The sequence below is a fragment of the Saccostrea echinata genome, unplaced genomic scaffold, assembly GCF_033153115.1.
Source record: "Saccostrea echinata isolate AGI-Se365-2 ecotype Australia unplaced genomic scaffold, CSIRO_AGI_Sech_v1 ptg000061l, whole genome shotgun sequence".
In the NCBI taxonomy this organism is placed as follows: domain Eukaryota; kingdom Metazoa; phylum Mollusca; class Bivalvia; order Ostreida; family Ostreidae; genus Saccostrea; species Saccostrea echinata.
In genome coordinates this window covers 670358-742446 of record NW_026889810.1, presented here as the reverse complement: position 1 = coordinate 742446, position 72089 = coordinate 670358, and the positions used below count along the sequence as shown (strand labels likewise).

Genomic DNA, 72089 nt, shown 5'->3' with positions numbered 1-72089 from the left:
AAAACTGTAGCAGGAGTAGCGTTTTGAAAAATTGTTTACAGACGGACAGACAGACAGACGGACGGACACCTTACTATCGCATAAGCTCAACTGGACTCTGACCAATAGAGCTAAAAACTCCCTGGCACGTTATAAAATAGAAAGTAAATGAGCCATCCTGATGGAGACCAAATATGTTGTTAAAAAATCCATGTCAACAACGGTTTTCAATCTCGCAATCACTTAGAGCGTTTTCTTCTGGAACCCGAGTTTGGTATCGAGTCGCGAGATTTCGAGATAAACAGCGAGAGTTTAAACCCGGGTTTACATCGAGTCCGACTCTTGATCTTAGTAGGGTCAGACCTCTGAAACATGGCGGGAGAAGTGGATTCTGCAGACCTGTAGGTTTTCATTTTATGCATTAATTTGAAGAATTTTCATGTTACATGAACAATATGCATCACGTGCGATATGGCTAAGTTGATACACAAGCGACTTTTCTTAAATAGACATTTCCTGACGATTTCATTCGTATTTTGGTGATAAATAGCGATGACAACAGTAGAACAGGTGTTACAAGTGAAATTGATGCAAAGCATCAAATCGGTCGCAGACATGTTTACTAGCATTTTAAAATATTTCGATATGAAAGAGTTTAAGAACATAAATTCAAAGTACAAAAAATGGTGTAGAAAATCGCTATAGCCAGCTGACATGAAATGTATATTTCATGTTTGTTCTCCTTACTGAGACATCACAACCCAGTTCTTATATTGCAAACTGTGTATTATGATGATTGGAAATTCTTTTTTTTTTTTTTTTGCTGTTTATCAAATATTAATTTTATTCTGATATTGTTATTGTTGTTTGATAGTGTGTCAATACAGGTAGAAGAGAATGGGTCAGTTTTTTCGGCTTTTGTATCAAAAGAACTAGCAGATATTTACGCTTCCCCAAATGGTGGTAAGTTATGAAAGAAAATAACGAGTATTCAAATATCTTTTAAATAACAAAGAACATACACATTTTCAAAACGTATTATTTAATAATTTTTAAATTCAATAGAAATGACTGAATAAATGTGCATGTTTTAGAAAGAAAAAAAATGTCTTCTGCATAGTGATGTGAGATATTGGATTAGTTTTCAATTGTCAATATGTCTGTTCTTATGTCTTATAAGAAAAGAAATAAGTCTTGTTTGAGTTTAAAGGATAATTAGTTCAAGGAACTTATTTATACTTGTCAGTTGAATGATACAGTTTAAATTCCTGTCATTTACAAACTAAGAAAAAAATTTACTAACTTTCATATTAGATCCAGAAACCAAAAAAGCCATTAAAGACGCAATAATATCAACGTTCGACAATCATGACACCCAACAAGAATCTTCAACACATGACAACACACCCTCATCCTCTTCAAACACAGCCTCTTCAAGCTGCTCAGGAGATTCTCAGGTAGATTGGAACTTTCAGGAAAATAATTCTCCTAAATCTTTGCCAGATAAAAATTTAGATTTTCTGTTAATGTCGACTTGTGAAAGTACAAAATGTTTCTCATCATTCTGGACAAATTCAGTCATTGAAGATGCAGATTCTGCTACACAAAAAAACAAAATAAGAATATCTAATGACATAATTGTAAATGATGAAGAATTTCACTCTCTGCTATTAGAAAAACTTAATTTAATTATAGACAATGCATTTGTGGAAAGAGAGCGAGGAAAGGCTCTTGATCGATCTTAGACTTCAGAGGGAAGACAGATTCTTAGGAGTAAAGTCACATGACAGTTTGTGGGGAGAGATTGCTAATGAGATGAAGGAAATGGGAATTGTTGTTTCCAAATCACAGCTTATTAACAAATGGAAATCCCTGAAAAAAAATATAAAGAAGTGAATGATGAGAACAGTAAAACAGGTAATAGTGCACAAACATGGAAATATTTTGAAAGATTTGGTGAAGTGTATGGCAGTAAAGCTTCAACTAAAGTTGCTGTTTCATTTGACACTGGACGAAAAACAAAACTTGCTGTTTCTCCTGATGGGAGCTCGAGTCCACCACAAACTCAGACGCCAACTTCTAGTCCATCATCTCCTTCCAAGAAAGCTGTAAAGGTTAAGTCCAAGAAACGGAAAATGAATGAAACAACAAAATTGATTGAAAATATACAGGATCAGAATCGAGATTTAATGGAGTCAATTGAACGTCACCATGATGATAAGATGAAACGGATTGATCGGATGTTAGATATTATGGAAAAATCAATGGACTAAAAGTAAAGGCAAACATTAACATTAACATTGATTAACATTTATTATTAAATCAAGTTCTAGTTGTTCCTCTTTCTTTTTTTAAAGTTTCATTTTTTTATGTTGTTAGCTGATAGTTGGAGCAGACATCCAGAGATGTGGTTTTTTTATGCATGTTTTTTTTTCAGGTCACCTGAGTCACATTTTCAGGTCACCTGAGTCACCTGGCATCATCCGTACACCCAGGCCATCCAGTATATGCGTCACGTATAAGCATGTCACTGTCAGCAACAACCTGTTAAAATAATAGGCACATTGCAGAATGTTTTAAAGAGAAAAATATATGTCATATCCTCCTTGCCAGAATACCAAAATTTTATTGAATTCTGTCATTTTTCAAAAAAATTAATTGAATTCTGTCATTTTTCAAATAAATGTAAATATCATAAAAATTTGCATTATTTTACCTGTAATTGAACTGATGGAAAATTTTTCCGATTATAATAATCGTTGTCGCCGCCAGGAGCTGCAGACAAGCGAATATGAGATCGATCAAGACAGCCAATGATACCTTGTATGCCAGAATTAAGTTGAAACTCGCGAGACAGAACGTTTTGCGTTTGAGCATCAGGCCAATTTATAACCTACATAATAATGAAGGTGGTAAGATTTGTGTTTTCTATTAATTTTATGTAAAAAAAAAAAATAAATAAAAAAAATGAATGGCTGAAAAGGTGCCTGTACTAATTATATGAGATACTTGCGTCAATTAGGTTTTCATTAACAGCCATTGAAACTCGGGCAACTATCTCGTGGACTGTGGTAACACCAACTGCAAATGTATTTCCCACCTCTCGTAATGATTCCTGGTTTGCTATATACCAAAGGAATATTAGGAGCTGTTTTTCTGGTAAGATCGGTTCGGAACCACCTGGCCATGGATTATTGTCAAGTGAATGTATGATACTATTCAATATTATATTAAAAATTTCAGGACTGACACGGAAATGTCTGAGAAACTGTTTGTTGTTAAGTTGAGGGACGATATCCTCAGAAAATCCGCCTAACCTTGGAATATCACAACGTTCCTGGTTAAGGACAAGGGTGAGGAGATGGAAAGACCAAGTCTGTTTAATCAAGAGAGTTTCATATTCATTTTCATCTGAAATTATTAATTCTTGAATAATTTGTTTATCAACATGCTCCATTTTGGAGAGTTTCTAGAGGAAATTGACGTGTTTATCTTAATACATGCGTGCGCATCAAAGGGTTTGGTATTTAGAGTTGAACTCGAGTTCCAGAGGAAAACGCTCTTAGATATGACGTCTCAACTGCTCAAAGATTATGTCACAGCCTATGACACTGTGTTACGAAAAGACAGAGCTAAAGGGAAAATCAAGGAAAATGTAATAAACGGAAAATTCAATGTTTTGAAGACGATAACTCACCTGAAGGCGCGGATAATTAGGAAATTCAAGGCCCGAATTTCCCTGCCGGCAACAGTCCTGGAGATGTGCAGGCTGTCTCCGATCTGCAAACGGGCGTATGAAAAGGACTTTTGAATCTTTATTCTCAGTACTTAAGCCTTCATATTCTTAATGAAACTAGCTAAATATGATGAAGTAGCTAAGTACTTCGGTACTATCTTGAAAATACTGATATATATTTAATTGATGTGGTAAAATCCAGGAATTTATTTCAAAATTAAGGATTATCGCCCTCATGCATAGCTCTGATCCTTCGACGTATTTGGCTCCAGTATTTGACACCCTCTTTCTTAAGCTCTTCATTTTTAAAAGAAATTTAAGTATTTCATATTCCCAACGATTAGACATGAGCATCACTGAAGAGACATAATTTGTCGAAATGCGCATCTGGTGCAGCAAAATTGGTACCGTATATGATTTACACTAACGGGTATTATGTAACATTTATTGTACTGCGAACGTTGAGTAGAGATGTATCAAATTAGAGAAACATATGAAATCATTAATGTGTCAGTGACTGTACCTACATTATATAAATGAAATTTCAGTTTTGTTTTAAAAATATGTAACATTGGAATGCACTGAGTATAGAAAGAGTTATCGCACTTGCATTATCCTTGGAAATTTTTGGCGTTGTCAAATTAGGAGAGACAAATACGAGTGATTCTCCAAAATGAAAACATTCTGTAAATGCCCTATTGAAATCTTGCGCGGGAAAAATCTTGTCTCGATTGTTCAGATAGCGTCGCTTTTCAGAATTTTTCAGAACGCCGTAAAAAATACATGTGTATTGGATAGCTTCAAATTATTTTAAGCTGCCTCCACCCCTGCACCTTTGCCTTTTTCGAAGTAGTTTAATTTTATCTGTATTTTCTTTTGTTTTGAATTTATTTCGGTAATTTTTCAGTCTCAGACCACAAGAAGAATGTTTTTATATATTATGTAATCATTTACGCCACATATATTGTAATCAGTGTTTACTTATCAATCATATTCATAATTCGGCTTCATTTTGTTGTAATTTTTTGCGGCAGATAATGGTAGCAAAATGATAATTTTTATGGATTTTATTACCAATTATTATATAATTACAATTATTTTCAATAATTAAAGGCACATTAGTGGCAAAGTGCAACATACCTCTTTGTTTTATTGTTTATTAAAATGGAGAGTAAATGTGTTTTCTTGAAGTGCTGTGATATTTCAATAACAACGATTTGGGTTCGTAACTGTAAACAAAATGTTAGGGAATGTGAAGTTCAATAAATTATTTTATTAAACACAGAATGAATCTACACCATTCAGTCAACTGAATGGTCTGGAAACGTCACTGAATGGCAGAGCTCTGCCATTCAGTGACCTTTCAGGAGACTTTCAGTCATCTTTCAGTTAACTGAATTGAGTTCAATCCTGTGAATTGATTGGTTGTGTGTTGTTTTACGTTCCATTCGAGAATTTTTCAGTCATATATAGATGTCACCATAAACTGGTGAAGGGCTTCAAATTTAGACCTTTACTCGGCACTCAGGGCCATCGAGTAGTGAGGGCGATCTTTATCGTGCCAATGCCTGACGGGACACGGGCCTCGGTTTTTGATCAGGAATTTGCATTGGCAATTGTTCATACATGTAAATACTTTGAATATATACCTGGTAATCTGAGATTCCGTGTCGCTCCTTCATGTTATTTTAAATTCTGAATTGATGTTACACAATGAAGGTGAATATTATCTAATCTCACAAAGAACAACTTTTAATCCCTCCTCAGAAGGTTTAAATGGAAACAATGTAATATGATAAAGAAAGCTAAAAAGAAAATTATTACCATCGAGATAAAGCGAAAGAAATAAATCCATCCTTTTGACAGTGCATTATCAAAACCGAAGTAAATGTATGTTATTCTAACAATATTGCTCCCTAATACAAATATATCTTATTCATTGTGAAATTAGTTTCTCGTTAAAAAAAAGTTTCACGATAATTTTTGTTTTAATAATATTTGTATTTACTTCTGTTGTGACTGAACTAGACAAAATATTTTTTCAAGAAATAAATTTATTGTAATCAAATCTTCTTATTCATTAAAAAAAGTTATGATTACATTATATTCTTAAAGCTAAATGAATATCTATGGTTATTTTGACATTATTATAAATATAGAGTGATATTTTCGTTTAAGCGATATTGATGAGAACTCGAAGCATTGTGCTATTGAAAAGTTGTGAGTTTGACTTTTGGAAATATCGAAAAACGAGTTCAGTATTTCAACTTTTCATAATGGTACCGGTTCTGATGTCTTCCTTGCATGTCAATTATCAAAAGTGTGGGGAAAAAACGCCTGGAAAACTTCAGATATTTCTATACCTGAACATAATAAGGTACCCAAGATGCCGGCTGTAAAAACAAACAAGTAAACATGCATTTTCTTTCTCGATTCCTCGGTCATTTAAAAGTAACAAATTTTGAGTCATAAATACCCATACTTATCGTCAAATCGGGGAACAAAAAATAAAAATTTCATGGTCAAAGCCCCCCCCCCCCCCCTGGGGACCGGTCTCCACGTCCCGCAGTGGGAGTCGAACCCATGACGTTTCGATCAACTGCTTACTCCGCGACTCGAGTGCTAACACTATAACCGCTGCGCCACACGGGCGATTTCATTCCTCGTAAAGTAAAATGATGTATCTAAGATTAGGCATCCAAGACTTTCTTCTCGATTTTGCTCTTTGTGTAACTTGTGAGAGAAGTAACTCGTTAAACTCTAATTAATTAAATTAATAAAAAAAATAACAAAATTATTGCGTACACGCCACCTTAAGATAGTAACATTGTATAATATTTTTTTTTAATGCCTCAGTGCTTGGCAGTGTGATAATTATAATATTGTCTGAAATTTAGGAATGAAATATATGGAGATAACGAACAGTATTCAAGCTCAAAAGTCCACTAAACAATACAAAATAGGAGCAGAGCAAACACGGACCTCCAAAACATCAGAGGTGGGATCAGGTGCCATGGAGGAGTGAGCACCCCCTGTTGACCGGTCATACCCGCCGTGTGCTCGGTGTCATGATCGGGAAATATCGGATTAATCCGTCGACAATTTAGTGTGTAAATAACGGAAGTAACCCTTATAAGAAGGAAGCACGTATCCACTATTAAATAATAATGATGACTTTATTGATTTTCATATTCATATATTTTTTATACAGGATAAATAAGCCATTGTTAGGTAATACAATGTCATACTCGTTTGCTTACCTCGATAGCTTCTCCGTTTCTGATTGTGTTTACGTTCAATTATGGAAAACAGCTAAAATATGTAACATCGATTCAAAAAACACAGAAAAATTTAAGACCGGTGTAAAGACGCTTGTTTTTAGAGATGAACAAAAATGTAATGTGAAAAAATTAAATTCCCATATCAGAGAGCTCAAAAACAATCGTTCCTAAAGGACATTTCGAAAACCTTTATTGCTCAATTTATACATTCCCCCGAGTCTTCAGTAGAGGTTGTATTAAATTACTGAAGCAGGTAACAATAGATAAATGCATGAATGAATCTTTATGCTAATTCATTTAAAATAAAACTCATCTTGAATTCGGTGTGGGGTCCTAAATGTTTAACAAATTGTGGATTAATGTTGCGTAATAAAATGTAGCAAAATCTGATATCATACTCAATATAACCTCACCCCTGTGGAATGTAAACTGTTGCAACGTAGTATGTTAAGGAAAAAAAATTAAAAATACAGATAACTGAGGAGCAAAAACAAACTTTTTACAGTATTAACGATAAGAGTTCAGATCAAAACTGATTTATATGATACATACCTCATTCTGTAAATATTTTTTGTCGAAGTTCGCTGCATTTATTAAGTGGTAGGGGTCCCGCACATATAGTAATCGTCAAATTGCACCTGACCATTGAAGTGAAAGAAAAGTGTGAAAGTCGAGAATTAGTTGTAAACCACATATTTGACTTCTTACTCTTCTCGGGGGGGGGGGGGGGGGTCGGAATAAAATTCCTTGATTTAAACGTTTTTCTTTCTTACTTTTCCCTGTTACTTTGAAGGAAAAACAATGCAGGGGTATAATTCTGTAAATTCATACTTTTCCTGTACTATTAATATTACCAGTGTGAGTCAAGTCCACAAAACACACATGTATTTTTTCAATGTAAAAAGTTTAAGAAATCATAACTTTAACTGACTAACAAATTTAAAACTGACATAATCTGATATTGTTAACTTTGGAGACAAGTAAACGTAATTTAAACAAGGAAGTTAGTTTGTTTTCGAAGAAAGAACTTCAAAGTATAGTGTTATTACGTATAAAATCCTAGGCAAACTTTTTACCGGTAGCAGTTATGATTCATTACTTCGGTAAGACATTTCTACATTTTATTACGCTATGAACTCTAGTTCAGTGGGCATTTTTAAATCTGTGTATCTTACTGAGTATTTTAACAGAGTCAATAATTAAATAAACTAGATTTCCTTTTCAATTCATTGAATGTGCCAATTTATGAGTGTATTGTTACAAATGATTCCATATGTATATATCTGTCATGTGATTGTACTCTTGTATCTTATTTTTTTTTATTTAGATGTTAATTTTATATGCCCATATATGATTGTAAATATGTGTTGATGCAGGACCACAATGAAAACTAGCTTTATGCTAATTGTGTAATCCTGGATAAATAAAGGTTATTATTATTATTATTATTATTATTATTCATTGTTATTAAGAATTAGAAAATATTATTGGCTTCCATTTCCGTTAAGGATTTTTTTTAATAATCTCTTTTTATCATTATATAATGTTAGATTTTATGAAGTTGAATGTAAAAAATCATTTACAATATCTAGTCTAGAGAGAGTGTCATCCTGATCTGCTTTTGGTTAATATACTCAAAGATCCGAAGATGTATCAACTGACAACTTCTAATGATTGTATGCCATTTATTAATTGAAATATTTAGATATTGTCCTAAAACTCAAAAGTAGGTCACCAACTGACAAAGTTTGATAATTCTAAGCCAACTAGTATTTGAAAATATACAACTATTGCCAAGAAACTCTAAGAGTACATGTACGTCAAGGTGGCCTCCTTATAAAATGACACACTCCGAGGACTCACGTTGCATCAAATGAGAAGGTTTGGTGATTATAAGCCAATTAGTATCTGAAATATTTAAATAAAGCCATAAAATTTCAAAAGTAGGTCACTTTGACCTATGCTTTGTATCAAATACTGCGAGTACTTAGAAGCATCAAATGACTAGGTTTGATGATCCTAGGCTTCAAAGTTTCCAGATATGCGTCTAAAACAATTTGCAAATGATATATACCTTCAAAATTCAAAAGAGTAGGTCACTGTGCCCTAATTTTTGATAAATATGTTTCAAGGCCTCAATACTCATCAACGTACAAGGTTTGATGATTCTAAACCTCTCAGTATCGGAAATAATGACCTTAAATATTTTGAAAGTGATTAGACATAAAATTCAGAAAGTAAGTCACGATGACCTACGTTTTGGTTGATACACTTCAAGGCTTCATGGTGCATTAATTGACAAGTTTCAAGGCTTCATGCTGCATCAATTGACAAGTTTTGTTAAACAAAGGCTTCAAAGCGTCCAAGATATGCATCGAAATCATCAATACCTGCAAAATTTTTTGAGAGAGCATAACATGGGGTCCTTCATGTATGATGCATAACTGACAAGATTTGATGATTCTAGTCCTTATCGTGGGCAAAATATCAAAGTTAAAAAAAACAAAACATAATTTTAGGTAAACTTTGAAGTGACATTGAAAAAAACAACTGCCTTGTATTGTTTTTGATTTCAATATCTCCTTTAATGTATCATATTCTGTCCATGTGTCAAGGCTTTATTTAGATTTTTTCTACATGTATAAAGGCAAGAGTAATAGGTTTAAAAAGTCTTTCATTTAACAGACTGTATTTATTCCAGAACTGTCGTAACACGATAAACTGTAGAGAGAGGAATATGTTTGAGACAAGGAAGTAAAGCACGAACAGCTGCTGCGTGAACAGTGTTTATTCTTTAACCTTTGTCCTGTGTAGTCAATAGGATTCATCATTTATTTTGGTAAGATATTTGTATTATTTCTATTTATTAATTAAGGATTAAAGATTGCACTAACATTTAGTTTTTATTATTTTTAATACAATTTTTTTCTTCATTTTTAGAGTCTGTATTATAACTTTATGATTGTTTTTTTTTTTTTTTTTTTTTTTTTTTTTTTTTTTTTTTTTGCACAAAAGTCTATACGGATGATTAAGTAAATAAAAATACGCAGTCTTAGAGAGGAATAATCATAACCCTATTGACATTGGTTTATTTTAGCGAATTTTTAAGAAATTGAACAGTTTTTTATATAGTCATATAGAACTGATGCTCTCATGGATAATCACAACAAAAACAATCCGTTGGAAGTACTTTCAATGTAAACTGGAAGTACCCAAAAAACGAAGCCTTTTTAGCGTCTATATCTTTCCAACTTAAGAAGGCGCGGAAGCTCGACAGGTCTAGAAAATAGGCTCACAAGCATCTCGCAAAATCTAACAAGTTTATTTTCACATCTTTACACCTTTAAATTTTTTGTTAGAACATATATCTGCATTGCAGAATGATAAGAGCTTTCATTCGATGTCAAGAAAAAGGGGCTGACTTTTCAAATAGGGGCTCAGAGGGACCAAAAGTCTTTCGTCTTTAACGATCGATGTTTTGTTATAAATTACTTAAGCAAAAATGTTCATCTTAACTATTTGCAACTATATATATTTTGAAATTTTGATCATATATTACGTAAAATGGGACTAAATGCTAAATCTCTGACGTTTTATATCTCAAATAGGGGGAAACAATATTGAACAAAAGATGTTGAGAAAAATGCAACACAATATGCAACATTTCAATTTGTCCAAAACGGTCCCATTAAGGACTTAAAAGGCTGGCCCCTGAATAATTCTATTCAGTATATCTCGAAAACGAAAAGAAATATCTGAATCTTTGTTGAACAAAAAGTCTTCAAATTACAAGACCTTTCATTTGATATCACGAAAAAGGGACTGGCCCCTCAAAAAAGGCCTCAGAGGGGCCAAAAGTCTTTCATCTTTCACTCTTTAACGATCAATATTTTGTTATAAAGTCAACTGAAGTCTACTTGTTTATCTTTACGATTTGCAACTATATATTTTAAAATTCTGGTTCGATTCTCTTTCGCCGCGCCGCGTCAAGCCTAAGACGTAAACATAAGTATTACTGTTCCTTAGCCAAGCACACGGCATTAGAAGTGAAAGTCACGGTCTTTCTGATGAGACCTTAACAACACATGCTCTTGAGTATCGAATCAACTAGGAGGCAAAAACCCATATGCAGGTGATAAGGATATATTGCTACATAAGTAAGGGAAAGTTGATTATTGAAGAATTGAAATCACCACGTTTATCATAAAGCTTTATTATTAGGTTACCATTATTAAAGTCTTTTTCTAGTAAAATATCCAGTAGATGTGTCAGAATCTGTGGTATCTTTTATTTCAATCCAAACAATTCTGATTACGAATCTGAATCTTTTGTTTTCCACTCTGCTGTTTGAGTCCAATGTCATAAGAGATAAAATTCTTCTGAAGGCATTGTAAACGACTTAAACAGAAATTTGATATCAAGCATAACTGTAACAATTTGTTTATATCAGACAAGAGAGAAGAGGTTCTTTTGGGGAAAAAATGTGACTTCCCTTGCAAACGCTGAAAGAGGAGAGTCTTATTGAGCAATAAAAGTTTAAAAATAATATCTACCCTCTCCAAACAGCAGTTAGATGAAATCGAGCATTCTTTAGAAGCAATTTTCCTCCCCTGAAGGAAATGATGTTTTTTTTTAAAATGTAAAAATTGTAAATGAGACACTTGGTATTTAAAGTTATAAAGAAAATCCATTGATTAATTTTTATCAAAATCTCTACTTTATTGTATATAAGGTTGTTTTCATCATGCTTCCATACAAAGAATAACCATTACCTCGATGTCTCTCAATATGTTGAACACTATGATGATTAAAGCGTAAAAAAGAAACCTGACTTGTTAAATATATAAAATCTTTTGAATTATTTTTATCCGTAATATTTTAGATTCATGTTCTTATTGAATAAAGAAGCCATTGTTACTTTAACATTATTTAAAATCACCATTTCAGTAATTTTTTTTTTAAATTAAAAACAGCTTTTAAGGTAGGAACACAATGACATACCAATGTAGACTATCATTGGTGGAAAAAAAATGTTAGGGTTTTAAATAGACAAGGAAGAGAACAGAGGTCATATGCATTAAGTCGAGATTATTAGAAGGTTCTGAACGATAAACATTACGATTGATTGTTACTGAAAATATTATGTTTCTAAACAATAAAGAACGGTCTCATTTTAGACTACCCCTCCCCTTTTTTCTTCCTGACTACAGTCATCTGATACAAAAGTCTTAAAAGGGAAAACAAATAAATGTTTTCGATGAAGCTGAAAATTTGATTGTACTTCTATTCTACAGTAATAAACTGCTGAAATATTGATAACCGCGCTCTTAAACAAATCAACAAAATGTAATAACCAGTTATTCAAATTTGTTCAGAAAATCACAGGTTTCAATTTGCTACGAATTGATATTTATTTCATTAAGGGACCAAATAATAATCTTGACAATGTGTATGAACTTAATGCTTGTTAGCATGTTTAAACAGTGATTAAAGAAACTGAATAAGGAAATCTGATTTGTCGTATACAACAAAACCTCTGAAGCAGCATTTATTATTAACACTTAAAAGATATTACTTTGTTTATTTTTCTTTTTTAAATAAGAAAAATGAGTACGAACGTAAATCACATTCTACCGTCAAGAATTTTAACGTTCCACATATTTTGGATAATCACTTCAAAATCATGTTATATCTTTCTGTCGTCTTTTTCAGCCTTATTGTAAAAGACCTTTTTTTTCTCTTCTTTTTTATTTTGCTAGTCATACAGGGTAACGCTACTGTGACGAATCTTACTGCAAAAATATGTCGACTTTTTAAATGAACCAGGAAGTGAAAATGTATTCAAATTTATTTATTGCGTTGGATTTATATTTTCTTAACAAATGTTTGTCATGTAGATAATGCACTATATATTTTTCCGAATGCACTATTACCAGATATGTTCCCTTATTGACTGTCTTCGTAATAGTCCTATTTTTTCAATTTAAAATCATTGACATGGTTGTCCTGCTTCATGTCTGTATTGTCCTTTAACCATTTACACCAGTGCAGGAATGTCAGTTTTATTTGCTTTAAGTGGAAACACGATATTTTTTATAGTGTTACGGTATTTAGTTTCAATTTTCAACATTGATGTAATCTTTAATATAGAAATAATTAATTACATTTAAATTGCCTGGCAGTTTCATAATAATTGGTGAGTTGATATAGTATGATACTGATATGAAGGGAAAGAGTACAGATCGAAAAATAGTAAATATTTATGGACTCTTTGGGTGGTTAATATGGTTTAATATTCAACAGGACATTATTTATATTTACCGAGGCGAAACCAGGTCAATAATTCTATATGAACTATATGAAAAGTACAAAATTGTTTTATTAAATATAGTCACAAATTAGACATTAAAGGCTTCCTTCGTCATGCAACGACAAAATTTTCATCAGCTAACTTCAGATTTCGGAAGTTTCAAATGACCAGATTACAAGCTATATAACTTTAAGCTGTGTTTTTCTTTTCTAGTATACAAGACAACTATCTTGTCAGTGTGTCTAGATAGTAATTCCCCGAAAAGTTTGTGAATTTTTTTTTTGCTCAATTTCACCATTCTCTCCAACAATTGCAGCCATTGCTTACAACTTTATTTGAGGTGTCGTTTGTGTTGTCAAGTTGCCACTGCACGCGCACTCAATCCGGTGAATACGTTAATCCTTTATGAATCAGATGTGTTTGGGACTATAAATAGACTATATGGTAATTCATTTTATATAAAGTTATTGTCACTTGAAACAAAATATATTTAGAAAGTTATAAGAAGAAGACTTTATTCTTCAATGTTGATACTACAAAGGGGGAGGGATTCCAGATTTTCTTCTTTCTTAGCAGATAAGTCATCTAATTCAGATAAGGTATCTGAATGCTTTGTCTCTTTTGTTGTTTAAACCTTCTGTGCTGATGAAAGATAAAGTTGCTTTTTCAGTTTAGTGCTACTTTTAATACATAAGATTTGAATGCTAGTAGCAAAGGTTGACTCCAGCTTGAAAATCATTACGCTAGCACCTTGTTTATATCAGATTATAATAAAAATGGACTTTTGGAATAAATTAAAGACTATTTAGATTAAAGTTTCTCCTATTCCGAAAAAGATAACGATGTTAATGTCACTTATGAAATGATGGTTAAGAAAATTTAAATAAAACACTAGATGAAATCCCGCGGGGAATTGAATTTATACCACTACCGACAGAAAATATATTGTAGTTTCTACTGACAGCCTACAGGGTTATAGCAGGAAGAAATACTTTGTTCAAAATCCCGCATGTGCGTTTCCACCCCCCACCCCCACCCCCACCCCTTTTGTAAAAACTTGAAAAAATAACAATTTCATTAATTGATCTTTATTGTGAAACCTGTTATACTATGTTATGGATATATTGTATGCTCTTATTTCATTTCCGTTAAGGATAAATTAAAAGCGGCGAATATGCACATTTTACTGATAAATTGATTTGGGGGGGGGGGGGGGGTTTAAAAATTCACAGGTACTCGTGTCTTGGTTTATAAATATGTATGTACCTTATTGATATGTAAAAAATGTACTTTACCTTTTATTTTTACGTATCAACAAGGTTCATACATATATATAAACCAAGACGCAAGTATCTGTGTAAAAATTAGCTTTTAACGCCCTATGAATAGGCCGAGTATATGATACAAAAGACTGTATTACAAAAAAAAAACAAAAAACAAACAAAAACAAAAACAAAAAAACCCTGAAATGTATTGATTAAAGCACAAAATTTTACACCTTTAGTTGTATTTGAACAATGTCTTATTCATTAATTTTCTCTTTTCATGTAAGCAGTGAGGAATATATACACATTTTAACGATAAAGTTATTAGGAAAACCTACTACATATATGTAATAGTTTTCGATATATAAATATATTCACAACTTATAGTGTTATCAATGATTTACCATTATTTCAATGACCATTCACACATTAGGTTTTCTTGTGTCCCAACAGCTATAATTGTCTCGTTTTCCTTTTTAACATCGGGCTCGATGCTATATGATGTTCTAGAAGCTTCCGTCAATATCAAGATCGGTGAATGACAAAAATAATTTGCACATTTCCCTTTTAATCGTTTATCACAACTTATTTCTTTTATGTCATTTAAATCAAGTTTTGATTGAATAATTCAGTGATGACGTTTTATGAAATAAATAAACGATTGATTGTTGTCAGTTTCATAAAAAATGCCAGAAACTTAGATCCGCCAACCGGAAACGCCACCGTACTCACGTTTTTGCTATTTCATGGCTGTTTATAGAAAATAAAAGTAGACTTTTAATTCAACGTACGATACTTACAATGCGAGTGAAATCTAAATATAGTTTACGGACATCATATTAGATCTAGTGTATTCTTAGAGGAGTAAGTAAAAACTCTGGTGCATCCGTTTCGGAGTTTATTTGCAAAATTTATTAATTTATAAGTATAGATTGTAAGGGGGACGTCGGAATTTTTTCCTTAAAAATTTTAAACCATATTAAATACAATCTGAACTTTTGTATTCTTTTCTGTTTTACAGTTGATTCATTTCTATCTCCTACTGGCAGATGAAACTTCTCTATAAAAAAAGTGCATATCAAATCAGAAAGACGTGGCTTTCTAAGTAAAATGTAATATATAATAGCAAGCACTGTGAGGAAAGTTAATAATTAAATATTCACTCCAACAAAAAGGCGGTGGTAAAAAAATCTATTTAAGAAGTACCAACTCCTCCCCCAACACACACACACAAACACACACATATACATTCACGTTGGTCATCTGATAAGAAACGTTACAACATAATGGAGAGCAAAATTAATGGATACATTCGTTGACGTTAAACATTTCGACTGTATTTCAATTTTACAGTGATGAACTTCTGAACTGCTAAATTGACTGATGAGCTCTTTAAAAATCCTAACAAATTAAAACAGTTCAAATTCTTTAAAAAATCATTAGTTTTATTTAACTAAAAACTATTATTTATTTCATGAAAGAACCAACAACTTATTTATTCAATTTTAGTAATTATGTGTATAACCTTCATACTTGCTAGTAAGTTTATACAGTGTTTAGTAAAAAAAAATTAAAAAGGAAATCTGATTTGTCAAATACAACAAAACATCTAAAGCGTCATTAATCATTTACATTGGAGAGAGAAAAAATACTTAGATATACATCAATTTAAGATAAATGAGCATTAATACGTTACACAAATTCCATCTTCAACTATATAACTTCCCCTGGTACATTTCTGAAATTCACTTCGTTATCATTAAATATCACATATTTCTATCGTTCTTTTGAGTTTTATTTCAAAAAGACTTTTTGCCTAGTCATACAGATCTAAGCTATTGTGAACTGTCAGCTTTTTGAAAAGACCAGGAAGCACAAAAGTATAATTCATGCCATTGGTTTAAATATTTTGGCAACTAAGGACAGATGTTGCATACAAAAAAGGATGCCTGGTTTGGTGTATATGTTTTTGGACCAATTTTGCTTGTTAATGATGGAAATAACAAATTTCAAAAATATCAGGAAATTGTAAACTTTTTATGATGTTAAAGGCTATTATTGTGAAATTTTGAATGAAAAATTAAACTTATTCATTTTACTTATATAAACATGACTACAGTTGTTATTTTCATGGTTTTTGAAAAAAAGTTTGTATCATCCATCCTTAAATGTTATGAAAATATTGTTTGAAATTTTCTGAATGTACTTTTATATGTAGATATATTTCTATGTAGTGTGCTTTCTTCATAATCCTATTGTTCCAATTGAACATGTAATTGACGCATGGCTTTATTGTTCTTTAGTCATTCAAGAAGTCCAGAAATGTCCGTGTATGTGTTCTTAAGTCGAGACCTGGACATTTGTTTTAGCTTATGATCATCAATTTCAATTATCAAAATTTATTATACCTCCGCTTGAAAATTTGGGGGTATATATAGTGATAGAGGGGTTTGTCCGTCTGTAAAACGCCCGTCTCTTGCATGTCAGGGTAGCTAATGGAACTGTATCTTATTTACATACTACTGGACGAAAAAAGTGCTGATAATCCTAAAATTTACTGATTAAGGCAGATAATAAATGATAAATTTCTTTTGTTGCTGATAAATACTCGTATTTACTGAAATATTTTTTTTTACTGTAGTAGCTGGTCTTTTTGTTGTTGCGAATAAATGCTGATAATTACTATTCCTTTTACTGTTTGTTCTGATTTGTACTGTGGAGAAAGCTGTTAATGTTGAGCATTTCTTAGATTTATTGCTATTGTTTTTAGGACAATAAGGGTGAAATAATGATCGAAGGAAAAGTTAATCTTTTGAAATGCAATGTTTTCAGATTTTTTTTTAAATTTCAATGACAAAAAAGTTACCAAACTGAACACAATTTTTATTTTAAGAAAATTCCATGACCTACATATTGTATCATTTATCATCGGTTGATTAGTGATTAATATATAAATGAAAACGTTTTGTCGATCTATCAAAATTTCAATCGTATTTAAACACATATCTCCCTTTTTTTATCTCTGAAATTCTTATTTTTAGTTCAGTCATAGGAAACTTACATATTTTACGTAAAATTTGAAAATAGAAGTACATATTTTTATTATTTGCATTAATTTTGCTACTTGGAACTTGTGCCTATCTGGAACAAAAATATTTTACATGTAGTTCTTAAATCTTAAGAACAATAGAGCTGTCCCTCCCCCAACCCACTTTTTCATACTTGAAATCAAATATTCGAATAATTTGAATTAACATGGTTTAAATATTCTTAAAAAAAAGCAACCAACAAAAACAGCAGAAAAAAAAGACTTGTATCAACTATGAAGCATTTTTTATAGTATACATAGGCAGGTATTTTTCCGTTTTTGACGTTGGCCTGAACATGCACATGAGGTTAAGTAAGACAAGAAGACATTTGTAACTTGAGCACGTGAAATATGGAGATAACGAACAGTATTCGAGCTCAAAAGTCCATTCAAACAAGACAGAATCAGGGAGAGAGCAAACACGGACCTCCAAAGCATCAGAGGTGCATGGAATCAGGTGCCATCGAGGAGTGAGCATCCCCTGCCGATCGGTCAAACCTGCCGTGTGCTCCTTGTAATGAATGGGAAAAATGAAAATATCCGTAGACAATTCATTTTGTAAAAAATGGCCTAATAATTAGTATGAAATGCGTCAGTCAGCATTTGACTTAAGGATAGATTATATTTGCTGACAAGGTCATTGTATCGACCATGGAACTTGCGAAATGATGACTTTAAACGAGATTGCTGATATTCTTGTTTCATCAACTTGTTTGTCAATATCATTTCTTATTTCAAAAATTGTTGAAATACTTCAATTTTGGTAGTTTTATAATGTTTAAATGAAAATATAGTTGTAGTTGACCAGATCTCATTCCCCTCCCCGCCCCAGTCAAAGAAAGTCGACTTTTGTCGAAGGGCACACCTGCCGTCTTGCATAACTGCCATCTCGCTCATTTGAAATGTGTGCAATATGAAGGTGAACATCGTTTATTTCCTTTACCACCTGTAGAAGCTGCTACTTTCGTTTTTGTGCACTGATGAGTCGGTGTACCTGTACTTCTTACAACATGCATTTCAGCAATGACTTCAGACAGATAGTATTTGCTCACAATATCTATAGTGCCATTATAAACATTATACCTATATTGGTCTATCACAAAACCTTTGTCTAAATGTTAAATGACAACAGTTTTTGAAATCTTGGTGTATTAATTGCGCATGTGGGTTCACCGATGAAAACTGTTATTATTATACCGATTTAAACTACTCAATATGTAAATAAATCAACATCTTTTTTTTGCAACATTTAATTGGAAGGGTTTAATGTAAGTGCATTATGTGTAAATATATTTTTATTCACTTATGTATATAAAACTTTTTTCTTCTATAACAGAAAAAGGTTAATTCTTAACGATCAGAAATATCGTCCATACCCCTATTATTGTTTTCGGACATTTATTTGATCAAAAAGACAGAAATAAGTATGCGTATTTTCTTTTCATATGTATTTACTGAATACAGATATAATGCTCCCTACTCTAAAAAAAAAATACACATTCTATTACATTTATGCAAAAGAGTTCTTGAAATACTTTTATAATTAAATATCAACATCTTTCACTTTTTTATAGCAATGAATCTGAGAATTCTTCAATTTACTCTAGTGCTGGTAAATGGAATCCTTACAAAAGGTACGTTTATGAAATTCTGTATGTGTATAAATGAAGAAAAAATGAATGTAGAACCTAATATAGTTAAAGATATCAAACGTTAAATTATTTCTTAATGGAACATTAAATATATTTTCTATTAATCAAATAAAAAAAACAGATTAGGTCTTTTACAGCCGCTTTGTCGATCCTGAATAAAAGTAAATAAAATGTCATTTCTAAAATACATCATCAGCGCTAGTAACTGGCGTTCAATTCTCAATGTGATAACGACTGAGAACTGCATAATCATGTTAATATACAATTAATTAATTATATTATGAGGTTAACATGCTGAAATAAGGACCCGAGACCTGGCCGACGAGGTGACCTGACCTGATCGAGGCCGCGTAGCGGCCGAGGTCAGGTCAGGTCAGCGAGTGGGCCAGGTCGAGGGTCCTTATTTCACCATGTTGAACTCATAAGGGGTAATAAATTGTTTTATTATACCAATATAAGTTAAGACAATTTTTGTAGGCTTAATTACTAAAATAATCAATTGTGTATTAGACCTACGAACTGTTATTATCAGTGTTTCATCGGGATCGGGATTCGGTAGTGAAGTTGTTTACTTTTCGCCTGGTCTTGTAAGTTTTTGCACCGCCGATTTATTAAAACACACTGTGATTGTCAGTAACATGTATTTCTATAAATTCACAAATACCATTTCCGAGTACAATGACAATCTGATGCAGATTTTTACTGTACAAAAGAGCCAAGTCTGCATTCGTTGAATTTGACATTGTAATGAAAGTTTCAATGAAAACGATAAATTTTATGACGCATCTAAAGGACAATCGTATTCCGTATCATAAAAAGACTATACATAGTTTTATAACGGCATTTTTTGTAATGAACAGTCATTACTGTATGCTTTAATTTTTAAATTTGAAAGGAATTTAGATTCACAGGTGATTTTTAGCGGTCATTTTTTATAATGACCGGGTCATTATACCCCACGTGCAATGATTCCTAGGTCATTATTGCTGTAAATGGTACTTTTTGGAGTCATTATTGAATTTAAAAGCTTTCTAACAAGCCAATCAAATTTGAGTATTCTTCATAGAGGTATAATAGTTTATATTAAACTTAGATATTTAGAAAACGTGCTATTTATTAGGTTTCTTTACGTATTGAATAGCTATTAAGACAACAAAATAAAAAAAAAAATAATGCTGTTTTTCATTTATTAAAAATCCAATTTTCTTTAATTAAGACGCACACGAAGTATTTTCTGAATACAAATGGCTGTTATATTACCAATTGATCCGAAGATACATATATTGTAATTAACGTATATTTTCTTCTTCTTTTATAATAGTTATTGCTCAAGACCCTTGCTCTGCATCAGTGTATACAGAACTGGGAGATTTAGCGAAAAGAAACCCAACTTACGTCCAGGATTCTGTCCCAGTATGTGACAGATACATTGATCGGAAGTGGTATAGGGCACGCTTCCACCAGATGCCAACATCCGCGCCTTCATTAGGGATGTGTGGGACAACGTATCCCTACTGGATGGATGGTAAATATACTAGTGAAAGATCTACACTTTCAACGTTTTTTTATTAATTGATCAAAAATTGTTATTTTAGATATCCACTCCCCTGAATGTGGATACTGTATAAATATAGATAGACGCGATTTTAGCAAGAGTTATTTCCCGTTGGTCGCCATTTGGAGGTCAGCAAGCCCAGTTTCCTTTCCCTTTTTTTCTTTTGTTACCAATTATGACTTTTCCTACTGGAACATGAGGTATAGATAACAGTTTTTCTTACGAATATTTGTTAACAAAAGCTAAGCTTCCTTTAATTCATAATTTTAGTATTTTAAAGATGTTTGCTAATGTATTTCTGTCATACATGTTGGTTGCTCAAAGAGGAAAATTCAATAGTCTGACCTCCAAGATGCCGGCCAAGGGAAATAACTCAAAGGCAAAATACGTCATACGAAAATTATCTATTTCATAAAGAATATCTCCTTGCAGTGCTAGATAATGTTTTAAGTAAAAAGATTACTCTTCTACTTGTCACACAACTCTCTGGTGAAATTTTATACGTTTTTAGACACCCAGACCCGCTAAGATGGCCAACTAACCATTACATTAAAAGTTTAATATCTTGACCTTAGCCTGTCTTTTAACACTTTTGTATAAGTTCAAATTAAATTTCAAAAATTTTAATGAAACACATTTTTTGACTTCTTTTCTGGAATGCCTGAAAAAATGCTAGTAATTTTGGTTCACAGCATCTATGGTCTTTGTGAAAAAAAATTTCAGCAAATCAAATATAATTGTTCAGAAGGAGCTTTGCTTAGGCTTCCCTATGTCTTTTGAACCATCACATTTTCCCCGGCCTTATTCTGAAAACGTGAATGATATGTTGTCGATGTAAATGGAAGCTCTCATATCGATTTTATCCTTTATTTCATTTTATTGTATGTTAAAAGTAGAAATATTTGAAATGACTTTTTATACCCCCGCTCCGAAGGAGAGGGGGTATACTGTTTTACCCTTGTGTGTATGTCTGTCTGTGTGTCCGTGTGTCTGTCCGTAACAAATTTTCGTAGCAGTTTTCTCAGCAACTACTCATCACAGATGATTGAAATTTTAGCACACTCTGATTAGTTATGCCATATGGTGGGGTTCACTTTTGTTCAAATCCGATGTCAGCTTCCTGTTTTTCCGTGCATCTGTCCGTACCAAATTTTCGTCACAGTTTTCCTAGCAACTACTCAGCGCAGAGGCTTGAAATTTCAGCACAATCTTTGCTTAGGCATGCCAAATGATTTATTTCTGTATGAATTTGATGTCAACATGAGAGTGTATATTCACATCAGAGCGGGGGTATTTACTTGTTATTATTCTTTTCAAATATATTCTTTTGAAAGACATTTTCTTCCTTTTGAACGATTTAAAATCTTTCAAATGCCGAAAAAGTTGAACCTTTATACTGGTGAGAAAAATAAAGTTATTGTGATTTGAAGACTTTAAAATAAATGTTGACATTCAACTAACGATGGAAAGTCCGAGTTCAAGCTTGGCAGTACTATATCATCTTTCCTTTTTAAATCCTCACTCTTTTTTCTTGCATTGTGGAGTTGCACATAGCATTTGTCGGGCTAACTCTTCGTATTTTTTGCTTCATCATACGCCTAGAATATATAAGCAAAATATATGAAATATGAAGATAAGGAATAGTAATCAGCATCAAAAGTCCATTGCAACAATACAAATTGGGAGCAGAGCAAGACCAAACCTCTAAAATCATCAGAGGTTAGATTAGGTGCCATAAAGAAGTAGTAAAAAAGGTAGTAAGCATCATTTCAACTGCATATAGCATGATATCACGGCTGTCAAAAAATATAATAAAATAATACTCCATCGTTCTACAAATTGTTAATAAGAATAACTGATATTTGAAAAGATCAGATCGGCACCCTTTAGAGAGAGATTACAGTTTTTCAGGTAGTGTAACCTGGGTAAAAATGAAATATACATCGATCTATGTTTTCTAATAATAACAAGTCTTTAGACATCTCTAGTACTTGGCAGCTACCAGACAAATATTTTATGATTGTGATAAGCGCTGAACGCTACAGCAATGCCTATCTCTAAGGTAGAGGTACAGTGGCACCCTTTACAGTAGAGATTAAGGGGAGGGACCCAGTTTAAAAAGCAGATTTTGTATTTTTTTACCACTTTATTTAACCCTCCTGGAATTGGGTTTTCTATGCCACAACGGACGAATTTGAAATTGCATTGAATTTCTTTTCACACGAACTTCTAATAGACAAACTGGATGATAATTTGGAGCCTTGAAAATTTCCTAAAAAGAAAGAAGCATTTGTGTAAATTGTATAATTTAATTTAAAGATATCCTTTATTTTATCTTTTAATCAGGTTTTTAGCTCACCTGAGCCGAAGGCTCAAGTGAGCTTTTCTGATCACTTTTTGTCCGGCGTCCGTCTGTCTGTCTGTCTGTCTGTCTGTAACATTTTCGACTTCTTCTCAAGAACCACTGGGCCAATTTCAACCAAACTTGCCACAAAGTATCCTTGGGTGAAGGGGATTCAAGTTTGTTAAAATGAGGGGCCACGCCCTTTCTCAAGGGGAGATAATAGAGAATTAGTAAAAAATTAATAGCATCTTTTAAAAATCTTCTTCTCAAGAACCACAGGGCCAGGAAAGATGAAAATCCTGTGGAAGCATCCTCAGGCAGTGTAGATTCAAGTTTGATCAAATCATGACCCCCGGGGGTAGGGCGGGGCCACAATGGAGGATCAAAGTTTTACATAGAAATATATAGGAAAAACCTTTAAAAATCTTCTTCCCAAGGACAGCAAAGCCATAATGAGTCATATTTATATGGAAGCATCCTCAGGTAGTGTAGATTCAAATTTGTTCAAATGATGATCCCCAGGGTTAGGGCAGGGCCACAATGGAGGATCAAAGTTTTACATAGAAATATATAGGAAAAACCTTCAAAAATCTTCTTCTCAAGAACAGCAAAGCCATGATGAGTCATATTTATATGGAAGCATCCTCAGGTAGTGTAGATTCAAATTTGTTCAAATCATGACCCCCGGGGGTAGGGCGGGGCCACAATGGAGGATCAAAGTTTTACATAGAAATATATAGGAAAAACCTTCAAAAATCTTCTTCTCAAGAACAGCAAAGCCATGATGAGTCATATTTATATGGAAGCATCCTCAGGTAGTGTAGATTCAAATTTGTTCAAATCATGACCCCCGGGGGTAGGGCAGGGCCACAATGGAGGATCAAAGTTTTACATAGAAATATATAGGAAAAATCTAAAAAAATCTTCTTCTCAACAACAGCAAAGCCATGATGAGTCATATTTATATGGAAGCATCCTCAGGTAGTGTAGATTCAAGTTTGTTCAAATCATGACCCCTGGGGGTAGGGCGAGGCCATGATTGACTATCAAAGTTTTACATAGAAATATTTAGGAAAAATTTTAAAAATCTTCTTCTCAGGAACAGCAAAGCCCTGATTGATCATATTTATGTGGAAGCATCCTCAAGTATGTAGATTTTATTTTGTTCAAATCATGACCCCTGGGGGTAGGGTGGGGCCACAATGGAGGATCAAAGTCTTAAATAGAAATATATAGGATAATATCTTCTACTGAAGAACTGCAAAGCCATGATTAGTCATTTTGATATGGAAGCATCCTCAGGTAGTGTAGATTCAATTTTGTTAAAATGGTGACCCTTGGGGATAGGGTCAGACCACAATGGGGGATAGAAAATTTTAGATAGGAAAATATCTTCTTCTCAAGAACTGAAAATCATATTTAGTCATTTTGATATGCAAGCATCCTCAGGTAGTGTAAATTCAATTTTGTTCAAATAATGACCCCCTGGGGTAGGATGGGGCCCAATGGGGGATCGAAAGTTTAACTTAAGAAGAATTAGAAAAATATTTCTTCTCAAGAACAGAAAAGCTATGTTTAGTCATATTGATCTGGAAGCATCCTCAGGTGGTGTACATGTAGATTCAAATTTGTTCAAATGATGACCCCTGGGATAGGGAGGAGCCACAATGGGGGATCAAATTTTTACAAAGGAATATATGGGAAATTTTTTTGAGCATCTCCTCAAGTACAACAAAGCCATTTGTTATATTGACATGGAAGCAACATCAGGTAGTTTAAAATTCAAGCCCCCCCCCCCCCCCCCCGGTTGGTAATCTTTTCAATACTGAACTCATTTGTGCTTTTGCCTAGCCAATGTGCTCAGGTGAGCGATGTGGCCCATGGGCCTCTTGTTCTTTATTCAAATGATGAAAATGGCGGGTGGGTAGGTGGCTGCCGAAAGGATACATCATTTGTCTTTTTTTGGGAGAATATTTCATATAGGTTACCCTATATTTCCGGATAACTCGTCATATAGTTTTCAAGATAGGGAGTTCTTGTTTTGCAGATCAGTTGTTCATGTTTTAAAAATTTGCATATTGCATAAAATTTGATTTTTAATTATTTTTTGAGAAAAATACCAGCTGTGGAACTTTTTTTTTCAAAATATTGCATATAGGGTACCCCATTTCTCAAGATGAGTCCTCTTACAGTTTTCAAGATAGGAAGTTCTTATTTTGCAGTTTAATTGGACATACATGTATTTTAGAGATGTCCACTTTAATTGAATTTTGATTTTTGTTTATGTAGGAGAAAAAGCCAGCTGTTGAATTTAGTCTCTTTTTTGTGGCAAAATATACCATACAGGGTACCTAATTTGTCCGGATAACTCCTCCTTCAGTTTTCAAGATAGGATATTTTGTCTAATTTTTCAGATCAATTGTACATATATCAAAGATGTTCATTTTTGATAAATTATGAGAAAAATATCTGCTGTTAAACTTAGTCTTTTTTGCAAATTAGTGCAAAATATTCCCGATAGCCCCAGCTACAGTTTTCAATATAAGAAGATTATATTTTGCAGATATCAGTTTTACATATATCAGAGGTGTGCATACATGTACTTCTAGGATGTTGATTTCTGATCATTTATGGGGGAAATGCCATTTGTTGAACTAAGTCGTTTCTTTGCAAAATTTCCTAATAGGATATATTGATTTTGCTGGAATGTCACCTCCTACAGTTTTTGGAATAGACAGTTTTTATAAGAATAGACAAAGTTCACATATACAAACGTTATTTCTTTTCTAGAGACATTTTAGGGTCAACTGACATAAGGTGCTGTTTTCCCTCTATAACATTACCAACTTTACGGTGAAGTAATCTTTATGTGTATGTTCAGTATGTTTCTTTGGTAACCCATACTTTGCCTATAAATGTTTGGAATAAAATTGTAACGTTTAAATATTTCAATTTTTTTGCACGTAAGTTACAAAGGACAGGATGAGAAAAATGGGTTTTTCACGACAAAGGAAAATAACTCTTGCAAATAGAAAATCTGTCTTCTGATATGAGAATTACCAGTTCTGTTCATACAAAGAAAACCTGGTTTGCTGTCACATCGACAGCTTTCCACTTGTTTTAATTGTATTTTAAAGGAGCTTGTCAGATATTGTGATAATGTTTTGATAGATTCGCCACCAGACTCAGGAGAAACGAAGACTGCCAAAGTCTGCCAGGTTGGTTTTAGTAGTACCTGTTCAAAGGAACACACCATTAGTGTAAAGAATTGTGGGAATTTTTTCGTTTATGAATTGACACCATTGGATCTGTGCAGCTCTGCATATTGTTTTGGTGAGCTAACTTATTTATTTCAGTTTTACTTTTTATGTATCTCGAGCTCTTTCAATAATAAAGTGAGCGCTGCTGCCAGCCTAGAAATCGATCTGTCCCTGCAGAATTATTTGTCCGGAATAACTTTACTCTATTTCCAAATTTAATAAGAAAGGTTAAGCTTAAATTAGTTAAATAGAGTATTAACCATTTTCTCTTTGAATATTCGATATCAACTTTTTTTAAATTGAATAATATACAATGATATATTTGAGAAAAATACTCGTTGACGCTACATATTTGAACCTACCAGAATGAAAAATTACATTAAGTTTATTCTAGCAATTTCACACTTTCTTTAACCAAGCATAAAGGGTAATCTCATCTGTGTATTCTTTTAAGTCGTAAAAATTCAGGATGAATCTATTAAAATACCTACTGAGAATATCTCCTTTTTTGTTTTCAGAACCAGGCTCTTCATGTAAGTATTTTTTATTGATAAGAAGACCAAATGTCGATGTTCAAATTGCTCTCTAATTTCAAAATTGAAACATAATGCTTCCCTATAATTATGCACTGTACGCTCTCTTCGGAAAAGCTTCATGATTTTCAACCCTATTTTGGAATAAATGCTTCGAAATTTGCAGGAAATGTTGAGACATTTAAGAGATACCCCAAAAATTAACTATTTTAGATAATTTACTCTCCCTTTGTAAAATATTTTAAGAAATCTTTTCAAAACTATTCCCGTCTTCATTTTTATGAATATATCCTTAATACGTTATTGATTATTCATCCTTTTCATTTTGAGACTTTATTGTCCATATGACAAATTAAGATAACCGTGCCTTGCCAGTGACCTTAAAGTCATCTAGTATCTCATAAATACACCTTTGCTCAGAATAATCGCAGAATGACTTAAGGACCAGAATGAATTTCTTATTCATTTATTTTTATAGGTGTTACTGAAGTTCCATCAAGTATAACAGTAGCTTACCACAGCGTTTCCTGGACAACAGTAATAGTAGGAATAAAGACGATACATGAACCCGATGTTCATTTTGTCTGTCAGTTTCAAAGATTGGCTGACCAGAATCTTTATTACGAAATCACGTGGTATGTTGACAATACAGAAGTTTTCCGCAATCAAACAATATCTGCATCCGATGCAGCTTTGTTATCAGGGACGCAGATGCTGGCTAAAGGCAAGAAGGCTAACTCGATGGTGAGTGATGGATTGAACATGTTTTAGTAATCTTGGTTTCAGGTAGGGATCGATTTCCGTTGCATTTTAATTCAACTGATCAACATCACCACCCTTACCTTTATACATGTATATCGTAGTCTTGTTTGCTTTGCTCACTTGCATGTACTTTTTGAGTTACTAAGGCCAGAGTTTTTTTATTTTCTGTTTAACGGGAATTTTTAAGAAAAAGTCGGGTCGAGGGGACGAAATAAAATAAAAATAAAAAGTTCAAAATTTGTCGAGTCGAGACCATAAAAAAAAATAAAACCCAAAAATGGTATGAATTTTTTTTTATAGAATGTTGAAAAATGAACGAAACACAATAAAATTTTGTTGATCATTTATTTGGATTTCAAATATGGATAAAAAGATACACCTCCTAACTATATGCATGTGTCATCCTACTGTGGTTAATTACACTTGTAAATTCTAGTATGAAAGCAAAACAATAAAATTTACAGTTTAAATTATTATATAGCAACAATAATGTTGGATACACGGATAACAGAAAAATCCACACTGCTTAAAAATTTATAGATGTCTTCTTTTGGTCATCTCCTACTGTATAAAATTTATAAAAGTAATGATAAGAAATGTTTTAAGCTACATATATTTTGATTAAACAGAAGTTTGGAGAAAAATATGGGGTTGATAGCTAACTTGACAATGCATTCCTAGTATAGGACTAACACATTCTTGAGGTTCAGAATGGAAATTTGTCAGCTGAAATTATTTGACGAACAACAGCAGTCATCTTGGAAGTCTTCTGAACTCTTCACAAATGGTTGGGTCTCCACCAAGAAATCAAACTGCACAAAAAATGCATTGTTCCTTTAAGATACTTTATTAATATAACCAAATACAAGTAGTAGTTAGAAAGTAGAAGATAAAAAAACAGTATTTATATGAGATTATTTTCTTTTCTTAATGAAGATAAAAAACATTTTTTAAGAGTTTTTGATAATAACACATTTCTTATATTATAAATATAATAATTTTGTTCTTTGTTCAATTTGCATTTAAAATATTAAATTGGACATTTAGTTGACTTAATTCTTTCTATCTCTACCTTTCCACAGGGTAATGTGTGCAACTCCAATTAGCTGTCACTTGTCAGTGTTAGTTTTAAATATTCTTTTCCAATCGTAATTTTGTTGGAATCCTGATCTCATTTAGTTCAACCTAGCAGACATGGACTTGTATCTAAAATATTTTAATCGTAATTTTATGTCCCTGATAGAGTTAAACATAATTCATTGTAAAATTAAATTTTACCGCGAATTTTACCTCAATTTGTTATGTGATCAAATTAAATATACAATGTAAACATCTTTAAAAGAAACAAAAAAAGTATCAAAAAATGTTAACCATCGAACAATTGTAACAGAAAGTTTATTAAGACGTCAAAAAACTTACCCCCAACTCTTTAGACACAAGTTCAACAGTTCACATGGTTCAGTGTGCATCTAGTGTATTTAGGTTGTTGATGCCTTCATTCCGATTTCAGGATCTTTTTTCTCTTTATCGTCAATGGATTTAATATTACTATCTCGTCATTTTTATCTATAAATGTCTCGAAATGGCATTTTTGCTTGTTGATCTGTTGATAGAACCCGCGAAAAGTGCGTTAAACTAGTTCTTTAAACTGGTTATGATATCATAATCAGCAAGACGCTAGTACAAGAATTTATTAACACAAGCTATGTCAAACGTTTACATGATTTATTAAAATATGGTGTACAACAAACCCGATTTTATTTCAAACCATCAATAAATGACACAGTCGGCGGGTATTTTAAAAATAAAAGTGAGATTGACCTCTTTTATTTTTTTTTCGGTATTTTGAAAAAATTGGGTCGGCGCTTCCCGTTAAACAGAAAATAAAAAAACTCGGGCCTAATTGTAGTACATGTATTTATAAAATTCATCAATACTTGCAATAGAGATGTAAAATAGACACTTAAGAAATGATTGACATGTTTGACTATTAATATGCAAATATTAAGTTATATATAAGTATATTTGGAATATATTTATTTAATATTAACAGATCCACTGTGTGGTTGGGGCAAAATTTAAGATAGGTGACAGTCCTTGCGAAACCAATCCAAGTTCTCTATTCTTTGCAGGAATAAAGGTGTGTAGAGAAATGCAAGGAAATTTTTTGAAAATGATATTCTGTTTATATAACTGATTTAAGTACACATAAGAATACGATTATCTTTGTAAGTTATTTGTAAAAAAAAAAAAATTGAGTCAACCATAATTTAGGATGTAAGATTTTTTAATTCTAATATCTGGATTCATTATCCTCCATTTCGATGTCTGATTTCGACGAGGATGAAAAACACTTGGGTAAATAAATTCATATGTTGAATAAAATAAATATAATAATTTGCATGGATTAATTTTGATTTGCATATGGAACATAACTTAAGATAAGTTTCAATTATTACATGTAGGTTTTGACCCCAATACTTCGCATCAATAGGGGTCAAAGTGCAGAAGTGGAACTACAGCTTACAATACCATTTATAAATCAAAATGGAATTCTAAACCTTCCGGGGAACACAATAAACGATCAGACTCCACTGTATATACAAATGGCTGTACATAACAGCTCCTCGAGCGTCTGTGACGATCCAAATAGAAGATCTTGTGATACTGAAATCAAGGCTTTCAAATACCACGAAAGGGATAAATACAACACAAATGATTGGAAAGTTGTACACAAAATAAAAGTTCAAAATAAACACGATGGTGACTTCAGACTAATCGACAAACACATCACTCTGCGTTTTGATACTGGATTAACAAATGGTCCAGGTAGCAAAATCTGGGAATATATCACGCTTCCAGATATACAGGTTACTATATTTCTTAATAATGCACAATTGTCTCTATTTTCCAACAGGAAGATATGTATATTTTTATTTGTCGCAAATAATCTCGTGTAAGTTTCAGATGTATAATTTCCTTATTGTGTGGTAACATTATAGGCGAACGGTACGGTTTTTTTTTTTTCATCACTTTATTTTACATTATTGAGAAACCAGGTAAACCACTGTTCAAAATCTATTAAGAACAAGATTTAATACTAAAACATTTCTATATTTATTTTTGAAGGTTTATATAGAAGACAGCAGTTCAGCGTGGAAGGGGAAAAATTGTGAATCTCACACAGATCCACATATGAAGACATTTGATGGAAAGTAAGGATATCGAACTGGGAATTTTATGAGCAGTCTTGCATGCCATGTTACAGTTTGCACAGTTTTATATGCTAAAGGCAAAATGTTTATTTCTTCTTATAAGTGTATTGTATGTTGATCTCTCTTCTGTTCTTGTCTTGTTTGAGGTATTAAAAGCATGTTATCATTTGAAATTGCCAGTAAATTTTTCCGATCTTAGTGTGATCGTGATCTGTTTCCTTTCACTGTATACTTTTTTCTACATACTGAGCCAATATCAGCAAATTTTAGCGCAAGCCAACTATAGATAAAGTCAATTAAAATGAATTTGAGTTTGTTTAAAATTTACATCATATCTTTTTTTTATGTGGGATAATTAAAAAAATATGGGAAGAGGTCGTCAAAATTCTATGAAGAACTACTAGGCCAGAAAAGAATATTTCATTTTTTTTAATGAATGGCAATTCATTTTATTAAGTCATTGCTCTGGTCTGTGCTGGTTGAAGTAAAGGTAAAATTATTACAAGAAAAAAAAAAATTAAATGCACGCGTTTTCCTGTAGCCTAGATCCAAGGTTTTATTTAGTCGATAATGAAATGTGGATCCACAATTACGAGTAAGGGTCAAAGAATATAGTAAAGAAAAGATGAAAAAAAAAAAATAGATAGAACGCTTCTCAAATATAACTGGGCTACTGGGAACAAGACGTTAATGGTAACCTAACAACAAAGCTTTATGACAAACGTGATGACTTCAACTTTTCAATTGTCAATTTCCCTTACTTATGTAGCAATATACCCTTATCACCTGCAATATGGGGTTTATGTCTCTCAGTTGATTCGATACGCAAGAACATGCATGAACAATTTCTAAAACGAGGCAAGCTATTGACAAACAAGTTGATAAAACAAGGATATCAACAGTCTCGTTTGAAGTCATCTTTTCGGAGGTTTTTCGGTCGATACAACGAATTTTAGATGTGCAGAAAATGATTCAACCCTTGATAAAAATTAATTTGGTAATTTTCTTTATAACAAACTCCGTTTATTCCAGAATGTAGATCATAAGATAATGTACATGTTTCTTTTTGTTTAAATGTATTTACAGTTTAGGAAACCGAGACTGAATTTTATGAATTTATATTTAACTTTCTTTGTTAATATGCAAAAAATGTGAATCTTTGTAGATATTATGAATGTCAGTTGGATGGGACTTTTATATTGTACCGAAACCAAATCTTCCAACAAGAGGTTTGACCATAAATTCAAAATTGAGAATCTCTGTACCTATGTTATTAAGTGTGAAGTAAAATACATATATTCTTAATGATATTTTATTTCAGGTACAAGAAAAACACCATATGTGCCATCCTGCCTATTCCTACCCAAGATGCACGTGTGCTGTTGCTGTAAGATCAGGAAAAGACGTTTTCATCGTAGATATATGCAATACGCAAACGGTCATCAACTTCCCTTCTTGTGAGGATAAAGTTTTAAAAGTCATCAAAGCATCTGACAAATTCTACAAGGTGAAACATTAACAACCTCTGAAAAAGTATAACTTTATTATCAAAACTACATGTATTAGGTACCACACTATTCTTTAAAATTCAATAAATATAGAATACGTCATGAGGATAAAAGTGCACTAAACGACAAATTGTGACAATCAATATGATTGGTCATTGCATCAGGAAAACACAGAAATATGGATTTACCTTACAAGGCGCCTTCGAATAAGAGACAGGTATAAGGGAAATAAATTTTGTGTAGAAAATGGGAAATAAGTAGAATAACAAAGAACTCTAAAACAGTCGATTATGTATATCTCTATGATGTACGTCCGTAGATATTCTGGTGGAAATATTAAGGACACTTGCTAAAAGCAAACTAAATTAAAATATCATGAAAATCAGGAAAAACTCTATGTTAATAAGTAAAATGATTAACTTTTGACCTATTAAGGTTATTTTGCATTCGAAAATTTTCGAATCTCGAATTACGTCTTCTTGATCAGAGCATGCAGTTGATCGAGGAATAAAAAACATACAATACGTAGATTGAAGGTCTGCATTTCTAGGTTTTTGTCTGTAAGCAACATGGTTTATTTGTTTACTAAAAACTGCAATTATCGTCTATATACGCACAATTGGAATAAAAAAATTGTGATTTTTTAAAACCTTTTTTTAGAACTGGGAAAACTGCACCAATATTCTAACCCAATGTTTCTCCATCCGTTAAAATTAGACCAATCATGAACATTTGCACTTAATATCAGCAAATATTCAAGTATTGGGATACAGTTTAATATTTACTATTTTTTAAGTTGTTATTTTTTTCTTTTGCTATAGGTGAAATCTATTACAGATGAATTTTAATAAAGTATTCCCATTAACAAACTTTCATATATTGTCAGGTCATTTTACCAACAGGAACGTTAGTGGAAATTAAATTTGTATCCTGGCCGAATTGGAATGACTGGCAGTTAAACATTGACATTTTCCCCTCACCTTCTGATGTAGGGAATTCTAGCGGACTGTGTGGAATCCTTGATGATAATTACAGAAATGACTTCACTTGGAATAATCCTGATAAGACAGTGGACAACCCTGATCTCTACCACTATTATAATCATCCAAACGGATTTTCTGATTCCTGGAGGTAATGTATATTTCATTGATAAAGTCTGCTGCAGATACAAAACCGACCGGACATTTTTTTTTATTATTAAGCAAAATATTTTTAAACTAACAACTTAATGTGAACACAAACTTCTAAAATACATATTAGCATTGATGATTTAAATTAAAATCAGTATGCATTCTTATTGATATTATTTCAGGTCGATATGAGTAATTGACCTCGATATTTTTAAATTTAACATCGAAATAGATAATTAACATCGAAAATTATAATAAACATCGATGATAATAATTAACATATTTGTATTGTATCAATAGAAAAAGAAACAATGTTTTAGAATACGATAACGATTCCTCAATTCAGCCATTTCAATTTTAAAAGAAATCTTTTTAAGGGTTAAAAATGGTGAAAAAGACCTCTTTGACAACAATGTCTATGGTAGTCTGAATTCCATAACCACAGTTTTCGATCGTATTTGTACCTGTAAAAAGAAAGCCAACAATCCCCAGGACGGAGACATTGTCTGTAGTTACGGTAATTACAAGAACTGCAAGTTTGCGGTGGGAAAAAGATACTTCTGTATCTTAAATCCTGAAGGGCAGTTGAGAAGAAAAAGAGATTTACGCCATTTACAGTCGTTAGCAGCCAGTGTCCCTCGCAGTAACGAAGTCCAGCAAATGGTACACCACTGGTTTCTGTTTTGAGCATTACTTTCAAGCATTTACCTAAACTTGTACTTACTTAATTCCGTTGTCTCTTGAATCAGAATCGAGTAAAACGACAGACTAATACTGATGTGATGTCAAACGAGAATGCAACGGCCATATGCAATGAAGCATTTCAAGCATCGGATTCGTATTTGATGTGTCAGGAGCACGTCAGTGATCTTGCAAACACGTCATTGTTTAATTGTATTTCTGATGTCATGGTATGTTAACATACAGTTGCCTTTTTTATGAATCTTGTAATTAAGCTTTCCTAAATATGTACATGTATAATGTTATTGCAAAGACCATTGTCACACTTGTAGTAAAAGATTAACATATACATATTACCTCCTTATTCAACTGTTTTGTTTAAACTCCTATTATGAACTTTCAACATTCTGAAATTTAAAAAAAATAATGGGAAGTTACTGAGTCCTATGTCCTCTTTTTTTTAAAAATCTACTTGAAACATTTTTTCAGCAATCCGTAAAAAAGTTCCTTTAATATGATCCATCAAAAAAGTTTATAGATTTCAGAAGATATGCTTATAAGGATACTTATTTTTTTTCTTATTGTCAATGCTTCTCTGTTTTTATTTGTAACAGATGACTGGAGACGTGAACATCACTAAAATTCACATAGAAGCAGCTCTAGAGCAATGTTCAACTTTTGTTGTTTTAAATAGTACTTTCCAGGAAACAGAACCAGATATAACATACAGAATTGAGAGTCTTTGTGAAAACAACTGTAGCGGAAATGGTATATGCAATTCTGGTAAGTTTTAGCTATTTTAGTCTCTTTAAGGTCGCCTTCCTAAATACAGTAGTGTTAAGCTGTTCGTTTCATAATATAGATGACATGGATTAGCTAAATAATTGAAACAAAATTTCCATTTTTTTTTATTTTGGTGAAATTATTTTTACTTAAATTCCTTAAGCGCAAAAATAAGTCATGATTAATAATATTATGAATACTTTTGATTTGGTTTTGCCTAATGACAAATCCAATTTTTCTTTCGTGTGATAAAAGACAATAATAATATCCGATATATTTGACAATGGTTTAAAGGGTAGTACCCGTTCGTCCATGTAGGTAACTGTACTTGCAATAGTGGGTATGCAGGAAGCGATTGTTCCTTTGATCTGTCTGGTCCTCCGTCAATAACACACATCTCTGACTTCGGATTATGTGACAGGTCTTCCGAAGCGTGTGATGAAATTACTCTATATGGCAAATACTTTCTGGAAAATATGAACACAACTTGTTACTTGAGGAGAAAAACGGTAACGTATCTTAATATTCATTGATAATCGCATGATAAAAAGTTTCATATTTTTATATAAATCTTTGCAAGGTTATTGGGACAAGGATGTTTAATCTTAACTTTGTTCTGTATATTTCAGCTGGCTGAGGATGGTACAATTTTGTCCGAACAAAACTATGAAGCCAGTCTTCAAGAAAGGACATTGTTTGAGGGGTACTGTCCCCTTGATTACAACACAGATGACCACTGGATCACAAAATTTAGTTTCAATGTCTCAAATGACGGCAGTAGATATACTGACAACTATAATGTCTACACCTATCAGGCTCTCTGTCAGGAACTCAGGAATGATACCGGGAACATAACATTTATATTTAAGGTATTTGTTTGAAGGAGTATACTTTCTATTGAAGATACAGTGCTATTAATATTCACAATTTTTCTCTTTCCAAAATCTGATACACACCATTACAGTGATCACGCGAAAAGGTGGTCACTGACTTTGATGCAAGTTTCCAAATACATGCAAAAGATTAGAATATGTTAGTGTAAAATTCTGGTTTTGAAACTATTTTCCCCTTATTCCAATATGGCTTGAAATTTAACCGTAGGTTGAACGTTGACGAGGGATTTAAAAGATCGATTGAAATTGTAATACTTCAAATTGTTTCTTTGGGTATCAAACTTTCCTGCATGTCTAGGGAATATTTTGTTCTCTCCTGGCCCATTCATGCTCACACATCATCCACAGGGTGGGGAGATAATAGAAATTTATTTCAAAGAAGTCAAGATGGAAAACAGGTTTCTGTGAAAATCCTTTTTCAAAGAAAATGTCCCCTTTCCTTTTTTTGGAACCGGTCACGGTAGCCTAGTGGAAGAACGTTCGCTTCTTGATCAAGTGGCCCAGGTTCGATTTTCGTTTGCTGTGCGCGTCAAACCTAAGACAGAAAAATAGGTAGTGACTGTTCATTCGCGAAGCGCCCGGCAGTAGAAGTGAAAGTCAAGAATCTTTCGGGTGAAACCTTAAAAATCGAGTTCTCGTGTCACGGCAGGCGTTGGCACGATGAAAAGCCTTCAATGCTCAATGGACCTGAGTGCCGAGTAAAATTAAATTTGAAACCCTTCACTGGTATATGATGACGTCTCTATATGAGTGAAAAATTCTTGAATGAAATATGTTGAGATAACGAACAGTACTCGAGTTCAGAAGTCACAAAACAGGAGCAGAGCAAAAATGGACCTCTGACGTAAAGCAAATACAATCAATCAATAAATCGTTTTCTTTTGACCAGTCTGGTAAATACTGGACCATAAAGAAGGATTCACTGAACCAAATTTCAAGTTATGATACCAAGACTGACAGTTTTCTATATTAAAAACCTTTTCGTCAGGAGTATACCTTTATCTTTTTCTGCTCCTGGATCAGACACCAATTGACTCTCACCTAGATTTAAAGTTAAATAGGTAAATTTACAACAAGTCAATCTGGCTTATACTTTACCATAGGGATAGTTATGGATAAAGGGTTTGCGGTATCTGTTATACCAAGTTTGGACCATCAAAAGATGTCACCAGTGTTTAAAACAAGTCAAATGTCAACGATAACAATTGTGTGAATTCTGCGTGGAGGGTGGCATTATTTTTAGCCCCATAAAGTCATTAATCCTCCTTTCAAAACCGAAATTAAACAATAAATATATAATATGCTCATTCTTTTTAATACAAGATGAAGCTTCTAAAAAGGTTCTCAATGTCTTAATGAAAATTAGTTTTCATTTCCACTAAAGTCTATCTCTCAAAAAGAAAATATATATATTTGATAATGTATATTTTTGTAGGATGGTTATTGCTACATTAACAATACTTGTGTGGCTGCTGGAGATACAAATAAAGACAATCTCTGTGATATCTGCAATACTGCAAATAATAAATATCAGTGGTCATTCAACACAGGTATTTGTTCTTTATATTTTGATTATTGGAATTCATGTCTTGATTCCTTTGCTAAAAACATTTTTGAATACCAAATTTTCTTTTTATTTAACCAGGACACTGTTTTATTGATGGGAAGTGTTTCAAAGCTGGAGCAATAAATGGAACAAATCCTTGCAGTGTGTGTAACCCATCTCTCAACATAACAGCCTGGTCTCCTAATCCAGGTAAACCTCCAGTCACTAATATGGGGGGAATCTAAATACATTCAAATAACAATATTCATTACTTTTGAAATTCAGCATAGTTTTATTTCAACTTTTCTTCTCTATCCAGGGTTCTGTTTTATTGGTGACATCTGTTATTTTGATGGTCAAATTAATCCAAACAACAACTGTGACGTTTGTCAGTCAAATATATCACAGAATGACTGGATATTCAATGAAGGTAACTAATTTATTTCAAGTGAAACAAACTCAGCGTTTTAATCAATAAAAACACCATAAACGTTTGGAATAAATTCAAAAAATTTTTAATGTGTCTAAAAAATTCCCGACAAATGACCAATTATGCATGAAGTGTTGTAGCTTCTTTGCAGTTTCTTTCATGTTATCAGTAAGGATTATATATTCGCTTTAGGTTACTGTCTCATCGATGGATTGTGTGTCAAGAACGGAGACGCACATGTCAGTATGGACTGTAAAATGTGTAACACCAGTGTAAATAAAAACATATGGCAATTAAAGAATGGTAAATTGTAGAACTAATAGTGGTTTTGATAACTTTATGCTTAGCTATACATTTCACGTGTACTGGCTGTTGGAAAGTTCGAATGTCACTTGATTTATATGTTTTGTTCGAAAGAAGATTATTAAAAAAGCTTGAAATTTAAAAAAAAATGAAGTAATTGGTTGCATCCAGAAATTTACACACAATACTAAAGCCAATTTCGTGTCATATACAAACGAATTTTACAGGTTATTGTCTCATAGAAGATTCTTGTGTTGTGGATGGAGGCACAAACTCCACGTACCCCTGTCTGTATTGTAATGTCTCGGAAAATCAGCTCTCTTGGAGCAAAAACCCAGGTACAATGAGTTTTTTCTTTAGATAAATTACTCCAAATTATAAACAGTCAATAATAATCGAGACATAGAAATGACTAAATGAACATTGTTTTTTAACAGATATTTAATTTTCTACATACTTTATGTGTTAAACTTGTAAAAACTCTAGTACTTGTTTTCATTTTGTTTCCTAGCTTACTGCGAAATCAATAACCAGTGTATATCGAATGGCCAGAAAAATGTTTCCAACGACTGCTACTACTGTAATACTTCTTTGGAACAAAGTTTATGGTCTTTTAGTCCAGGTATCAATAAAATTTACTGAAGTCACAATTCTTCTTCCGGGGATAAATAAATTGTGATGGTTAAATATTATAATTTTTCTTTCATTTAGATCATTGTTTAATTGATGGACAGTGCTATAAGCAAGGCGAAAATCAGACTTCAAATGGCTGTAAACATTGTGACCCAAGTGCAAACAAGAGTAACTGGACAATAACCACTGGTTAAGTGCCAAAATAGTTTTTTTGGTTTAATTCAATTAATTCAGCTAATTAACATCAATAAAGGAATAAAAGTTTCATATAATATGTCTAGGTTACTTTAAAATTATTCATTTTTCTGAAGGGAAAAATTATTGTGGAGAATATATTGGTTTGTGGGGACTTAATTTCGTGGTTAAAAATTAGCAATTGTTACATGTATATATATGTGAAATTAATATTTCTTAGAGGACATATATTCATGAGTCTCTTCGTACCACGAAAACAACAAAAATGAAACCATAAGGAAAATAAGTGATTTCATCGTGGATGATTTTATCCTTTTAAACATTTTACTCAATATTTTGTAAATTATATCGAACATCATGGATAATAGATGCACATATGTACTCCACAGGATATTGCTTCATAGACAACATGTGTGTAAGTGATGGACAGAGAAACACGACCAATAGTTGCTTCTACTGCAATACATCTATAGAGCTGAATAATTGGTCCATTCACTCACGTACGTTTAACTCTGACAAAGGGTATAGCGTTTATGATAATGACTGTGATAAAATTTATTGCCCTTAACTTGAAAATGTATTTCATATGAAAATTTAAATAGTAAATATATTGATTCTTTGAGTGATTTTTTTTTAGATTATTGCCTGATTGACGGTTTCTGTATTAAAGAAGGTGAAAATCTTACATCTCACAATTGTAAAATTTGTGATCCAAGTGAGAACAAGACAGGTTGGACACTCTCAGGAGGTAAAGATATATATATATATATATATGTTTGTATAATATACTTAGCAGCTTTTTGCGTAGTCTGTGTAAGGTTGATAGAGCTACATTGCAATTTTTTACAGTCATGTTTGGGTGAGGAAAGAAATAGTTGTGTTTCTTTTAAGGCATCACTACATGTATATATTACATGATCTGGAAGTCATTGATTGCAATTTTAAGAGTGTAAATCAATGTTAATCTTATTGACTACATATGGTTACATGTGATTACATACACAGTAGGAGCATATCTACTCATGAAGAAATCCCATTCTCCATTGCCAATTGCAGAAAAACGTTTGAAGAATTAGATTTGTCCTCTCTCACAATGACAATTCATCTAAGTTTTACATATATAAAAGATTACTTTTAACCTAATGACGATTAACCACATAAGGTATGACGAAATATGAAAACGACATTGATCATTTTCAATGGCCTATTTAAACAATGCCATAAAATGGCATGAACATATATTGTAACCCTGTTTCGTCATTGTGTCATTACGTCATCATCACTTTCCGTTTATTATCTATGCAACAGTTGCACACATTCATCTCAAATTTGACACATGGATACGTCATAGGAATACGCAGATCAATTTAAAATTTGGTTATGGTCCAATGAATTTTTGGACAGAGTTATCCCTCTTGAACTTAGAAAAAAATAATAAATTTTCATTTTCAGCTCTCTAACTTTTGTAGGGATGAATGTGTACGATTGAAATTGCATGTGCAGGTACTTTACCAGATAATACAGGTCAAGGTCGAATTTGGACATGGCTCGATGATTTTTGACAGAGTTATCCCTCTTGAACTTAGAAAAAAATAAGAAATTTTCAGTTTCTGCTCTCTAACTTATGTAGGGATGTATGTATAAGGTTGAAATTGCATATGCAGGTATTTTACCTCATACAGGTCAAGTTCGAATACAAATTTAAAACTTAATTTTTTAAATTATGGCTGCCTACGCGGACATTTGTTGCATTACGACACATCTAGTTTCTGCATTGAGTTCAAATTTGACATAAATTTGACATAGTGTTATTTTAATTCGATCTATTCATCAGTATATAATTTTTTTTTTCTAAGATTTTGTCATTGAATTATTGCTACTTTAACATGTTTACTCGTAAAAAACGAGGTACCTTACCAGGCATTTGTGCAAGATACCAGAGGATGATGTTTCCTATAGAATCCTTTTGGAAAAAACTTAATTTGCCAATATCACATTTTTTAGTGTTTAAATTTTTAAAGACAATTACAAACAAGTTTAGAAATCAAAAGGTGATTAAACATTTTGAATATTTTCCATACAATACGAAGATATACAAAACAGATATTAGAGGAACTTATCGTCTGACCTTAAAACTTAAAACAAATATTCTTTACACAGAAGGTCCATTTACTTGCATCAATTTTTATAATTAGTCTCTACATCGTACATCTTAATAACTTTTAATATTTTAATAATTTTAATAATATTTTTTTTAAAGTGCGCCGCCTTTTTTCAGCAACTTAGGTGTTAAGACTGCTGCATTAAAATAATTATAATGATTTATATTGATTTATTATGATTAAAGCACCTAAGTGAACATTGGAGGATAGATAGTGTACAAAATCATATAAAGGGTTTTTGTTTCGAAATTTTGAGTATTTTTTTCCCCCGAAGATTTTAAATATTTTTTAATGTAGATTGCTAATGGTTGATGCGCCGCCTTTTTACACCAGAAACTGTATTGTTCATATAATTAGGGTTCACTCAGTATAATAACTCAGTATTTGTCAAAAAATTTTACTAAATGGTTTAATCTATTACATTTCATTAATTTATGACACTGGGTTCCTACAAAACTACGCTTGTCTTAGAATATTAGATCAACCCTGGTGTGTAGTATTTGATTTGTTTCACGTATGAAGTCATGCAATTTTTGTCTCCTCTCCATTCCATCAATAAAGTGGTGTCTAAATTTAAACCTCTTTTCTACTTATACAATGACTTCTACTGAGTAATGTTATTCTTTTCAAGATGATGAATTAGATGTGATGTCAGATATAGTGTTAGTTCAATTTTGTTCAAATGATGACCCCCGGGGGTAGGGTTTAGCCCAATGGGGGATCAAAAGTTTTACATAAGAACATATAGAAACAAATATGATTATAAATCAGATTGGGCTATCTTTAAACAAGAGGCCCATGGGCCACATCGCTCACCTGAGCACATTGGCTAGGCAAAAGCACAAATCAGTTGAGTATTGAAAAGATTACTGGGGGGGGGGGGGGGCTTGAGTTTTAAACTACCTGGTGATGCTTTCATTTCAATATAGAAATATGATCCCCCATTGTGACTCCTCCCTATCCCAGAAGTCATCATTTGAACAAACTTGAATCTACACTACCTGAGGATGCTTCCATATCAATATGACTAAACATAGCTTTTCTGTTCTTGAAAAGAAATATTTTTTCTATATGTTCTTATGTAAAACTATCGATCCCCCACTGGGCCCCACCCTACCTCCGGGGGTCATAATTTGAACAAAATTCAATTTACACTACCTGAGGGTGCTTCCATATAAAAGTGACTAAACGTGATTTTCAGTTCTTGAGAAGAAGATATTTTCCTATATGTTCCTATGTAAAATTTTCGTTCCCCCATTGTGTCCCGACCCTACCCCGGGGGTCATCATTTTAACAAACTTGAATCTACACTACCTGAGGATGCTTCCATATCAAATTGACTAATCATGGCTTTGCAGTTCTTCTTCAGAAGAAATTTTCCTATATATTTCTATTCAAGACTTTGATCCTCCATTGTGGCCCAATCCTACCCCCTGGGTTTATGATTTGAACAAAATAGAATCTACACTACCTGAGGATGCTTTCACATAAAAATGACTCATCATGGCTTTGTTGTATTTGAGTAGAAGATTTTTAAAGATTTTTCCTATATATTTCTATGTAAAACTTTGATCCTCCTTTGTGGCCTCGCCCTACCCCCGTGGGTCATGATTTGAAACAAACTTGAATCTACACTAGCTGAGGATGCTTCCATATAAATATGACTCATCATGGCTTTGCTGTTTTTGAGAAGAAGATTTTTCCTTTATATTTCTACGTAAAACTTTGATCCTCCTTTGTGGCCTCGCCCTACCCCCGGGGGTCATGATTTGAACAAACTTGAATCTACACTACCTGAGGATGCTTCCACACGAGTTTCATCTTTCCTGACCCTGTGGTTCTTGAGAAGAAGATTTTTAAAAGATGCTATTAATTTTTTACTAATTCTTTATTATCTCCCCTTGAAAGAGAGCGTGGCCCTTCATTTGAACAAACTTGAATCCCCTTTACCCAAGGATACTTTGTGGCAAGTTTGGTTGAAATATGCCCAGTGGTTCTTGAGAAGAAGTCGAAAATGTTAACAGTTTACAGACAGACAGACGGACTCCGGACAAAAAGTGATCAGAAAAGCTCACTTGAGCCTTCGGCTCAGATGCTCTTTGGTTGCCCTCTTCCAGCTGACTGGTTTAAAATGGCCCGACACAAAAATTTTTTAACCACCAGGAAGCATTTTTTTTTATGCATTTCGGAGAATAAATTTTGAAAATTCTGCATTGATTTTGAAATTTTATGGAAAAAAAAAAATTCTCACCTAACCACAGACCCAATCCTGCGTCGGGAGAGGGCAAACAGACATTATTTTATAGTTGACCTTGGTTATCTATTTTTTGTTAGGATATTGTAACATTAATGGGTTGTGTGTCCGTGATGGAGAAAGAAATGTGTCCAACGAATGCTACTACTGTAACACGTCTAAGGGACGGAATGTTTGGTCATTCAATCCAGGTATTCTCTTAATGTGAACACTGTACATGTGTTTAGTTAATGTAAGAATTACAACTGATTGTAAGTCAGAGTTAAATTATTACAGCATAACTATTTCTTAAAATCATTCTGTCTCATGCATGGTCTCAAATATCATTCTTTCATGCGTTTTGGCTCAGATTACTGTTTTATCGATGGAACCTGTATCAAAGAGGGCGGGAATCACACAAAATTTGGTTGTAAAATATGTGACCCTGCAATGGACACAAACAACTGGATCTTAACCCGAGGTAACTACTTTCAGTATTCCTCAGGGTTCCTTCCCTGATACCCTCATAAATTTAGATATTTTAAAAAATATATATATTCAATATTGTATTTTCGAATAAATATTGGTTAAAAATAAACAAAGAATATGTGTCATTGCTTCAGAAATAGGTTATGTTTGTTTCCATGTCGTAACCTTTAAAGCATATTGAGGTTTCCATGTCATTAACATGTTGAAGATTTTTTTGAATTCCTTCCTCTTTGCTTTTGTACCTAAACAATAATTACATAATTTTTTTAAAGATTATTGCTTCATTGCTGATATGTGTATATTGAATGGCGATGCAAACATAACATATCCTTGCGAATTCTGTAATGTCTCAAACAGCAAGTACTCTTGGTCACAAAACACAAGTAAGATTTTAACTTTTACGATGTTGTTATAACAAAACAGAATAAAAATGATATTAATTATGACCATAAATTTATGGATTGTAAGAATCCGTTTTAATGTTGACTTAATAAAATACAAATATCAAATAAATGTACTTTGAGTATCATTATGTAAATTATAAGGTCACTACGGTTTATTTATTTTTAGCATATAAATTCTGAAATGGCATAAATGTGTGAATTGATATTATCTTTAATAAAGAGAATTTTTTGTATATTCTATTAAATTTGACACTGAAGTGTACGCTGAATTGTTCGTAAATCATTCAGTATTTAGAGGTTATATGCTATAAAAAAAAATTCTGAAACCTTATTTGGCCTTTTATTTCTTTTATTGAAAAGACTATTGTAACATTGAGAACCTGTGCATTGCTGATGGACAGAAGAATGTGTCAAATCAATGCCTCTATTGTAATACATCTCAAAGACGAGATAGATGGTCATTTAGCGAAGGTAATAAATGTTTACATAGTTATTATACCTGAATTTCAACAGAAAGCTTCACTAAGTTTAATTTTCTCTGGTCCACTGGTTCTGAGAAGGGGATTTTTACTGTATATTCCCATTATAAATTTTAATCTCATATTGTGGCCCTATCCTTCCCTGGGGGACAATTATCTGTATTTTAGGAAAATCTATACTACCTCAGAAAGGCTTTTCATAAGTTTCATCTCTTTTGGTCGAGTGGACTTCAAAGGAAAATGTTTTAGTGATCCTTTCCTGTTTTTATTGATCTTAAACAAGGTTTGTGCCAACTTTGGTTAAACTTGAAGAAGTTGTTCTTGAGAATAAGTCGAAAATGTGGAAATTTTATAAACAGACTGACAAAGAGACGGACTAAATCCGGACAGATAAGATCAAAAAAGCTTATTTGAGCTTTCGGCTTAGGTGAGCTAAGAAAGAGCATATCTTTGTTTTTGTTTGTTTCTTTTTTTTCAATTTATCCTTCTTATTATCCTTTGCATTTACTTCTATTCCTTAAATGATGTGGACAAAATCAGAAACTATATATACTGTATCATTAATTGCTACTGGTGCAATGTTATACGATACATTGAAATCTAAATAAGTAAGAACCACTGACCGGAGAACATGTCTACATTCTAAAAATCACGAGTTTTTTTTACCACTTGCCAAAAAGTAATCCATAATTTTTATGCAATTAAAATATAATACACTTACGATTGAAAAGTCACAAAGATATTATGCAGTATGCCCATTATTCAGTTGCCAAATGTGGTATTAATCCTATCAACATAGTCTAATGAGTTTGTGTAGAAATTATCAGTCAAAAGCTAAGGATCATTACCAGCCACCTTTTCTAATCTATTTCATTATCGAACCTGTAATTAACACTTTGAAAATTTGTTCTGATAATATAAAAAAAACATTTTGATATTCCAAATAAATAAATAGCGTTGTTTCACCTGTGTTTTTATTCCTTATATAATTTTAATTGTTTATATAATTTTCATACATTTTTTTCTTTCATTTATAAATTAAGGATACTGTTTGATACACAACGTGTGTGTAATGGACGGAGAATCTAACAACACATATCCTTGTAACTCGTGTAACACCTCAAACAGTGTTCACACGTGGTCACGGAATCCTGGTAAGATACCATTATATTTTATCAAGGAGCCGAAATTATTGATTTTATCTTTTTAAACATTGTAGTCAATATTTTGTAAAGTGTATCGAACATCATGGATAATAGATGCACATATTTACTTCACAGGATATTGCTTCATAGACAACATGTGTGTAAGTGATGGACAGAGAAACACGACCAATAGTTGCCTCTACTGCAATACATCTATAGAGCTGAATAATTGGTCCATTCACTCACGTAAGTTTAACTCTGACAAAGGCTATAGCGTTTATGATAATGATTGTGATAAAAATTTATTGCCCTTAACTTGAAAATGTATTCAGATGAAAATTTAAAAAGTAAATATATTGATTCATTGAGATGTTTTTTTTCTTCAGATTATTGCCTGATTGATGGCTCCTGTATTAAAGAAGGTGAAAATCTTACATCTCACAATTGTAAAATCTGTGATCCAAGTGAGAACAAGACAGGTTGGACACTCTCACGAGGTATACAGATACATGTCTTTCATTCCATGCTTTTATATACTTAGCAGCTTTTTTGTATAGTCTGTGTAAAATTTATAGAGCTACTTTGCGATTTTTTACAGTTATGTTTTGGTTGGGAAAGAAATAGTTGGGTTTCTTTTAAGGCATCACTATATCAATCATTGGTTGCAATTTTGAGCGTCTAAATCAATGTTAATCTTATCGACTACATGTTCATGTGGTTACTTGTGATATCATACACAATAGGAGCATATCTACACACCAACAAAACCCGTTCGCAAGAGACAATTGCAGAAAAACGTTTAAAGAATAAGTTTTGCCCCCCTTGATACCGACAATTTATCTCGAAAGATTATTTGTGATCTAATGGTCACTGACCACGTAAGATATTATAAAATGTGAAGATAACAATCAGTGATCATTATCAAAGGTCCATTTTAACAATGCAAATTTCGCGCAGAGTCAACAGGGACTTCTGGAAACTGAGATTGGATCAGATGACATAGAAGATAATGATAATTTGTTGTTGTTGTTGTTGTTTTTTTTTTTGGCTTTGAGCTCGAGTTTGATCTGAATTCAATCTATCACTCAGTACAGAATACACACATCAAACTTAAAAAACATAAACTTTACATAGAACATCCATTTACTCCCATTAATTTACTACTTTAGTTTCTCCATCGTACATCTAAATAACTTTTAATCATTTAAAACTATATCTAACACAGATTACTGCCTCATAAGTGATGCATGCGTCATCGATGGAGGAGCAAACACAACACACCCATGTGAAATCTGTAACATCTCGGTCAGCAACTACATGTGGACACAAGACACAGGTTTGATTTTTATTAATTTACGAGGGTTTTCCTAAATTTCCGATATAGATTGTATTAGACTGGACATTTTTTTTTTACAAAAATTAAAGTATCTTCACAAAAAGTTTTTGGGTGTACAAGATGTGCTGTTGGTCAAATTACACCAAAAGCAACCTCAAAACTAAAAAAAGATAACTCTGCTGGTTCGAATGTATAGGGAAAAAAATAAAACATATCAAACCAGAATTAATTCCTTTAGGTTATCAAAGAGATGCAAAAAATCATAAATGTATTAATAAAATTAAATTATTTACATTTATTTCTTTGCAATTATAATTCGAAAATCCTTTATATTTTTGGGATTTTTTTCTGCCTACCCAGAAGAAGTAACAGAGTTTACTTTGTTAACAATTTCTTTTCCAATTCTTTCGGCTGTTCTTTTTCTCACAATCTCGTTTCCTCACATACTTAGACATTGTAATACTAAGGACCAGGAAACATTGAAGTTCAACACATTTGTTAATATTCCAGGTGCCGCCTCTTTTCAGCAAAGCAAGTTAGGTGCTTAGACTGGAAAGAATTATATTGATTTATATTGATTTATTATTATTAAATCACAGAAGTGAACATTGGAGGATAGTGTAAAAATCATATAAGGAGTTTTTAGTTTCGAAAATACGAGTAATAAAATCTTTTTCTGAATTTTTTAAAATATTTTCTTTTAAAATCTGGATTGCAAAGGCTTGATGCTGCGCCGCCTTCTTATATCAAACACTGTATTGTTCATAGAAACAGGGTTTTCTCGGTGTAATGACTAAGTATTTGTCAACAATTTTTTACTAACTACGCTTGTCTTCGAATTTTAGGACAACCCTGACATGTATTATTTGATTTGTTTCGGGTATGAGGACTTCAGATTTATATCCCTTCTATTCTCTCTAGAATAAAGTTGAATCATATAAAACCCTCTCCTCTAGTTATACAATGACATCTATTAACTAATACTATTCTTTTTAAAATGATGATTTAGATATAACGTCAATTACGATTATAAATAATATGGTGATTTATTTTTGTCAGGATATTGTAACATTGATGGATTATGTGTCAACGATGGAGAAAGAAATGTGTCCAACGAATGCTACTACTGTAACACGTCTAAGGGACGTAATGTTTGGTCATTTAATTCAGGTATTTTTCCAAATGTAAAAACTGTACATATGCTCAGTTGATGTAAGAATTACAATTGTGTGTAAGTTAGAGCTAACTATTAGAACACAATTACTTTATATAGTCATTCTGTCTCTTGCATGGTCACAAATATCATTCTTTCATGCGTTTTGGCTCAGATTACTGTTTTATCAATGGAACCTGTATCAAAGAGGGCGGAAATAACACAAAATTTGGTTGTAAAATATGTGATCCTGCAGTGGACACAAACAACTGGATCTTAACCCGAGGTACCTTCCTTCAGTATTCCGTCAGTGTTGCTTCCATGATACTCTCATAAATTTAAACAAATATTTTTAAAACAAAAATATATTCAATATTGTATTTTCGAATAAATATTGGTTAAAAATGAAAAAAAAAACACCTACGTGTCATTGCTTCAAAAACAGGTTATGTTTGTTTCCATGTCCTAATTTTAAAGCATATTGAGTATTTCCATGTCATTAACATGTTGAAGATTATAAGATTTCTTCGAATTCCTTTCTCTTTGCTCTTGTACCTTTACAATTATTACAATTGTATACAAATTTATATATTTTCATTGACTTTTACAAAGTTTTATGTCGAGCTTTCCCTTCATTTACTAAATACAATTCAGTGACTCGAATTATTATTTTTTTTCAAGATTACTGCTTCATTGCTGATACGTGTATATTGAATGGCAATGCAAACATAACGTATCCATGCGAATTCTGTAATGTCTCAAACAGCAAGTACTTTTGGTCACAAAACGCAGGTAAGATTTTAAATTTTAAGATGTTGTTATTACAATTCACCAAAAAAATGATATTGTGACTATAATTTTATGGATTGTGAGTATCCGTTTTAATGTTGACTTAGTAAAATGCAAATAAATTTACTTTGAGTGTCATGTAAATTATAAGGTCCTTTTTTTATTGAAAAGACTATTGTAACATTGAGAACCTGTGTATTGCTGATGGACAGAAGAATGTGTCAAATCAATGTCTCTATTGTAATGCATCTCAAAGACGAGACAGTTGGTCATTAAGTGAAGGTAATTAGCGTTTTACATAGTTATTATACCTGAATAACAAGAGAAAGCTTCAATAAGTTTAATTTTCTCTGGTCCACTGGTTTTGAGAAGGAGACTTTTTCTATATATTCCCATTATAAATTTTGATCTCATATTGTTGCCCTACCCTACCCTGGAGGATTATTATCTGTATTTTAGGAAAATCTATATCTAAGATAGGCTTTTCATAGGTTTCATCTCTTCTGGTCTAGTGGACTTCAACGAAACATTTTTGGTAATCCTTTCCTGTGTTTATTTGCCTTAAACAAACTTTGTGCCAGCGTTTGTTAAAATTGGCTAAAATTAAGTTGTTCTTGAGAATAAGTCGAAAATGTAAAAATTTTATAGATTTTAGGACTAGATGTATACATTTTTAAAATTACGAGTCTTTTCTACCACTTGCAAAAAAGTAATCCATAATTTTTATGCAAATAAAATACAATACACTTACGATTGAAAAGTCATAGAGATATTATGCAGTATGCCCATTATTCAGTTACCAAAAAGGATATTAGTCCCATCAGGATTGTTTTTATGAGTTTTGTTATGTGTAGAAAATTATCAGTCAAAAGCTAAGGATCATTACCAGCACCTTCCCTAATATATTTCATACGCGAACGTGTAATTTGCACTTTGAAATTTTTCCCTGATAATGTAAAAAATTTTATTGATATTCCAAATAAATAAATAATCTTGTTTCAGCTGTAATTTTATTCCTTATGTTATTTTATTGAAAGTACATTTTTCTTCCATTTATGAATTTAGGATACTGTTTGATACACAATGTGTGTGTAATGGACGGAGAATCCAACAACACTTATCCTTGTAACTTTTGTAACACCTCAAACAGTGTTGACACGTGGTCACGAAATCCTGGTAAGATACCATAATTATATTTTGTTATGACGCACGAAATATTTCTGTAATACAAACTGTACGTTTTCTTTTTATTATATCATATACAGTAGCCATTATTATTTTTTATGAAAATAGGGAATTTGGTTCTTTCATCTCATTGCCCTAAATGTAAAATAAAATGTAACCTACAAAATTAGAAGAGATTCTTTTTCGAATATTTCACCGTTCACGGTAGCTCAGTCGGTAGAGCGCTCGCTCCGTGATCGGGAGGTCATGAGTTCGAATCTCGGCCGCGACTGACCCAAGTCGATGAAAAATGGGTAGCAACTGTTCCTTCGCCATGCGCTCGGCACTTTGAAGTGAAAGTTGCGGGTCCTCCGGATGAGACCTTAAAAACCGAGGCCCCGTGTCACGGCAGGCGTTGGCACGATAAAGATCCCTCACTGCTCAATGGCCCTGAATGCCGAGTAAAGGTCAAAATTTGAAACCCTTCACCGGTACATGGTGACGTCTCTATATAAGTTCTCGAATGGGACGTTAAACAACATACAATCAATCAATCAATCTTCGAATATTTTACCCCCCTCCCCCCCCCCCCCCCAAATTATCAATTTATAATAAAAGGCAATATTTGCAGTGTTCGGCATTTCTGGTTAGTATACTTTTGAGCAAAACAAAAATTGCAATAATGTCTGAATTTGATTGATTGATAAATACTACAAATGTCAACTTTTTAAACCAACATAAACTACATCTTTGTACTATAATATATCATAAATTAATGATACAGAATAAAGAAGACAGAACGCAAAACTCTGTGCAAAACTCTATTTATTTTCAGGGTATTGTATTATAAATGACATGTGCATCCCCGATGGACAGAAAAATGCTTCCAACGAATGTTTTTACTGTAATACATCCCTTGACTGGAATATTTGGTCATATAATCAAGGTACTGATATAAAGCAAGGCAATTATATAAAGCTGTAAATAAGGTACAGAATGATGTAGAGCTAAAGACAAGGTACTGATAGACGTTTCGCGCAATGTTGGTGCCTTTTTACAATTTTAAACCCAGACCTATAAATCCCATCGGTGATATCAAAACAATACTCGCAGTTTGGGTGACTTTAGTATGAAACAGTTTTGAATGGAGCTACCCGATTCCAGTCAAAAAATAAAATTTAAATAGATTTCATACAAAATACAAAAATTTACAGTGCAGATTAAAAATATGTTAAGCGTGTAACGCGTTACTTTTTTTGAGCAGTAATCGCGCATTTTCTTTGGGAAGAGTGTTCAAAAATGAATCTATTTCTCATTTTTCGACAAAATAAGAACAATTCATGTTGCTTGTGACGGCATTGACGATTTTGCATTGAATACAAAGACAAAGAAAGGGATACTTTTTTACGAAAAAAGAACCTGTAACGCAAATAATCAAAAACGTGCATATGAATATAAATATTAAAATCACTCAATTACAAGCAAGTTAAAATAAAAACAAATTATATCAATAGTAATTTAATTAATAATTTCTATTTCTGTTTGCATATTTCTTACGTAACATGTTCGAAACAAATATTTGATGTTATTAAAGACAACAATCCTTTTATTTTTTAAGATTATTGTTTGATCGATGAACAGTGTATAAAACATGGCGAAAATCATACTACAATTGACTGTAAAATATGTGACCCTGTCGTAGACAAGTTCAGCTGGTCCTTTGCAAAAGGTATAGTCTATGTTTTGATTAGTAGACAGTTAACAATTGCGCTGCTTGCTTTAAACGTAACTAATTTGATCAAAATACTGTTTTATTGAGACAAATAAACCTTCCTAAAATGTTGAAAGTATGCGTACATGTCATGAAACAGGTATTAAATTATATTGTGTTTTCTCCTTGAAAAACATTTTTTGATGTTGATGAATTGGAAAACGTATTTACTTGTGACACGACTTTGGTGTTTTTGTATAGAAATTGACTGTGCCGTAACTGTGATACAGTACACATTTGAGGGGCATGTTTTATGCAAATGAAGACAAAATTTTTCTGTATCTGCAAAATATCTCTGATACAGCACGAACAATGTTTGGATCACTGCCAACATCTCGCGGAAATTTTAAAGAAAGAGACCTGTGTAAATTTTTAAATGTTCAATGCAGTTATTTGGCAAAATAATTAACAGAATCTGACGTAACATCAATTTTCGAACATTTTTTTAGTCAATGTAAAAAAAATACACTGTACAAAATCCGCTTAATTGCCAATGCAAAAATTAAAGCTACAATTAGCAAAAACTGCCTTGTTTGAATTGGTAAGGTCTTGCTGAACACGGAATTCACTAGAACAATTTTCCTCTGATGTACTTTCACACTTCACTTTCTATCTTTGGGGATCATTTTCCGATTTTACACAAACGGACTTGTTCTGGGGTGGATCCAAAATTTTTGACACTGCAACATCAATCTGTTCACTACTACGCTTATACTTTCTTACACTTTTCTTGGATCTATGCCCTGTGCGTCGCATAATTTCTTGCTCTGAAACTCCACTTATATACAACTGCGTGGTGCAGGTACGTTTACCACTACGGTTGCTAAAATTTTCTTTCAGTTCACCATTTTCAGCGATTGTTTTCATAAATGATTTCAGCTTATTTACTCCAACCAACTGTTGACCGAATCGTATCTGAACTTCGTCGGTGGGAGGTAATGGCCGTCTGTAAAATGCACCGGTATTCCCCTGAGACTCTAAATACAGCTTAAAGTAGTCAACCATACATCGATTACCTTCAATAAATGAAACCGAATTAACTGCATTAAAGTAGATACGTATATTTCTTTGTATGTGTGGATGTAAAAAAAAAGGGGGGGGGGGGAGTAAATCAACTATAAATATAATTATTAATTAATTTGCATTAATCTTGACCAAACATTATTACATCTCAAATACAAATACACATACAGTAAATAAATACAGTACATGTACTTTAAGGGCGGAGAATGATGCTTCAGGTTTTTTGACTGCATATTTAAATGTCCTAAGCCGCCTTTATAGGTTTTTGTGGCCCTCCCAGTGAACTGGATGTATCGTCCAGCACTGTTCTCTCCGATTTTGAACTGCTCACACTGTAAACTGTGATGTTCATCGTATCCTCTTAATCCAAAGAGTTTGCATGCATAAAAAAATACGGTATGTTGCAACTGCTCCGCGGTTTCTCTTCCAAACAACGCTCTTTAGCGTTTCCTCATCTTGGGGTAGAATAGGGTCCGCTTGCTTTACGTCACACCCCAGCCCTTTGTCGATAAGGGATTTCATCCTTGCGTCAACCAATTTCCGGAATTCAGCAAATTCTCCGTTAGACTCATCGAGGAAATTCTTGTCGTATACTCCGTTGTCCTTTAAAAATCGTAAGAGTCCGCACAAAATCAGGTAGATTGATCTGGGTGGATATTCCGTACCATCTTTCTTTCGGGCCTCCATTACGAACCGTCCTAACCAGAAACTCATCTGTTCTGAAGTCATGTGATTTAGCTCGGTAATATCCACTCCTCTACTGGCCCGCCATTTCTCAAACAGATTCATTGCCCATTCGGTGTTATTTTTCGTATTAACATTTTCTTGGTCTTTTATCAAGTTTTTAATGTCATCATCACTGACCGGTTGAGCAAACCGACTTTCGTTTGGAGCAATGTCCTTAATTTCGATTTCCATCATCGAGCTGTTGCCATTGCCAGGGGATAGGGAGAGGTCCAGCAATCCCTCATATGCAGCATTTTCGAATTATATCGTCTCACATACTTGCGATAATGTAATGTTATCGATTTCGTTGATAAGGAATTCATCAATAGACGGCAAGTCTAGCAAGTCAAAATTGCTGCCCAGATCAAACTCTCCAAACGCGTCCACATGTCCCATCGCGCTGCTAAAATTTCCGCGATCTCTAAACTTTTCTTTATATATTCCACAATGAAGTAATCTGATTGGTTGAACAGTGAAATACCGTTACCTTATTGGTTTGTTCATTCGAGGGAGCATTTTAAAACGCAAACTCCATTTAGAGGTCGTGTCACAATTCATTTAGAGTACTCGTTTTCTACTGTATCAGAGATACAGGGCGGGGCGCGGCTCGAGCTGTCGCTCTCGCCTTAAGCCCCGCCCTGTATCTCTGATACAGTAGAAAACGAGTACTCTAAATATAACATATTATATGTTAAGGATAACTTTTCAAATATGTAAGTTACTTTCCTTTAAGGCCATTGCTTTATTGATGGTATTTGTGTTCAAAACGGAGAAACAGAGAAAGATAATCCCTGTAAATCGTGCGATTCTAGTTTTAACATTACTCACTGGCAGTATAATTATGGTGAGTTGTTTAAAATGTTCTTGAATTTAAGTTTCTTTTGTGTGTGTGTGTGTGTAAAACTGAACTCAATTATATTGCTATATTGACTTGATGCTTCATTAGAAAACTTTCAAATTTCCTTTTGCCTAAAGGATATTGCATCATAGCTGATAAGTGCATTTCAAATGGAGAGAAAAACATTTCTAACCCATGTGATGTTTGTGACATCTCTATCAGCAAACATTCATGGTCACAAAATCCAGGTTAGTAACAGTATTTTGATAATTTCCTTGATTGTTCTTAACAAATCTTAGTGCTATTTGTTTAAAATGTGCTCGTCAACAGATGATTGAAAAATAAAATTCTCCATTAATATCACATATATTTGGAAAACAGCTGATAGTTAAATATTTAAATTTAAAAAAACATGAAAAGTACACCTACAGTTTTATGTCAAAATCAACTATCTGTACAGTCGCCTGCATTGATTATTTTATACACAATTCATGTTCTGCTATGTTGTCCTAGATTTTTGCACAATTGGTGAGTTGTGTGTTGTCAATGGAGAAAGGAATGCAACTAATGAATGTTTTTACTGCAACTCTACTCTTGCACGTAATAGGTGGTCCTTTCTTGAAGGTACATATAATCTACTGAGGGTAAAGTATGAACATTACGTTTTAATATTTTATAACTTTTTAATCATATTATATTTCTGTTTCTTATACTGATTATCAACAGTCACGGTAGCTCAGTCGATAGAGCGCTCGCTCGTTAAACGGAAGGTCGTGTGTTCGAATCACGGCCGCGACTGACCTAAGTCGATAAAAATGGCTAGCAATTGTTCCTTCGCCAAGCGCTCGGCACTTTGGAGTGAAAGTTGCGAAAGACCTTAAAAACTGAGGCCCCGAGTCACATGTTACATGTCCAGTAGGGCTATAATTGTAGGATGAAGAAGAACAATTAAATGATGGAGGATTATGTTTCAGATGCTCAATATCTAGGCTCCGTAAAGTTGTCTTGTAGTTAAAAATTTTGGAAGCAATAGTCGATGTTTTGTAGGAAATACGGGGTGTAGTCTTCATTTTGAATTATGATGGAATACAAAATTGGACCCTTTTTGATTGAGAATATTACTTATATTAACTGCGTTTATTTTTTTGTTGGCATATTGAAGTTTAAGGGAAAAACGAGTACTTTTAGCTCTATTTCCTTCCGTAAAACGTAGCGGTTTAAAAAGCCTATGATTTCTAATATCCATTACAACAGATCCGAGCCTGTAGTCTGGCGTCGAGGAATCCAAAAATGGACTTTCCTTTACCTTTTCAAGTAGACTATTCAGAAGTCTCAAAGAGACAGAGTAAAGTATAGTGCGAATGGGATGAAGATCTCACTGTTGATTCACATAAGGTAGTAATGAATCAAAGGAGACATCGTGTATAAAAGGTTTATTGTAAGACGGATGCCCATGATTACGCTTACGTCTCTGTGCATGGTTAAAAAAGTCCCATCACATTTACATTTTTACACTGTGGACTGGAGAGATTCCCAACAATACCTCAAACACCTACGTCGAAATTAATTAAAAAAAAAACCATGAATATGCGTGCTGTAAAACATATGCCATTCCCTGTGTGCATTTCAGTTCTTTTTTTTCATGTAAAGATTTTATGTCAATGTTCTGTATTATTTATACCCTCTCCAATATTTTAGGTTACTGTAAAATCGATGACAAGTGCATACAAGAAGGAGAAAACCACACCCTTTATAGCTGCAAAGTTTGTGATACTACTCAGGACAGAGGCAACTGGACAATAGCAGCAGGTATTCTGAATAGTTGGTTTCATCTTCAGTTTTGTATTTTAACAAAGCTCTTCCTTCACAATTATACGGTTGGAGAAATTATTGATTTTGGCAACATAAATATTATTAATTACCAAGTTTAGATTTGCATGCAGCATTAAGAATTTCCGAAATGGCCCTACTGCGATGGAAACATGGGAGATATGAAAAAAATAATAAATGATTTTTTTCTTAGTACTGTACAGCTATTTCTCCCTCATCAAATCAAAGAGGTAGGTTCATTAACTCCATAAAATGGCCCTGACCATATATCAATTAACTGACCAAGTTCCAATGCCTCATATAGAACTTAAAAAAAAAGTAGAGACTCAGTGCTTTCATTTCATATATAAAAAAAAACTTCCCCTGAGAGTCCAAGTATTGAAAAACAGACTTTGTGAAACTGCAATGTCCTTGAGTTTTGAGGAAAATTAGTGAATTTGAGCATCTTCAACTAATAATTTATATATGAGCCCACCCTGCGATCCCCAAAAAAATTTTATGGATTAGAATCTTCTGAAAAAGTCCATTCATTATATAGTTAAAATTTTAGATCAGAGGTTGGGGCTATGTAAAATATTCAAAAACAGCTTACATTTTCAGCCATTTTTAAAGAAATTTTCAAGATTTAAGGAAAATGACGCAGTTCATGACGTCATAATACATGGACTAGAGAGAAAATTACGCCATTTTTAGTTGATATAGAGTCACCAAGGGTTCAAGTGAAATTTAACATATTTTCAACTACAAATGAGCAGTTCTGATTTTTCAGAAATTCACAGGGCCATAAAAGACCCTAAGTGAACATTGTTCTTTATTTCTGCAATAAATAATGGAATCGGTTGGGCAGACTCTTCCACTGTTGCCACAGAATTTGAAGTAGTTTTCTTTTTGATTTGATTTTGTCCTCTAAAGGTATTTCAGACTGCATAATATAGGTGACTTAAAAAGTTACCAAAATGGCTGCATTGGAAACCAAAATACTTGAAATATCATCATATCCAAAAAATGTTAATAGTAGTTGCTTATTCTGCTTTCAACTTCAATATTACAGAGTTGGGGCAGGTCAGGAGAATAAATATTACTGCTTGCAACAGCAACTGATTAACTTGAAATTTAAAGGAAAAGTATGCTGCTTTTAACTAAATCATATCCTCTCTCTTATTAGAAAAAGGCCCAATATTAGATGTACTTATGTATCTTTTATTGGATTTTATTAATGGTATGGTTACTTTTTTCCAGATTATTGCCTTATCAGTGATATGTGTTTTCGTGACGGAGAATCCAACAAGACTTATCCATGTAATATCTGCAACATTTCACGGAGTAGATACACTTGGTCACCTAACAATGGTGAGAAATAAAATGTTACACTTTTGTGAAGTTTACAGAGGAAATCGACTTTATTGTGTAACGGCTTATCTATATTTTCTGAAAAAAAACATGTATACTTTAAAATTCGTTTTAAATTATTTCTGTATAAAAATTGTATTTATATTGAAAAAAGTTTAGCAGAAGAAAGTTATTCGTCGATTTTTCAGAATCGTTTAGTTAACAAATCACTCATGTTTTTGTTTTTATTTTGTTATATTCATAGCATACTGCGAGGTAGATAACATGTGTATTCCCAATGGACAGAAGAATTCATCCAGTGAATGTTTCTTTTGTAACACATCCCTTGGTCGAACTGCGTGGTCGCTTATTCAAGGTAAAGATTTACCAACAGACAGTTATATATTGAATTTAAAAAAAATGTAGCTGGTAGCTCATAGATTTAGGTTAAAGAATATTTTTAAGTTTTTAAAAGCATCACTTTATATTTTGCTTTTCACTATATGTTACAAATTACTAGTTCTGTAATTTTAACATTCCATAAAATATCTGAATATATGAAAATGGAAAGTGGTAAAAAGTATGTTAAGAAAGACATAAAATTTTGCTTCGAAGGGAAGTGGTACTATTCTCTACTACAAAATGGTGGAGGCTGTTGTGACTTATTTATATGGGTTATATGGGTTTTAGTTTACACAAATTTAAGCATACTTTAAAAAGAGAAAGGAATAAAAAATTGTATACAACATTTAACACAATAGTGTTCTTAATAAAATGTAAAAATACTGCCAGGATTTGGAAGGAAATGTAAAACTTCTCTGTTTCACTCAATTTAGATTGTCCCCTAACAACAAAGGAACAAGCTGATGAATCAACAACAACAGAACAAACAACAAGTATAACTGAACCAACAACAACCATAAAAACAACTAGTACAGCTGAACCCACAACAACCATACAGACAACAAGTACAGCTCAACCCACAACGACCATCCAAACAACAAGCACAGCTGAACCCACAACTACCATACAGACAGCAAGCACAGCTGAACTCACAACTACCATACAAACAACAAGTAGAGCTCAACCCAAAACAACCATCCAAACAACAAGCACAGCTCAACCCACAACAACAGTACAAGCAACAAGTAAAGCTCAACCCACAACAACCATACAGACAACAAGTACAACTGAACCCACAACTACTATCCAAACAAGTACAACTGAAGCCAAAACAACAGAACAAACAACAAGTACAGCTGCACCCACAACAACCATACAAACAACAAGCGCAGCTGAACCTAGAACTACCATCCAAACAACAAGTACAATTGAACCCATGACACCAGTACAAACAACAAGTACAGCTGAATCCACAACAACAGTACAAACAACAAGTACAACGGAACCCACAACAGCCAGACAAACAAGTACAGTTGAAGGAACTTCAACCAGCAGTAAATTGAAGACAACTCAGGACAGAACGACCACATCATCTTGTAAGAAAACAATGTGTTTTACATGTTTATATTTAAGTGTTTATAACAGTATCCTTATTGTAGTGTATTTGATATTTTTAGGTGTTGAAATGAATATTAAAAGCATTACCGTATCTTATTACAACGTGTCTTGGAACACATCAGTCAAAACAGAGGGAGCGACAAAGCGGACCGTACACAATCCTTCTGTCAATTTAAAATGTCAATTTGCAACCTCTCCTGACGACCAGGTCTTCTACAAAGTGGAGTGGTATGTTAACAATCACACACTCATTAAATCAGAAGTACTAGGAGGATCGTCTGACAAACATGCTACATTATCGCTATACGATTTGATTTCAATGAACAGGAAGTCTGGAATACAGGTAACATTTGTTTTCTTGAGTCCTATTCTTAATAAAATCCTTTACAGCTGTTTTATACCCCACGCAACAAGTTGCGTGAGGTATAATGATTTTGACCCGTCCGTCAGTCAGTCAGTGTGTCAGTCAGTCCTGTTATTTTTTTGTCAGCGCAACTCCTCATAAACTGCTGCACAGAATTTCGTCAAACTTTGCAGATATTTAGCACACAATGTGTAGATGTGCATATTACAAGGAAATTGCGATTCCTTTATTTTTTCTGGGAATTTCGGCACTTTTCAACTTATATTTTTGGCCATATCTTTAATATAGAGATGAACAGTTTGTCAGCGCAACTCCTCAAAACCGCTGCACAGAATTTCGTCAAACTTTGCAGATATTTAGGACACAATGTATAGATGTGCATATTACCAGGAAATTCCGTTTCTTGTATTTTTTCTGGGAATTTCGGCACTTTTCAACTTAGATTTTTGGCCATATCTGAAATATAGAGATGAACAGTTTGTCAGCGCAACTCCTCATAAACCGCTGCACAGAATTTCGTCAAACTTTGCAGATATTTAGCACACAATGTGTAGATGTGCATATTACCAGGAAATTCCGATTCCTTTATTTTTTCTGGGAATTTCTGAACTTTTCAACTTAGATTTTTTGGCCATATCTTTAATAGAGATATGAACAGTTTGTTAGTGCAACTCCTCTTACAAACGCTGCACCAAATTTGGTTAACCTTTGCAGATATTAAGTAAACAGTGTGTAGATGTGCATATAACCAGGAAATTCCGATTCCATTATTTTTGCTTTAAAAGTTTTGCCAATTATTGAAGAATCTTTCCAGCTAGGTAATAAGGAAATCCACTGGAATCAGCTTTTGTAATGAAATTTCATGTGAAATATTTTATGACCTTAAAAGACCCCTGTTGATTTTGAGATCAAAATATTAATGATTTAACACACACACACAATCTTGGATAGTTCTCACCCCTTCAAATTGGTGCTTTGCCTTAAATAATTTTATAAGTACAGTATATAAACAAATTCATATGCCTACATCATAATTTTGTTTCCATCAATTATTTGAATGTGTAAATTGTCATGTGTTGAACATGGACTTACACTCACTAACAAATCGAAATCACTGAGGAAATTAAATAACAGTTTGTCAGCATAATTCCTGCACTGAATTTCCTGAAACTTTGTAGGTTTTTCAGACATAATGTATAGATTTGTATATTACCAAGAAATTTTGATTCCAGTATTTATCTAGAAACTTCAGCCCAATTAAATTTGTAACATACAAAGATTTGAATGTCCTTATATGCAAGAAGTTGGATGTGATGATTTTTTGCAAGTAATGCCCCATTTTGAATTATACTGTGTATTTAAAATGCACTGTGCCATTCATTACGTGTTGCATTGTCGAGGTTGGGGGGAAGCGAGGGGTATGAGAGCTTGCTAACTTTTTCTTTCATTTCAAATTTTAAGTCTGCAGTCGACGTTACTTAAAAAAATTAAATGATACATTGTACCTGTATGTTTTCTATATTTTCTTTATTCTCATTCATCATTTAGATACAATGCAAGGTTGGTGCCACGAAAGATAAGCTTATGATACCCTGCGAAATGTTTGAAAGTAGTCCATTCTTAGCGGGGATAATGGTAATTTTTTAATTCACTTACGCAAACTTCTCCATGCAAATCAATTATGCATTTATTTTAAAAATGTCAATATTAAGCATATTAAAGGTCATTTAATAATTTGTCAACGATGATCAAGATCACAGTATATTCGCACATTGTATCAAATTATTTATTAAAAAAAAGAAAATTAATCATTCGAACATTCTAATAACAATGATGAAGAGCTTTGTGTATATAAACATATTATATCAATATTTACTAATCTTGGGCTCATTTCAAAATGACTCGAGATTGCTTATCAGTGCATAAACTTGCGTATGTACAACCTGTCTATAACAGTAAGTAGAGTTAGGCCTCAAACTTACGTTCATTTAAAGTCATTCTATTATTTACAGATGAATGACACTAAACTCAGTCTTCCAAGAAAAGGCAAAGCCCAGTCTGGATTTTACTTAACTGTTCCATTCGTCACACAAACAGTCATCTTAAATGATACCATACAGGCGCTTCGCCCCCTGAGGGTTCACAGTAATATTATCCCCATGTCAGAGAACGGTTGTAAAGGATCTATAGGAGTGGATCAATGTTCTGTAGAAATCAGTGCGTATTCCTATGATGAAAAGAACAGGTATGAATCAGATGAATGGAGAAAAGTACACTACATCACGGTGTATCACATTGACACAGATGGTTATAGCATCGAGACAACAGCCAATCTTTATTTGAGGACAAGTGAAAACGAAGATGGATTTTTTCATAACATATCTTTAGATAATACGTCGGTAAGCATTCAAACAAAGACAATGTTAAAACATCGTATAAATTATAGTAAGAGTGTATTGATTGATTTATTGTATGTTGTTTTACGTCCAATTCGAGAATTTTTCACTCATAGAGAGAAGTCACCATATACAGGTAAAGGGCTTCAAATTTTGACCTTTACTTGGAACTCAGGGCCATTTAGCACTGAGGGATCTTTATCGTGCCAACGACTGTCGTGACACGGGGCCTCGGTTTTTTAGGTCGCATCCGAAGGACCCACAACTTTCACTTCAGAGTGCCGAGTGCATGGCGAAGGAACAGTTGCTGCCCATTTTTTTTCGACTTAGGTCAGTCGCGGCCGAGATTCGAACTCACGACCTGCCGACCACGGAGCGTGCGCTATACCGACTGAGCTACCGTGAACGGTAATAAGAGTGTAAGATACAAGTATATGAATAAAAATGAATTTATAATAAGGCAGAATATGTCATGTCTTTTATTTTTTTACAGATTCAAATCTTTGAAGCGAAGGAAACATGGAAGGGAAAATCATGCGGGTCAAAAACTGATCCTCATTTATACACATTTGATGGAGTGTAAGACTTTTTAAAAAAAATTTACTCAGACTAAACTGACTTCTAAATGTATAGTCTAAAAGTAAAAAAAAAATCTTCCAAGATTCATTGTTTTTTTAACGAAAAATATTTCCTTAAAGAAATGAATATAGCAAAGGGGATGCTTATTGAAAAAAACATTACTCCTCCTAACATATCCGAGATGGTGATTTGTATAACAAATTTATATCATATTAAGAAATTTGAACATTAAATTTCAGTGCATTTGAAAGCCACATTGAAGGAGAGTTCATTTTGTATCGTAATTCGTTATACAATCAAGAGGTAAGACATAGAGGCTGTGCATGTACCATTGTTTGTGTTCGTATGGATTTAAAATATCAGAAGGATATCATATTTGATTAATTTCTGAAATATTGAACAAGTTCTGCTAATATCTTCTTTGCAACATTTGAGCCATCTTTATACTTTTTTCCGACAAGATTCAAACTCGACACGAGAAATGCCACACGAACTACCCTTTCCCGCAGTGTACATGTGCTGTTTCTGTGCAGTCAGGAAGTGACGTGTTTATGATTGACATTTGTGGAAACAACAATTTTATGGATTTTCTTAGATGTCAAGATAACGTCATTGAAGTATATAAAATCACGGACAAACTCTACAAGGTCTGGTATCAATTATTAAGACAATAGCTATCAAAAGATAATTACTATTTCTTCCCAGTTTGTCATTTACTTTCATGAGCAATAATCAAATTGCTATATTAAAGTTTGAACTTTCCAATATTAATTATTGTAAACGTAATAATTATCTAAAACCAATAGCACTTAATTTATAGATACATGTAGTTGTAATCATTCTTTAAAAGAAAGCATGATAAACTTGCAGGTTTTCCTTCCGACCGGCACCACCGTGGTTGTGTCTTTGGTTGAGTGGCCTGTTGAAGGATCCTGGCAGATAGATATAGATATCTACCCATCACTTGCTGACGTAAACAACACTGCAGGTCTCTGTGGAACCTTAGATGGCGATAGAGGAAACGAGTTTACCCATCCAAATGGAAGCAGCGATAGTTCGGCGCTCGAATATCCAGATGATTTTTCTAGATCTTGGATGTAATATTTCTTTCAAACATATCTCGTATTTTGTAATACATATTTTACTGGCAACAAGGTTAAGTTAAATCAAATAATGCTGACTGACGTAAAATAATTAGAAATTTAGAATTTTTTAGACTAGAATTTTGTTAAAAGCAGAATAATTTAAATATGTAAGATGTACCATATAATAAATAATTAGCTATTACACAGTGCATTCATTACAGGGTCCAGAACGATGAAAATCTCTTAAATAGCGCACCGTCAGATCGACCACCAATATCCCCCAATCTCGAGAAGATCTGTACTTGTTCTCCAAGTGGAAATCAGTGTACTTATCAGACATTTTCACAATGTTCAAAAGCAACAGGGAAGCGGTACTATTGCACTCAAACAGCAAACCAGATACAGTCACTACGTAAAAAGAGGGATGTTTATTTGAATAGTTATCTACCGCCTTCTTTACACGTACGTACTAATAAGGCTAAATTTAAGTCTTGTTCATGAAAATATGACCTGTTTTTTTTTAAGGTTGAACTTATTAAGCAATAATATTTTCACTTCACAGGAGCGACATAAACGGTCTCAGTCAATTTATGTCACAACAGAGGCTGAAGCAGAGAATGTCTGTAAATCTGCCTTTAACAGTTCAGAGCCATTCCAGACATGTAAACAATATGTCAGTGACATGACCAATGCCTCTTTATTGAACTGCATAATGGATGTCAGAGTAACTATTCTTTAATGACATTTTTACACAAAGATGTGCATTAGTGTACTGATGTACGTGTGAAGTATTAAAAGACCAATCTGAATTTGACATTTATTTTTTAGTTGACTGGGGATGAAAACATAACAGCTATCCATATCGAAGCTGCTCTTAAGCAGTGTGTCAACTTCCTAGATTTGAATACCACACTGAAAACAGAGCAACCGGATGTCACGTATCAACTTCAGTCGCTATGCTCAAATAACTGTAGTGGTCGTGGCATTTGCAAGGAGGGTTAGTTCATATATGTTATAAAATTTCATTTTTTAAATATTATATGCCAAATATATTTGAAAAAGATTCATAGTATGAACTTACAATCATAAAATTTATGTGACGTTTATTTATTTTAAACTTTCATTTGGATTTGGCAAAGTATTGACACCATCAATTATATTTTTAAACCATAAATTATGAAAATAATTAAAACATTTAGAAAATTTGATTAGCTGCCATTTAAATTGGTGAACAAAATCATATTTTGAACGACGCATACTATTTTCACATGTGCAATACGAATGCTTAATTTTATTTATTACATAATTATGTTTCTTGTTAGCATTACAAGTTTTTGGTTTGATTTTGTAAAAAAAAAAAACATTGTTAACATACACACTATAGGTTTGAGCTCTCTGAAGACCATAGTTCAACATTTAATGCTTTTGAGAAAAAATGACAAAATATTCAAAACATAAATCATACTTAACAGGTAACTGCACTTGTGACTTTGGTTTCGGAGGAAGTGACTGCTCCTTCAATGTCCAAGCACCACCAACGATTCTAAGCATATCTCCGAATAGATCCTGTGACATGTCTCTGCGCACTTGTTCCGAAGTTCTTCTAGAGGGCAGATACTTCCTAGAGAACATTAACAAAACATGTTTCATAACCAGACAACTAGTACATAGAAACACAATTTTTTAATTTTTATATCTGAAAATTACTCTAGTCGTAATTTCATTTCCTAAGAGAAAAAAAGAAGGAAGCTGATTTTTAGCTGTGCTAAAAGACGATCTTTTACCTTTGAATTTCTTCCTTTGTCTTGTGTAGCTTTTATTCTCTCCATTTCTATTAAAGATTCACTATGACGACACTGTCGTGGATACCAAAGACATTGAACAACCTCTGGATGACAGAACCCTATTTCAGGGGGCGTGTCCTTTGCCTGATGACAGAAGGACCAAATGGATAACCAAGTTCACATTTAACATATCTTACGATGGAAAACAGTTCACTCAAACATATTCAGTGTATAAATATCAGTCGGAATGCCAGGAGATCTCTTATGATAAGGGTGTTGAGCAGTTTTCACTTAAGGTAATCTAAAAACATTTACATTTGGTACAATTGTTCAAGGCTTCAGTTTTAAAAAAAAGTCAACAAAAACGAAATACAAAGTATGACATAGAATTTCTGCAAATGTGCATCTCAAAAATAAGCAGATTATTTCAAAACCTTCCTTCTAGGCAGGGTACTGTTTCATTGATAACAAATGCGTAAGAAGAGAAACTTTAAATCCGGGCAACAGCTGTGAGGTTTGCAGTCCTTCAAGTCAAAAGTTTGACTGGTCATTGCATAAAGGTAAATGCTTTTATTTGTCACATAATCTGATAATTATTCATTTTTCTCTTTTTCTCGTTCTACTGGGCCAAAGCTGCATATAATTGAAATATATTTAACTCAACGACTACGTATTGCTTTGTGAAAACGACGTTTTGTTTGAACAAGTTTTTAATGACAAAAATGTGACTTGGGTAAAGACTTTCGTCCTTCGGCCTTTTGGTAATGTATTTAATCATTTCATAAATTTATAAAGTTATTGTTCTAATATTATTTGGTGAATGTGATGTGAGAAAAGAATGTGTTGCTTTATGTGTCTTTTTTCATTGATGTTTCCTTTTTATTATTGTAAAAGTACCCTTTACTTCATTTTTTTTATTTGAATTGATTGTATTTTTCCGGGTAAATTCTTTAATGTGTTTTCTAAATAAAAATTAAACAAAAAGTTGGTCAAGGATTAGGTTAAAATTTCAGCGGCATAAACAGTTACAGAAAACTTAAAATAATTTTTTAAGATTGTGTTTCAACCACGTTTTCACCAACAACCAAATCTCCAATATCCAGTCCAGCTTTCATCATAAGTGTCTCTGCTGTTTCCTTTGTTTTTGTTGTGACTTTAATAGTTGCCATTCTTGTCTGGCGATATCGATCGTAAGTATATAAATCTAATTAAACTTCAAACAGAAAATCTACGAAAACTACAAAACCTCTTTTAGTACCAGTGAAATGACAAAACTTTTTCCGATTTTCTAGAAAATTTCTAAAGAATTGAAAGTTTAAAAATCGTATTGCTCAGTTTCCTTAGAATGTATTGTGAATATCCTTTAGACAAATATTAATATCTTCACAAAACAAAGACATGGCAGAAATGTGAATATTTATCTTGCTCATAAGGTATTTTATCAATAAAAAAATAGGTCTGCTGGACGTCACTTAAATGATGATGACTCAACAAAGGACTTAAAGCTTCAAAAGTGGAGGACTTACTTTGACGAGGGGGGAAAATTCAATGAGTTTTACATACCTAGAGGTCGACGGCACTCTGGTCAGCATTATACGAACTGTGAAAATAACTATCAGTGCTGAACTGACGTAAATCCTCAGAATAATTCGAATGTATTGTCTTTCAACATTGAACATATCAGCCGATATGTTTTTAGTTTAAATACATTTGAAGCTTTACCTATAAAAGTGAAGATTCGTTGTAATCATTGTTCTAATAGAAATATCGTGTCAGCTGTAAATGGCTTCGTATTCTAGGTTCATTCAGAATCCATTATTACTTAAGAAGTAAACGAGAACCTTATAACTTCTAAAAAAAAAAACATACAGGAAAGAAAGACTACTAATAAAGTAGTATATTCTTCCCTTACATTTGCATGTTATGTGAGTTTATTGTTTCTTTTCACTTTTTGTCAAGACAGATTTCTTGTATGTTTACATGTTTTTTATTAGTTCTTACCTGTATACAAAAAGTTTAATTAAATACAGAATTTCTTCTTTTTTTTATTTTATAAACACATTTGCAGAGATGTATGCTAATATGTCAGTAATATAATAGTAAATAATTTAATTCTGGTTATAACGCTGTATTTGATTGGATAAAAAATTACTTTATATTATACAAGAGGCCCAAGGGCCTTAACGGTCACCTGAGTACAACAATTTAGGGGATCCACAAACTGATAAATGAAGCTTTGTTGCCCAATAGCAAGAAAAATAGTACAATTAAGATCAACAAATAATTGATCTTGTATCTTTCTATGTGTCCCCCATTTATCACTATTACCATGCAGACTTTTAACAAAATGTCTACATGTATATTATTACCTCTTACATTGGCCTCACTTGGCCTTTAAGAACATTTAAGAAGATAAGTTATTTTTGTTTCATTTTTATTCATCTATTATTTCCAAGTCTACCTGATAATTAAAACGATGAAAGTACTTTTTGTATTATACAATAAATGTTCTTGCATAATTCTCTTATTCTATTAACCTTTCAAATACATTATCTACAGTGATTAATTATCAAAAGTGAATGGCAAAGGGGAATAACTTCACTCAATAGAATACAAATTGCCAGGACCAGAACACTTGACTAAATGGTCCAGATGTTCAAAATTCTGGTAAAAATACCCTTGCTTCCTAAAACTTTTACTCTGTTTGCTTCCAATACGCCCAGGAGCAGAGGAGATTTTCGAAGAAATAATGCATTTTCACTATTTAACACAGCCCTACCCTAACCCTAACACCAGAACCCATGACCTTGGGTCATGAAAATTTACAAATTTGGAAGAGGTACCCTCATCATCATAACTATGCAATTAGTTGAAAATTTTCAAAGAATTCATACATTTTCACTATATAATCAAATAGAGCCCACCAACCCCCACCCCACCTCAGAGAAACAACAGAACCTCTGGGACCACAAGTTTTCAAAATTCTGCAAAAGCATCCTTGCTTATCATAACTATACACTTGTTTATTTGCTTTATAGCCAGTAGAAAAAAATATTTTGAAAGAAATTATGAATTTTCACTATATAATCAATACATTCCCCCCCCCCCTTCACCAGAACCCCTGACCAAGGGGTCATGAAATTCACGATTTTGAAAGAGGCAGCCATGCTCATAATAATAATATACTTAGTTAGTTTATTTCATACCCAGGAGCAGAGAAGATTTTCTCAGATTTAATGCATTTTCACTATATAAACGATAGAGCTCCGCCCTTACGCCAGAACCTCTGACCCAGGGGGGCATGAAATTCACAACTTTGGAAGAGGCAGCCATGCTCATCATAACTATGTACTTAGTTAGTTTATTAAATACCCATGAGCAGAGAAGAAGATTATCAAAGATATAATGCATTTTCACTATATAATTAATAGAGCCCCACCATAACACCAGACCCCCTGACCTAGGGGCCATGAAATTCACAATTTTGGAAGAGGCAGCCATGCCCATTATAACTATGTACTTAGTTAGTTTATTTCATACCCAGGAGCAAAGGAGAAGATTTTAAAAGATTTAATGCATTTTCACTAAATAATCAATAGAGCTCCACCCTAACACCAGAACCCCTGACCCAGGGGCCATGAAATTCACAATTTTTTAAGAGGCACTCTTGCTCATCATAACTATGTACTTAGTTAGTCTATTTAATACCCAGGAACAGAGAAGATTTTCAAAGAATTACTGCATTTTCACTATATAATCAATAGGACCCCGCCCTAACACCAGAACCCCTGACCCAGGGGCTATGAAATCCACAATTTTGGAAGAGGCAGTCTTTCTCAACATAACTATGTACTTAGTTTATCTAATACCCAGGAGCAGACAAGAAGATTTTCAAAGAAATAGTGCACTTTCACTATATGAGCTATATAGCCCCGCCCTAGCACCAGAACCCCTGACCCTGGGGCCATGAATTTCACAATTTTGGTAGAGGGCTCAATGCTTATTACAATCATGCCAACAGTTTGACTGCTTGATGTCCAGGAGTAAAGAAGAAGATTTTTAAAGATTACATCAACTTTGGTGGTTTTAGCCCCACCTCTCAGGCCCCAGGGGGGCAGGGACCATGAAATTCACAATTTTTGTCCCCCTTCACCCGTAGATGCTATATGCCAAAATTGGTTGAAATTGGTTGAGCGGTTTCAGAGAGGAAGCTGAAAATGTTTAAATGTTAACGCACGACGGACAAAAACAGATAGCAATAGGTCACCTGAGTGACTCAGGTGACCTAATAAATTGGTTTGCCTACGTTACGATGACTTGCGTCAAAAACGTATCGATCCGCCTGACGTTACATTTAAATTTTGTACAATTTGAAGTCATTTTTTAAGGGAAAATAATCTTTTTTTTCTTACACTTACTGAATGAAAATTAAACATGAGCACCGCTAAGCGGAGCATCCCCTCGCGGCAGGAACTTCACCGGTAATGGCAATGTCTCCATACAAGAGAAAAGAGGGACGTTAAACAAGATACAATCATCTCGGCCTAGTAATCAAGGGTACCCAGTATTACTATATAAAGTTTAAAATAAGGTAAAGAAATTAAAATGTATTGCAACACTAATTAATTTTAACAAAAGTCAAGGTAGATATCATCGGGGGGGGGGGGGGGGGTCATAACAAGCATACGTGATTGGGCAGTTTCCCTTATTCCTAGCAGAAACACATCACGTATGCTCTAAATTTCATTAATTTACCTACCTGAGTAAACCACAGTAGCATGCAATATGCACCAAATCTGAAAATACGCACGGAAGTAATATTTTTTGTAGTGAAAAATGACAATATACCGGTATTGAGATGTCAATGAAACTTGAGAAACTTTATAGCTTTCAAGAATTACGCGCGCCTTAAGATTAAATTCCACGGGCCCTTGTTGTAAACACACACGTGTGGTCATTTGCTGTTGAAACCGCGACGTTCATCAAATTATTTCAGTTACTCAGTGACAGAGATGACACTTTTAATTCATACAAACTTTCTTGAGATACGCACAATAATATGACAATACGCAAATACAAAGTCGAACTTACCGAAGCGGCTCTATCGAAACGACCCGAATTTTAACCTGTTAAATTTACCGGAAGTGAGTATAGTCCACTCGTACATAAAGTTGCAGGGTTTGAAGGTAGTAAAAACGCGATATTTTAAGAATTATTTCATGGGATTAACTTGAAAATGAAAAGGGTTCGTCCTTTTACAATGCCACATAAGTATGTGAAGGCTGAGAAAATGACAATATACCGGTATTGAGATGTCAATGAAACTTGTGACACTTTATATTTATACCTTTCAAGAATTACGCGCGCCTCAAGATTAAATTCCACAGGCCTTTATTGTAAACACACACGTGTGATAATTTGCTATTGAAACCACGACGTTCATCAAATAATTTCAGTTATTCAGTGACAGAGATGACACTTTTAATTCATACAAACATTATAAAGATACGCACAATAATATGACAATACGCAAATACAAAGTCGAACTTCCCGAAGCGGCTCTATCGAAACGACCCGAATTTTAACCTGTTAAATTAACCGGAAGTGAGTATTGTCAACTCGTACATAAAAATGAAGGTAGTAAAAACGCCATAATTTAAGAACTATTTCACCTATTAACTTGAAAATGACTAGGGTTCGTCCTTTTACAATGCCACATAAGTATGTGAAGGCTGAGAAATGATAGTGCAAGGGTTCTCTTTAAATCTTTTCCACAAGCTGTAACTAACACACACACAAACGCACAGTAGCGATGCTATCTCCCTTCCGCAACTAGTTGCGCGAGGGGATAATTATAAGGAGTGAATTTAATAGCTACAAAATTTATACGGTATAAAGTGGGTTGGAACAGTTTACGCTTATTTATGAACAGCTTCGCGGTTTATAAAGCGTAAACTGCCCCAGCCCAGTTTATACAGTATAAATTGGGTAGCTATTGAATTCTGTCCTTAATTAAAAATATTATTTTTGTGAAATGCTTGAGCTTTAATATATTGATTCTTTTTCAAACTTCTTTATATTTTAACTGTTTGACTGCATATGCTTTGTGCATATTCCGAAAATTAGCCTTAATTCCAATCAGTGCATATTTATAAAGATAATCAAACGGCTTTGTAATGATATACTGATGATTGTTAGGTCACCTGAGTCACGCAGGTGACCTATTGCTATCCGTCCTCGTCCGTCGGCGTGCGTCGTGTGTTAACATTTGAACATTTTTAGCTTCTTCTCTGAAACCGCTTAACCAATTTCAACCAAATTTGGCATATAGCATCTATGGGTAAAGGGAAACAAAAATTGTGAATTTCATTGGTCCCTGCCCCCTTTGGGCCTGGGAGGTGGGGCTA

At 33.1% G+C, this 72089-nt stretch overlaps 1 protein-coding gene across 1 annotated transcript; it reads left to right on the top strand.

The window, feature by feature from the left end:
* Nucleotides 1–19235: 19235 nt before the first annotated feature.
* LOC133175150 (uncharacterized) lies at nucleotides 19236–67307 on the top strand. Its single transcript, XM_061310271.1, is given in 46 exon segments — nucleotides 19236–19293; nucleotides 20633–20836; nucleotides 26989–27003; nucleotides 27482–27747; nucleotides 29819–29905; nucleotides 30231–30635; nucleotides 30895–30980; nucleotides 32146–32209; nucleotides 32302–32487; nucleotides 33375–33619; nucleotides 33996–34251; nucleotides 34320–34529; nucleotides 34914–35082; nucleotides 35401–35591; nucleotides 35712–35951; nucleotides 37411–37525; nucleotides 37621–37731; nucleotides 37841–37951; nucleotides 38144–38254; nucleotides 38482–38592; nucleotides 39720–39830; nucleotides 45893–46003; nucleotides 46130–46240; nucleotides 46381–46491; nucleotides 47220–47330; nucleotides 48390–48500; nucleotides 49444–49554; nucleotides 50338–50448; nucleotides 56493–56603; nucleotides 57864–57974; nucleotides 58219–58329; nucleotides 58790–59452; nucleotides 59534–59817; nucleotides 61851–62237; nucleotides 62728–62813; nucleotides 63053–63116; nucleotides 63275–63460; nucleotides 63684–63910; nucleotides 64120–64375; nucleotides 64461–64622; nucleotides 64727–64895; nucleotides 65371–65561; nucleotides 65739–65978; nucleotides 66128–66242; nucleotides 66737–66872; nucleotides 67139–67307. Coding segments are annotated over 46 exon segments (7797 nt in total).
* The last annotated feature ends 4782 nt before the right edge of the window (nucleotides 67308–72089 follow it).